Source organism: Acinonyx jubatus, chromosome B2, assembly GCF_027475565.1.
Source record: "Acinonyx jubatus isolate Ajub_Pintada_27869175 chromosome B2, VMU_Ajub_asm_v1.0, whole genome shotgun sequence".
In the NCBI taxonomy this organism is placed as follows: domain Eukaryota; kingdom Metazoa; phylum Chordata; class Mammalia; order Carnivora; family Felidae; genus Acinonyx; species Acinonyx jubatus.
Genome location: NC_069385.1, coordinates 53885473 through 53941837, shown reverse-complemented (window position 1 = coordinate 53941837; position 56365 = coordinate 53885473). Strand labels below are relative to the sequence as shown.

Genomic DNA, 56365 nt, shown 5'->3' with positions numbered 1-56365 from the left:
ATGGACAAACGGCAAAATATCTCCCACTGGCCAAGATATCAAACGTTATGAGAAAGGACAAGCATGGAGAAAATGAGTAGGGCACAGTTTTCAAGTGCATTCTTCCAGGTTTCAATCCAGGTTTCGATCATTTATCTGGTCACAAGTTTCCATTAGATCAATATGCTTCATTAGTCTTCCTGTTTGCTCTTGTGAGAAAAATACAAGGGCCAGGGAAAAGTCGAGAAGAGATGAGCAAGTCTGTGATTTGCTAGAGAGATTAGAAAATCTTGTTAGGATCAGTTCTATGTATTCACACCAACTCTCTAACCATCCCTCACCTCACCCCACAAAAACAGAAAGAACAGAGAGAAGGATGGAAATAAAAGAGTCTTCTAATACCAAGCATTAATAGGATTAGATATCACCAAACTGGGCCAGAAATAATGGATGGCAACCTCACCGTTGTACACCACCCCTAGTATCAATTCCTTTTTCTTTGTTCTCAACATGAGTGAGACCCACCCACAAGGGGGAAGATTTCCTCCCAGTGTGAAGAGACTTCCTAACAACTAAGAAAGTTGGATGTTTTCTCTGCTGAAAGGTTACATCTTGTTTATGGGTTGGGTTCTCTATTTTAAAAGTTCCTGGGAAGAGGGGCCCTGCAGAGATGCATTATTCCCCATTCCCCCCAATTTAATCCCCTCATTCAATCCACGTTTTCTTTTCCTGTCCCCCTTCACCCTGTCTTATTCTTCTCTTCCCTTCTGTCTTCCTGTTTTGCACCTCCATTTTATTTCTCTCAACTCTCCTCCCCTTCTCTTTTAGCACATCAGTCTGTAGTAGTATATTTAATGTTTTTCAGCAAAGTGACAAAGTCTTGATTCTGAAATTCTAAAGTCTTCATTCTGAATTTTGCTTTGCCGAGTGAAAGGTCGATCTGTTTACTGTTAAGAACTACAGGTGGTCCAGCATCCCTTCTTATAGCCACCCGACAAACAAGGAGGCTGTAGGTCTATCTAGAGATATTTTACACAGCTTAATTTAGTATACATGCGATTTATGTATACGGATACATTAAAGAATTTTCTGGATCTGTGCAGGGGCCTTTGAAGTCTCTTCTGCATGTTAATTTCTCTACTAATCCAGATGCCACTGCTCTTTGTGATATTTCAGAGAGGTCACTGAGCACCATCCTTATAACTTTCCAGGGAAGAACAATGGAATGCCAGTGCAGAACTTTTTTTTTTTTTTTTTTATTGCCTAACCTTTTAGTATTCTTTTTCCCCTTTCAAGAAAAGCCAGTCAAGTCCTAGGAGGTCTTACCAATAATACTAATTCCTCTCTAGCTCAGCCAGTAGTTACCCTCTGCAGAGAAACTTAAGAATGTATCTGTGTTCACAGATTTCCTGTTTTATGTGATTACTCCCCAGAAGGAACTACCTTGAGCCCCTCTGCTTCTAAACTGATCTTTCTGGGCTTTCCATATTTATGCAGTTCAAAGAGTCATAGCTTTTACAAATGAACTTGCCTCTTGATTTGGGATTTAAGAGTTCTTACTACAGGTAGCCTACATGTAGACTGTAGGGATTTGAAAGAGGTAACAAATGTTAGAGGACACTATATATCTCAAAAACAAAATACCAGCTTAAATTAAAAGCTGGAAAAAAATGTTAGTTGTAGCAAAACAGTTTTAAAATGTGATAATACAATGAAAATTTCATAAGTTCTGGAGGATTGAGCTCAAATATTAAAAATTTCCACACAAATTTATCAAATTATCTTAATGTGTTACCAGTTGGCAAATTTCAGTTTTGCTAGCATAAAAATAAGTTTTTTGACACCGAAATATCTTATTTGGAAATGGTGTTATAGTGTTTAAAATCTTAGTCTTAAACCCTGTGCGTCGGGAAAACCCATTTGTGTTTTAAAAAAATCCTCGGCAGCTCTTCCTACCCACAGGTCCTGTCCCTGTGCTTTAATAAAATCACCTTTTGCGCACGCGAGCGTGCACACACACACACACACACACACACACAAAATCCTCAAGGTATTTTAGGTTCTTGTTCTGTTAAATAATTTTAAGGATAATTTTGCTCCTAGTATAAAGTTGTGTTTGTTGTAGAAACTTTGAAAGAAGACAGAAGAATATAAAGAAGACAATAATTGATAATTCCACCCTCCAGATAACCACTATTCATATTTTCTTCCAGTCTATTGACTGCACATCTATCTTGAAATTCCTTTAAAAAAATTTTTTTTAATGTTTACTTTTTGAGAGAGAGAGAGAGAGAGAGAGAGCATGAGTAGGGGAGGGGCAGAGAGACAGGGAGACACAGAATCTGAAGTAGGCTCCAGGCTCTGAGCTGTCAGCACAGAGCCCAGACGCGGGGCTCAAACTCATGAACTGAACCGTGAGATCAGGACCTGAGCCAAAGTCAGATGCTCAACTGACTGAGCCACCTAGGCGTCCCTCTTGAAATCCTTTTTTTAAACTTTCATTGTTTCGTTTTCTGCAATAATGCTTCATGCTGGGGCAGAGTCCAATTTTTCATGATAGAAAGGGAAAACAAGAGAGAGAAACCAAGAAAGAAGAACAGAGAGGCTGCAAGATTCTCTTGCCTCCTTTCCTCCTGATGGCTGACACCATTCCCCTACTCCTTCCTCCCCAGAGTATTTCCCCAAAATCAGATAGGACAAAAAAAGCTTTTCCAAACCTGAAAAGCATTATAAACTAGCTTACTGTTATTCACTGTGAAGAAAGTATCAACATTCTATATGTGGATAACTAGGTAATTCGTGGATTTAAATTTTTGATTGTCATCTGTTTCTAGACTTCTAAGAAACCATGAATGTCCAGAAGAACCAGGAAGAGGAGAAAAAGAATCTTTTTAATCACCTGAAAATACCCTCTAGATTCTAACACAGGGACGATCATTATTCTGATCCCCCTGCAATGTTGTTCTCTTCTCAGTTTGGGTTTCTTTAGATTTTTATAAGATACTTACTGAATTTTGGCAAATTTGAGTAAATAATATACTTTTCCAAGATAGTTTGCATCATTATGGCCTACAACTTGAGGCAATTAAGTGTGACCTCCTTTTCCTGTAATTTTACATGGAAGAGCACTTTTGCCACAACCTGTAGCACCTATAGTAAGCATTATAAGCCTATAGTAAGCACTAGACTGAGAAAATGGAAGTCTGTCAGCTTCCTAAGAAAATGCCCAGTGTCACCTTAGACCTATTTGCATTGGAGCATGACATTATTGTGTCCCTTGATTGTGCTATCATTTCATCATGAGAAATTATCCCTCTGGCTTCTGTTTCCAGCATTTTGGTGGATTAGATGCTGTAATGGTTAATTTTATGTGGCAGCTTGGCTAGGCTATGGTGCCCAGCATTTGGTCAAACACCAGTCTAGATATTGCTATGAAGGAATTTCTTATAAGTGGTTAAAGCAGATTTTGAGTAAAGCAGATTACCCTCCGTAATATGGGTGGGCCTCATCCACTTGGTTGAAGGCCTTACGAGAAAAGAGAAAAGTCCCTGAAGAGGAAGGAATTTTGCCTTCAGACCTGCCTTTGGACTCCATACTGCAACATTGACTCTTGCTGGAATTTCCAGGCTGCCGGCCTGCCCCGTGGATTTTGGACTTGCAGCCCCCACAATCTTAAAATCTTAAAATCTTTCTCTCTTACTGTATCTCTTTTACACAATCTCTTTAGATGAAGAACCCTGACTAATACAGATACCCTGAATGACAATCCCAACAAAAATTCTTTTGAAGTTTCTTCCTTTCTTTTATTTCCTTAGGCAATCTCTATGCCCATTGTGGAGTTTGAACCCATGACTCGGAGATCAAGAGTCACATGCTCTACAGACTGTGCCAGCCAGACGCCCCTTGATTAAAATATTTTTTTTTTTATTTTTAATGTTCTCTGTTTATTTTTGAGAGAGAGAGCTAACAGGGAAGGGGCAGAGAGAGAGGGAGAGAGAATCCCAAACAGGCTCCACACTGTCAGCACAGAGCCGGATGCGGAGCTCAAACTCATGAACTGTGAGATCATGACCTGAGCTGAGATTGAGTAGGACACTTAACCAACTGATCCACCAAGGCACCCCTAAAATATTATTAAAACATACTTTTAGGGGTGCCTGGCTTGCTCAATCCGTGGAACCTGCAACTCTTGATCTCAGAGTTGTGAGTTTAAGCCCCACGCAGAGCATAAAGATTACTTAAAAAATTTTTTTTAATAACAAAAACAACAATAAAAAAAAAACCCATCTTTTAAAATGCATCAACAAACCAGCACAAATGGGAGGGATTTTCAGATCCCAAAAAGTAAATGAAAACAGGAATCCTGGTAGGTAAGCAAGTTCCAAAGCCAGGTTTCACCCTGAGAGTTTCTGTCAGATTCTGGAGACCTGAATCTCAACTCTGAGATAATGCTCAGGGAATGACCAAGCTAGGGAACCTGTTAGAAGAATCCTTGCATTAGACTGAAAACATAAGGGGCTATATCCTCAGCATAAAGATAAATTTAGAAATTTACTCAAAGAGGGGTGCCACAGCAAGGACATTTGCTATCTTATGGTTGATGCTGAGAAGACAGATAAAAGAAAGAAAGAAAGAAAGAAAGAAAGAAAGAAAGAAAGAAAGAAAGAAAGAAAGAAAGAAAGACAAGAAAGAAAGAAAGACAAGAAAGAAAGAAAGAAAAGAAAGAAAGAAAACTTTTCTAAGAATTAGGAAGCACAGCTAGTCTAATAATGGAATATTTCAAAATGAAAGGATCCCAAGTTGGTAGTACAACCAGGTGACTTGACTAGAAAGAGCAAATGCAAATCTTCCCTGCACAAATTCACCTTCAAGTTTGGCCTCTAAGAGCCCCCAGAGAGAAAGCACCATGACAATGAGAAGCTCAAAGGACAGAAACATCCCAAAGCCTAGGAAGAAACATGAAGGAAAAATCAGAAGAAGCAAGCAGGGGACACCAGAAGCAGTCTCTCACAGACATCAAATATTGACATTATTAGTGACCAAATATAAATTGTATATAGTTAATGAAATAAAAAAGGAGCTTGTAAATATTAGCAAGGAACAAGAGATGGTAAGGAACATCCAAGCAGATCTGAAATGGAACCAAACAGTACTTCAAGAAATGAAAAATAAAATGATTACTTTTTAAAACGAGGGGCTTAAATAGCCGCTTAGCTCCAGTAGAAAAGATAATTGCTGGACTGGAAAATGTATTTTTTTAAGTTTATTTATTTAATTTTGAGAGAGAGAGAGCACGTGCATATGAGTGTGCCCTGAGATGGGGTGGAGCAGAGAGAGAGGGAGAGAGAGTGAATGAATCCCAAGTAGGCTGTCAGCGCAGAGCCTGACTTGGGACACAAACTCACAAACTGTGAGGTCATGACCTGAGCCAAGATCAACAGTCAGATGCTTAACTGACTGAGCCACTCAAGTGCCCCTGGAAAAAATACATATTCCAGGGGTGCTTTCTGGCTCAGTTGGTTGAGTGCTGGACTTTAGCTAAGGTCATTATCCCCTGGTTCAGGAGTTCAAGCCCCACATCTGGCTCTAAGCTGACAGCTCAGACCCTGTAGCCTGCTTTAGATTCTGTGCCTCCCTCTCTCTCTCTGTCCCTCTCCCACTCACACTCTGTCTATCTCTCTCAAAAATAAATAAACATTAAAAAAAATTTTAACACATTTTCCAAAATACAAACCAGAAAGAGACAAAAGTTATGAAAGATATGTTAAGAGTACTATAATTCCTTATGAGAGTTCATGAAGGAAATAATAGAGCAAAGAGAGGACAACTTCCAAAGAGATAATAGCTGGGAATTTTGTTAAAGATGCCGGAGTTCAGATACAGAAGCCAAATGTATCCCAAGCAGGATAAATAAATCAACATGTAGAGCTATGACTGTAAAAATGCAGAGCTCCAAAGGCAAGGGGAAACTTTAAAAATAGAGAAGAAACACAAGTCATGTGCAAATGTGTTTTTTAACAGCAGCAAAAACAAACAAAACCAAAGATAGTGGAATCATATCATCAATGTGCTGAGAGAAAATAACTTCAAATCAAGAATTTTATCCCCAGTGAAATACCTAAGAATGAGTGAAGAAGTAAATATTTTCAGTCAACCAAAAATCCAGAGATTTTAACACCAACAGACCTGCACTAAAGAAAATGATAAAGGATGTGCTTCCGAAGGAAGGAAATAGACGGCAAATATATAGGTAAATCTAAATAAATTTGATTGTATTAACAATAATATCTAGTCAGGGTTGGGGGGGTGGAGGGTTAAGCTAGAACTGGACTCCAGAACTAGAAAGGGATAACATGAAAAGATTTCTAAGTTCTAAGGTTCTCGTATTGTTCACAAGGAGGAAAGGTATTGATTAACTGTGTTAAGTGAAAATATTAAAACCACTAAAAAAATAGATATTCAAAAAATATAACTTCCAAACAGGAACAAGGGGGAAACTGTACTAAGGAGGAACATCCTCAATTGATACAAAAGAAGTAAAAATGAAAGGAGCAGAAATAGAAATATAAAGCACCAAAAATACGGTAGTAATAAATCCAAGTATATTAGTATGTACAATAATATAAATGTACTAAAGACTCCAGTTAAATGGCAAAGATTGTCAGAATGAATTTTTTAAAAAAACCAGTTATATACTGTTTAACAAGAGATTTTTAAAACATAAATACAAGAAAGTTTGAAAGTCAAAGGATGGAAAACGAAATATTAACAGAAGCAAGCTAGTATGCCTAAATTAATATCAGAGAAAATAAACCACAGCCAAAGCATTACTAGAAATAAAATTAGCTGCTGCTGAATTCACCACAAGATATGCCAATTCTACACTCATATCTCACATGCACCAACAATCATATACTTTTCTTTAATATCAGGAAAAATGCAAAGTTATTGCTATCACCACTCTTATTCAATATTGTATTTGAAATCCTAAACCATATAAGTATGACAAAAACAGAAAATAAATCATAGATTTAAGGATCTAAAAAGAAAGATAAAAAAGGAAGATATAATATTTGCACATGATATTATTGGCCACATAGAAAACTCAAAAGAAACTATAGGTAAATTAGGGACATCTGGGTAGTTCGGTCAGTTGACCCTCTGACCTGTGATTTCAGCTCAGGTCATGATCCCAGGATCGTGGGATGGAGCCCCATGTCAAACCTTGCAAGGAGCCCCACGTCAGGCTTTGGACTGAGTGTGGAGCCTGCTTAAGATTCTCTCTCTCCCTCTGCCACTCTCCCCTGCCACTCTCTCTCTCAAATAAAAAAAATTAAAAATTAAAAAAAAGAAACTGTAGGTAAATTATTAGAATTCATAAGAGAGTGTTTTCAATCACTATATATTTCTGTAGAGCAAAAACAATCAATATGATTTTAAAAGAATGCCATTATAAGAGCAAAAATATATACTAAATCTAGGTACAAATCTAACTAAAGCTGTGTACCTCATTGAGAGAGAAAAATTATACCTTTCGAAAAAAACATTAAAGAAGACTTAAATAAATGGAGAAACACCAAGTTGTTAGTAGGAAGCTTCAGTAGCATGAAGATGTCAGTTCTCCCATGTTGACTAAATCCAATTCCAATGAAAAACCCCAACAACATTGTTTATGGAACCTGACAAGCTAATTCTAAAATTGAAATGAAAGAGGAAAGGATCCAAAATTGTCAAGACTCCCTAAGAAAAAAAGTTTAAGGTCAGGAGAATTGCCTTCCCAGATATCAAGACTTACTATGTAAGCTGTACCAAGAAAGTGGGATACCAGGAGAGTGCCAGACAAAGGCTCCAAAGGAATATGATAGAGAACATGGAAACAAATCAATGCACATATAGAGATTTGCTTTAATAATATAGTGGGCACTAGAGATAAATAGAAGATTCAGTCAATGCTACTAGCAAAACATATTAAACAACTTTGAAAAAACAAAATTGGAACCCTATCTCACACCACATGCAAAAATCAATTCCAGTTGGATTAAAGACCTAGATGTGGAAGGAAAAATTATAAAACTTTTAGAAAACAACTTAGGAGAATGCCATTATAACCTCAGGGAAAGCTTTCTAAAACAAGACACAAAATTATCTACTTATAAAGGAAATACTGATAAATTCTACCACATAAAATTAAAATTTTAGTTCATCAAAGACATTAGAAGAGTGAAAAGACAGTAACTAAAGGTGAGAAAATATTTGTCATACATTTAATCAAGACAAAGGATTATTATCCAAAAGATTTTTTAAAGCTCCTATGAATGAAGAGAAAAACAACCCAATGGGAAAATAGCAAAAGTCACAAACATATTTCATAAAAGAGAAAATATAAATGGCCCACAGACACCTGAAAAATACTCAACCCTATTAGTAATCAGAGAAATGCAAATTAAAACTACAAACAGGTATTTCTTCCATAGGCATAACAAAAATTTTAAAATAAGTCAATAATAAATATTGACAAATGATAATTCTTATCACCTGGTAGGAGTGTAAATTAATACAGCTGTTAAGGGAAACAGTTTGATAGTATCTAGTAAAATTGAATAAGAAAGCAATTCTATACCTGGTTTTAGATACTAGATAAACTCTGGCATATGCGTACCAGGAAGCATGCACAAGAGATACATATAGCAGCATTTACTATAATTAAAAAAGAAAGAAAGAATAGAGAGAGAGAGAGAGACGGTAAGTAAATGAAGGACCTGAATGTCTCTTGTCTGTTCATAGCAGTGAGGACCAATGGCTTGTGGCATGCTCACACAGAGGAGTACTATACAACAAAGAGAGTGAAGAAACCACATTGTACGAATGTACCACAATTAATTAATTAACTAACTAAACAAACAAACAGCATTGGGAGAAAAAAACACATCACCGCAGACTGTATAATGTATGCTTCTGTTTATATAAAGTTTGTTTTAATTTTTTTAATGGTTATTTATTTTTGAGAGAGAGCGCATGCGAGTGGAGGAGGGGCAAAGAGTGAGCGGGACAGAGGATCTGATGCAGGTTCTGTGCTGATAGCAGACTGCCCCCCCCCCCTCCATGAGGGGCTCAAACTCACAAACCTATCCATGAGATCATGGCCTGAGCCGAAGTCAGATGCTTAACCAACTGAGCCATTCAGGTGCCCCTGTTTATATACAGTTTTTCAAAAGCAAAACTTCACACTATATTATTTAGGGATACATACATGAGTAGTAAACTTATAAAGAAAGTAAACAATTGAGCAAAACACAATTCAAGGTGGCAATGACTTCCGGTATGTGTTGGTGGGGGAAGACATGCAATCACAAAGAGGGCACAAAGGAGTCTACTTACAGATACTACTGAGATTCTATTTCTAAATACAGCTGCTAGGATATGAGCATTTATTTCATTCCATTCTTTAAATTGTACAGATACATTCATATACTATTTTATATGTATGATACACTTCACAATCAAATGACGGCCATTTTATTTCTAGAATCTTGGCTAACATAGCAAAGCTTAACTTTGTTGGACCCTGGTTTTCCCTCTTCAAGAAAAAGCCATTAGAAAATGCTATTCTTTTGTTTATTTAAAGCTAGTCTACTCCTAGATAGAGGGCTCCTTCATTTTGGCTCATGACTACCGTATTCTAGGTCCAGTGCTGTACTGGCCCCTGCTCTGCCATTATCAGAAGGCAGATTTCTGTATTTTTCTGACATCCTAAGACTGAGGGTACCAAGATCAGCATCCTTCCCTTCCAGCAGTGTTTCCTCAGCCAGCAAGTATAAGAGAAAAAAATGAAGTTTAATTATAATCAGATCTCCAGGAGCTCTTTTCCTCTAATGATGTTCACATCAAATGATACTAAAATAATTCTTTCTGAAAGACAGAGAGTAATTCAAGGCCTTCAAAGCTAACCAGAGTGAGTAATGGAAAAGGCCTAATGCCAGTACATCACCCCTTTCGTGGGTGGACCTTATTAAAATCACCTTGTGTCTCCCTCTCTAAAGAACTTCTTCTGTAAAGTAGAAATTATAAACAATCATGCTGGGTGTTCTTAGAAGCTGTGGTCGTAAGCTTTCCATTAATAGATAGTAGGGCCTGTCATCAGTTCTGTCTAAACCTACACATTGATGTTGGAAGTTTTACCACTGATTCATACTCATATTTTCTTTTTTCTTCCTAAGAATGCAACATCTCAGTCTTTCCACCCTCGCTCAACCTTTGCTGGCATGGACACATGCCTCATTGTCACACTTGCCAATAAAAGTTAAATACCATATATATTTGGGTAGGCTTTAATAACTTTCATAATAAGCAAAAGGTCCTATCATTTACTTGATGTGAACTTGCCAAGGCATCAAAAAACTAAAAGAAAGCATACTGAGAATTGGTGGAAGAAAAATGTTGATCCCCCAATTTATCTTTTGGAAATTCAAAATACACAATGGAGTAACAGCTGTTCTAGATTTCCACCAGAGATTAGCAGACAAATTATTATTGAAATTCAAAGTTGTGACATCTTTAGATAAATATTTGCACAGCCTCTGATTCAACAGAAATCTGGAAGGGTTCACAGTCCGGCCCAGAATGGATCATTTTAACACTGCAGCTTCACACCGTGGTTAGAAAGGAGCCCAGGTTGGATTCTACTAGCTGGTCCCTCTGCTGCTGTTGCTTCCTGATGCCAGTGTCTAGGTCTCTCTGCCTCCAGCCATGTGTCAGCCCATCCTTGAAGGCTTTCTTCACCCCTGTCATTAGCCTGCCACAAATTGAGTACCTGCCATCAGAGCTCCCTTCTACTGTGCCCGTCTAGAGGAGTGCCAATACCATGGCCTGATGCCTTTGGAGGGTCTCTATAGTAAAGCCTAGCTGCTGAAGACTTCAATTTGCCAGCCTTAGAGAACACAAGTGCCTGTGATCCAAGAGCAGAAGTATTTCTCATAAAATAAAAACCTTGTAATATAATCTGTGAGCACATGCTCCAAGCCCTCCATGGAACAAATGGCTCCCCTTCCACCTGCACTTGGTCCCTCCTCCCCGTTGATTCACTTGGCAAGCCGGTCCTCCAAGAAGAATGTGGCCTTTGCACTCACCACAAGGACTGGGGTGTCTTGTATGCAACCATTGCCTACCCAGCTTACAACAGAGGCTTGTGGGCTGGAGAATGTATCGCATTTTATTGTTAATGGAATTTCCTGCCCCTCTCAGTGTCACTTAAAGAGTCCTCTGCACTCATTCTCCCATCTTGAAAGGAGAGAAACAAGAGAAGATGAACTGCTGGTCTCTCCATACTTGGTCTTCAGACCGTGACCATATTAATCCTACAACTTTTAATTACCGCAACTTCTGATAGGGTGTGTCTACAAAGTAATTAGATATCTTTTTCCATATGTTACACAGGCAATTCCATCGCATAACCTTACAGAAGGTGGCGACGCCTTTCTTTGGGGCCCCTATCTAGGCATGCCCCTCCCCGACCTGCTAATTGATTCAGGAGTCAGCCTTCCCAATTGTGTGCAAATTGAGAGCAAACTCTCTTTTGTCTCCGCCTTGCTAGGAACAAAGTAGTTGCTCAATAAATATCTGATGAATGGGCCCACCTCCAGAGGTCTAGAATCCTTAACGGGCTTCTCTTTCCTCTTCTCCTACACTTTTCCCCACTGGGTGGTGCCAACCCTCACCTGGGTCCGGGTCCCCGTCACCCCAACCGCGTTCCTCGGCCGCTTCCAGGCCTCCCGCAGGGATCTAAACTCCCACCTGGTGGAAGGTAGGTGCGTCAGGAGGGCGCGACGGGTGTCCGGACGGGTGGGGGTGCAGCGGAGGCGGGGACAGGGACGCGGTAGCAGCACCCAGTCCCTTTCGGATCCCCTCCGTTCCCCCATATCCCTCTCCCTCCAGCACCCCCCTCACCCCTATGCTGCAAGAATGTGGCGCAGGAGCGAGTGGAGAATCTTTGGCTGCGGCCCCCTCCCCCGCCTTATAAAAAAGAAATTGACTTTTGTTTGGAGTTTGTGAAAAGTGGGGCTCGGGGCCCAGTCAATGGGGCGCCCCGCAGCGCTGGCTGAGTGGAGCTAGCGCGAACCGCTCAGCCGCGGCCCCAATTAATCCGCCCTTTGTGCGGCCCGCCCGGCCGCCCCCGCCGCAGCAGCACCAGCGGCCCATTGTTCGCCTCGCCGGGCCGCGGGATTTACCCTTTTCAAACAGCCGGTTTTGTCCAGGGCAGTTCGAGCGGAAGTTTCTCACTGACAATTTGCCCCAAATAGATAGATTTGTCAGAAACGACCTTCGGGAAGGAAGCAAAAAGCCACCGGCCTGAAGGTTGGGCCGGAGACGGGGACTCGCCGCCCTCCGCGCCCCCGGCCCGGGCGGCCCCGAAGCCTCGCGGGGGACCCCAGCCCCGTGCACCTGCTGAGCCAGACACTCCGCGGACCCGACCTCCGTTTACCCATCTGTAAAATGGGACAGCTTGGCGCTGGCAAGCCGTAAGTCCAGAGCTCTGGGTCAATTCGCGTGGACAACATTCATTTCCTTTCTCTCTCTTCACTTCCTTTTGTAAAACTCTAAAGCAAAATACCTGACGAGGCCTCGGCGACATTGCGAAAGGGCCTTGAAGGTGGGTCAGGGTAACACGTTCCGGATGGTGCACGTGCTGTTTTCTCTTCTGCCCTCCGGCTCCTCCTTAACAAAGATGTCATCCGTGCTAAATCACAGGTGGTGCCTTTGTAAAACCGGCTATTGTCCCCTCATAAGTCAAGATATAAAACGCTTTGCACTGAATGGCCCGTGATCTGGAGCTCTCAACTTGGGAGTCGGGCTGTTAGATTTTTTTTTTTCCCACCCACCAGAGCCGCTCTTCTCCCAAATGACCTCACTTATTAAGCAAAATCGAAATGGGGGGAAGGGGGGAACCCAACATGCTGTTGATGAAAAGAATAGTTACTGATTTCTTCACACTTAATGGCAAGTATGAGTCTTTTAAAATACAGCCTCATAGCAAACAGATCTGTGAATTTTAAGCAGACTGAATTGTATTAATCAGTTGATGGGTTTGTTCATTTTCTATCACTAGAGGAGAAATGACGAAGGTTGGGACCCCACGGCGACTATTTCTTCTGTACTCAAGTAATCTCTTTCTTTAGTCCAGAAAATTTCCTGCTAGTTGCAGATGAGAGAAAAATTGAAACAAAAAAAAAATCTGGTTTTTGTTTATCCATCAGGTGAATACACAATTCAGCATCATACAGAGGAAACCCTAGGTGGTCTTTAACAAGATTTCAGTGGCTAAGAGCTACAATTTAGAGAAGATGACAATACATACACAGTGTCAATAGTATTTAAACAAACATCCCAGACAACAGAATAATGGTTATTAACTATGATGCTTTGGGCTTCTGACTAATTTCCCATGCCTGTCTGCAGCCAAAACAGCTGCAGGGTTTTCCCCCTTTAAAACTGTTTATGTGCATCATTTTAAAAATTGCATTTAACAGCCACATCCTTCAGAACAGTCCCTCTGTGTGGAATAGAAGTGAATGGCTTAGTAAGAATGATGAAGCCAGTAGCAAGAATGTCTTTCATGCCAAAAGGACTCTAACCATTCTGCTAGAAACCTACTCGTTCAAAAGCTTCTACACCTCTCTGAAATGTGGACAGCTGTCTGATGTTGTATGCCCTGCGGTATGGGTTGACGTGTCTAAATAAAGGGAGTTCTTTTACCCTGCTCACACTTGCAGAAGTGTTTTCAAAATTGATTAAATTGTGCAACTGTACTAACGTGTCCCCCTCCTGGGGTTTGAGAATGTGAAAGAAATCAAAAGAGAAGGTAAGATTTAGCTTGCATGATTCCTTTCTCACTTCCAGACAAATATTAAGTTTTTAAAAATATTTTAGTGACCAGGACTTTAAAATGAATGCATTCCTTGTATACTCCAAACATGCAACCCAATCATGATTTAGCTAATGCAACTGGAAATTGATATATTTAGGGATCCAAGTATGTGCGGTTATGAACACTTGGGTAATTACATATTATCTTAGCTAATCATTAATGCATGGACTAAAGTTGAATTTACTTCCACTGTTTTCATTGCTGTTAATATTTATGAAGCATCCACTTTGCACTAAAAGTTGGTCAAAACATATCTAGGAACCTCAGCCTTCAAAAAAAAAAAGGCACCCAAATATTTGTGTCTTGTCTATAGCGAGATACGTATATGTTGTATGTGACGTATGTAAGTATTTGAAATATCTCATTATTCAGTCTGATAGAAACACTAGATTTCAAATCACTGTTTCATCCACTCCAAAATCATGTCAATTATACTTGAAATTTTAAAAACTGGGAGAAATGTCTGCAACCTACCTCCTGAGTTGTGAACTGCTTTACCTGAAAGGCCAAATCCTCCCCCTCCCAGCAGGCAATCATCTTATGCCCTGAAGCATGAGATCTGATTACCCCTATCATCATCTTAGCTTGCATAGATACAGATGTTATTAACGGCTGTAGTTTATCCAACCCTTTTTAAAAACGCAGCTGCAGCATTTGACTTGGGGACCTCCTGTGAATCCCACTGGTTGACTCTGTCTTGCACAAAGCACGTGGGGTTTTGGGGAGGGAGAAGAGAGGGGGAGGTTTGTTTTGTTTTGGAGGGTTTTTTTTTTTTTTTTTTTTTGAATCAGACTTCCCTAAATAGCCACTCGGCATCTTTGTAAGTGATGTGAATTCTGAAATTACTTACAAGAATAGGAGGACAACAGGGTACTGTGTGAACTAGATCATTTGGAAACAAAGCATACTAGAATGTATGCTTCTCACTGCATTGGCAGAGATCAAATATGTGATCCTGATATACGTATTCATAGAATAAAAAAATCGTAGCGTATTCTCAAATATGTTAGCCACATTTAAACGGGCTACCCCGTTTTACATAACAATTGTTTCTACTAGTGTTGAAACAGTAATCTGGATAAAGCAGGTCCCTGCTGTGGAGGGAATAGAGGGATGTTTTTAAAATCTGAAAGGCCCAGATTAGCAATCTACTCTGATCAAATTTAGTAATTAATCGTTCATTCTAATCATTGACTTTTTCTCAGCAGCTACAATTAGTATCTCTAAGTAGTTCCTCTTGTAGCCCACATCATTCTCTACAAAACAGAAAAAGACCTGACAAATTTTCTCTCCCTTGAGACACAGCAAATTTTAAGTACTGGCAGGGAAAGAATTTGAAGAAAAACTTAGGAAGTGGAGGAGTTTGAAGTTCTAGAAACACTGAACTATTGCTTCAAGATGCACAAAACTCTTCTCTTAATTCTGATTACTTCACTTGTAAGTGAAGCGAAATTGCCTTAATTGGGGATTCTAGAAACCCTTCTGGGAAATAGGAGGTAGCTTAATGCAGTGGAATTAATATTTCAAAGAGCATCAGATTATCTGGGTCTGACTCCTAGCTCTCCATTCACTAGCTACCCTAAAAATGGTGCCGTTTTCTCCATTAACTGTTGCTAGACTCCGCTTCAAGAGTTCTGGGTTCTGGTGATGGCCTCTGCCTCTAAGTGAGTGACCTAGGACAAGCTTTGTCTCTAAGGATCTCAGTTTTCTTATCTATGAAATGATGGAATTAGATGAATACTAATCTCGAGGGTCCCTTCTAATTTATGTGCTCTGTCATTCTGGGTTAAATGGAAACCGAGTCAGACTATGTAATTTACAGGAAATTAAGAGGTTGAAGAAGGCTTGGTGGTTAATCTCTCCCTGGATGTAATCTGCTTTCTCGTCTCTCTAGCTAGTCATTCTTTTGTGTTAGTAAGCTGAATGATTACCTTTATTCCTTCCCAAGGTTTGGAGGTCTAGAGGACCTGTCTGTCTCTACCTACTCCCTACTCTCCCAATTGCTGGGGCAGAGCAAAGGCAAGCCTCTCGCTTCACACCTCATCTGTCATGAGGCAGGGTCACTCACGCATTCCACATTTATAAGAACCACTATGTGCCAAGGCACTAGGACTGACAATCCGAAGATTAATCAGATAGTCTCTGTCTCAAGAAACTCCCTGGCCTTTGGAGAGCTGAACATCTCTCATGTCTCCCATAAACTTTTTATTCTTGCTATTAGGAAATAAGAAACTGGCAGCTTTGTCTCTGTTGACCCATCTTCCTGGGGGGAGAGAAGGAGACCACATTATTTTCCTGCTCCTATGTTTCTGGTAACATCTTTGGTTGTTTTTGTTTTAAATACATCTCTAATGAGTTTTCTTTGAGGGAGGGAGCCCAGGTCCCAAATAAAGCAATTTGACATGAGAGCTATGATAAATTCTTCTGGCACCAAGACAGGATATAAGTGAATAAATAATTTTATGTAGGAAATAAAGTAAGGGATAAGGGAAAGAAAGATGTTTCTATTTGATTATTCCTGGGGCAAGAAGAATATCTTACTCTAATCCTCAGCCTGAATTTCTTTGGCTGCTGTGGTTCCAGGGGAGGGAGGGTGTGAATGAATGTAGAGACAATGTTATTTGCTAAGGGGGAAAAAAAGAGAAGCCTGTCACACAGCACATTTTCTTAATCCTGTTACTGTTAACAGTGTTCATCTTCCTAACTGGTAGGGAGCAGAGAGACAACTCATAGTGAACACAGTCCTGGAAAGTGTGAACAAAAAACTCCACAATTCAGCACCAGTTGGGTTCTAGAGCACCTGTCTCTATTCTGGATTGTTCTCAGTGTCTTTTCTGAGTAGAATTAGACAAGATGCAAGCAACTTGTAGAGAGGCCCACAGCAGAATCAGGAGCAAGCTTGACGAGATGGTTTCTTTCATTCTTTCACTTAGCAAGCCCTCACTGAGCACCTATTTTGCGCTGGACAATCTGCTCCATGACCCGTTTTCTCTCTCATGCCCCATCCACTGGGGAAGCAACAACCAACCATAGGTTGAATTTTGATTTGAAAATCAACTTTCTCCTCATGTAAACAAACAAACACATAAATAAAACGTGTGTTGGACCATCTTTTGGAGAAAGAATGTCAAACCTCAGCCAAGCTTAGCGGGTAGATTTCCCTGGACATTTCCTGGCTCTGTGTATTTCTCAACTCTGCTAGTCAGTGAAGTGAAGGGCATTTTAAAGCAATGAATCTCCACAGGTAGAATGACCTCTGAGAGGGCATTGATCATTGGTTGGGGAAGAGGTGTCTCTGTTCCACACCAGCTTCAGCTCTGTTTGCTAATAGAAAAGTTTTTTCTTTCTCCTTTGCTGTTTTAATTTAGAAGAATGGATAAGGGAACTGGAGAAAATGGCACCATTTTTAGGAACGCTAGTGAATGGAGAGCTAGGAGTCAGACCCACATAATCTGATGCTGGAAGGGTGCCTTGCACCCCTGACTCTCTCTCTCATACCATTTAGTTGACCTGACTCTACTTTCCTTTTTAAGTGGATGGGAAGGGGCATTAGTAGGGAGAGTGAGCTATAAGACAGTTTTCAGAGGCAGTAGATTCCCGTAACACAAGACCAGCTTTCCAGGCATCCCCTCACAGGCTATTTCACTCCATGCTGGTTTAGGGTCCCTTGTATATTTTTCCAGAATGTTCTGTGTTTTAGTCCAAGCCAATGCATTTAGCACCTTTTGTGTGTGTCTGCTCTCCCTGTAGCCTCCTTGAGAAAGAGATCAGGTCCTTAATCTCCGACACATAATGGGTGCTCAGTATGTGATGAATGGCGTGATGATTGATGGATGGACAGAGAGACCCTAGATTCCATGGTCCTTCTCGTGATCTTATTTCTTACCTCCTGGGCCAAAGTAAAAATGTTCTGTGATAAAAGATGCCTTCGTTGTGTTTTTGACTTTGATTTTGGTGGAGAGCCCCACACTCACAAGAGGCTAAAGAGGAAGTTAGGGGCTATCTTTAGACCTGGTCAGAAGGGCTTCAGAATCTCTGGGAATGTGGCTCCACTCCCTCCCCAAGACAACTGCTTATAAACTCATCAGAGACCGTGTCTCTGTTAAAATGCATTTCTGAGATAGGTGGCATTTGCCCCTTAGCAATCATTTCCCCTCCTGGATTTTTCCCTTCAGGAAAAAATCTCTGAAAGTTAAGGTTGAACAGGGTATAATCATTTACAGGCAATTGGAGCCCAGAGAGGTCTAGTCTCTTGCCCAAGGTTACACAGCTAGTTGGGACAGAGGCTGAACCCCCACATCCTGGCTACCAGAAGTTAGCCTTCTTGTGCCTCCTGGGGCTTCTTGGGAAATCTGCAGACTTTCCTCCTTTATTCACCTAACATTTATGTAGCACCTACTGTGATTCAGGCTGCACCTACTGTGATTCAAGCTGCAGCGCATTGATAGGAAGATGGAAAGTAACAGTCTGTCTTGCGGAGACTTTCTTCTATGAGCTGCACCCAGGAGAGTCCCAAGTTTCTACACCTTAGATCCGAGGGCCCTGTGGCCTGCAACACCTTTGAATGAGCAGAAGCCTGCACGCACTTCGGCTTTAGGCTCCCCTTGGACCTGGTGGGCGGCAAGCGCCCCAGCCCCTCCCGCCTACTCTGGATCTTGTAGCTGCTGTTGCCACTGAACCAATCATGCCAGAAAGTCATCATGATGATTTCAGAACTGCATTGTGATTTATGCAAAGCGCGCCGATAATTACAGCCGGGCGCACAGAACACAGGACGAACATGCTGCGGGTGTGTGCGCGCGTGTTGTGCCTTTTGCCAGGACTGGATGATGGTGGTGGTGGTGGTGGTGGTGGTGTGTGTGTGTGTGTGTGTGTGTGTGTGCGCGCGCGCGCGCGCGCCCACGTTTCTATTCACTGGACTCCTGGATACCCTGCTTGATTAGGGACTGGTGACAGGAAAAAGAGGGAGGCATTCCCATTTTGATTTTGAGACAATTTGATGAGCCTCGGGAGTATTTTCCAGAAGTTTTTATGCCTACAAATGAGCCAGCAGGGCAAGAATGTCGGGGAATAGAGGAAGAGGTAGTTTGGACCCTCCGAGAGCCATAGTCCTACCTCCAAGCGACCCCTCCCAAAAAGCAGTTTCTAGGTCGCCTTCTTGCCACAGAATCCTAAGGCTTTGCCCCAGGGACAGGCCCAGGTCTAGTCTTTGACATTGGACTTCATCTTCGCCTGAGATGCAGTACTGTACTTGGATCTTGTTCTTTGTCCTTAACGAAGCGCCCCACTCTGCGTCCACATGATAGTGACGGTGGTGGCGGCGGCTGCAGAGGCAGCGGCGGCGGGACAAGTGGGTCCCTGGCAGGAGCCAGAACCCCAGGCTCCAAAACCGAGCATCGGACAATAACTGTGTTTCTCAAACGACGCCTGGAAATCACTTCCCTTTCTGGGCGCGGAGTTAAAGTTTGTACCATTTCGCGTGCGTGGCCAGTACGCTGCCCAATTTGGCTGTCAAAAATTTTAATTTCTTTTCCATTCTCCTCAAAAATACCCTCAGGTTTATGGTTTAGTCCCACGATTCCCTAATCTCGTCCCAATACAAAAAAAAAAAAAAAAAAGCCAAGGAGGGTTAATTTGGGAAATAGTCGTCTCCTGGCTTGCTTTTTCCGGGTGTCCCCAGCTCCCGAGCCCCGGAGGCTGTACGACCCTGGCAAGGACGCGGGCTCTCGTGCGTGTGGGGTGCGCAGGCCGGGGGTCCAGGCCCCGCAAAGGCTGCTGCGGAAAGTTGCAGTCACGTGCTGCGGCTTCCTGCAGGAGCGCACAGCCTGTGCCCGCCGGGCGGAGGAGCTGCTGCGCCCTCCGAGGGCTCGGGGGACGCAAGCATTCACACACACAAACTCTGATCGAAAGCCCGGGTTGACCCTGAGTCTGAAGAAAGTGCAGTTGGGGGAAGGCAGGCAGAATTTCGGAGAGCGGGTCTCAGTGCTCCTCCCCCACCCCACCCCCCACCAGCAAAAGCGCCGCGGAGGGCGGGAGAGCAGGAGGTGTGACCCCTGACCCCTAGCCGGCCCACGCCCGGAGGACCGGCGGGCAAGCTCTTGTTCGACAAGTTCAAGCTGCTGGGAGAGCTTAAATAAGAATTAATCTCTTGGAGATTGGGGATCACCTCTCCCTAGGCGTGCGCTCTCCCAGAGCGGCGCAGGGACCAGGGCGTGAGAGAGCACTGCAGTCGGGGGGGGGGGGCGGGGAAGGCAGGCGGGAGGACTGGGGGTGTAAGGCGGAAGAAGCTCCCCAGAATCCCTGGAAGCTACTCGGCAAGGGGGGGGGGGCAGCGAAGCCTGCTAGGGTAAGTTCTGTCCTGCAGCCGCTCCAGTGCAGATAATGGAGGCGACAGGAGCCTCGCTGTGCTCCGGATCGGCTTTGCTTTGGGAAGCGGGCGCACCCTCCCCAAGGCTGGTGCCCAAGCGGACCCCGCGAAGGCCGCAGGAACGCCGAGCCTTTAGCAGACTCCATCCCAGGCCCCAAGTCCGCACACAGAGTCCTCAGCTACAACTTTCTGTAGATAGTTGCAAAATGAATAATTACTCACCTCGGACCAGATCCAAGTTTTACCCAACAGAAAGGGCACGGGACCAAGAATGAACCAACTCACATGGCCATATCCGGTGCGCACAATCACACAAACACACAGCCACCCAGTTTCTTCCACGAATCTGTCTGGCGCTCTGGAGAGAAGGGGGAAAGCGTTTTGAGAATGCTCCATTTCCCCTCCCCTTCCCCTTGCCATGAAATATAATAATTCATTTTTATTACAAGAGCAGCACCGTCCTCACCATCACGCACGCACAGAGCCACACTCCCATATTCACACTCTAACTCGGCAGCTCCGACAGCGCCTGCATTTTCTTTGGGAGCCGCTTGGAGGTTCATTAATATCATTAGCATTTAACCCCCTCCCTCTTCCCATCCCCTCCCCGCACATGGCTGACGTCAGACCCCGCCAGGAGTTGGGGGAAAAGCTAAGTGGGCCAGGGACGCCCTATTCCCCTCCCCGCGGCTGCCTGTCAGAGCGCTTCTGGAGATATTACAGGGGACCCAGCCCGCAGCGACAAGCACAAAGTCACGGGGTAATGAACTTCGGGGACCCTTTGCCGCTCAGTGCGCGGCTCTCCCCGGAAACTGGGACCCGGCTGCCTGTTCCCTCGGAAGACTTCCCAGCAATCTAGTTTCCCACTCCGCTCTCTGGTTTGGGCAGCGCCGAGCCCATCTGCCTGAGACTGCGGTTGTGTTTTCCTTCTTTCCTTAAAAGAGCAGCGGTCTGTAGAGATCTGGCCACACTCTGCATGCCTAATGTAGAAGGAGAAATTGAAGACTGAGAGACAGGGATGGGGAAAGAGTGGGATCTTGTCCTTTTTGCTCCGTAGGAAGACCATTTTCGTGTCTCCGTCTCTGTCCTTCACTATTCCTCTCTCGCTGTCCTCCTCCCTTCTTCCTCGATCTGCCCGTCCGTCTCTCCGTTTGTCTGTCCATGCGTGTGTCCATACCAAGCAACATTCCCAGCAGCTGCGGTTTTGCAAGAGCCGGGAAGAAACTTGAGGATGCTTAAATTCCCACTGTGGAACGAATTCTGAGCGCCCAGGGAGCAGCGCAGCGCGCAACCGACACCCACCTGTCCGGCCCGAGAGCCTGCAGGCTGGAGGGCGGCTGGAGAGCTGCGGCGCCCGGCGGCGAGGCGGGCGCTGCCGGCCGGGACTCGGGCAGCGCCCACCAACCGCTCCGCCCCGGGACAGCCAGCATGAGCAAGCCGGCCGGATCAACAAGTGGGTACCTTTCGGGCCGCCGCGGGGCTCAGGCGCGCAGCCTGGGGTGGGCGGGAGAGGAGTCCGGGGAGATCCTGCCCCGAACGCTGCGGCTCCGAGCCCGGGAAAGGGACTCCGGCGGCGTGTGCGCTTTGGCCCAGCTGCTTGTAGCCCGTGAGTCGGGATGTTTCGTGGTGAGGGAAGAATTTCGTTACCTCTGGATTGCTTGATTTCTCACCCCCCCCCCCCCCCGGTTTGGTGGGAAGGTTGAGACCCATGCAGCCCGCCAGTCCCGCTAGTCGCATCCGCTTAGAGACCAGGTGCGGGGAAAGGGGAGGGGGGGAGTGTCGACGGGGGGCGGGAACTAGGCCGCAGCTCCAGGCTGCAGCACAATAACACGCTCGCTCAAAACTCCGAGCTCCAGCGCGCAAAAGCAACTCTGCGCAAAGCGGATTTGAAAGGAATGCTTTGCACCCCGTTTCTAGTTATTTCAAATAATCCTGCAAACTGGGAAGCAGAAACAATTTAAAAGTCACATTTTCCTTAATCCTAAATCCGCGTAGGTCATAACTGGGGAATTTAAAGTATGGCGAACCGCTCTAGCAAAGAGGGGACCAAATCCCTAATCCCAAGGATTTTTCGAGCGGGAGCTCGGCAGAGGCAGGAGTGTGCGGCCTGTTCCCTTCGCGCGCTTCTCTCCTCCCTCAAACTTGCCTAGCTGGTAGCTCCCCGTCAGAATGTCGAGCCGTGGCTGATCTCTAACCAACCCCAGACGCCAGAGTGGGGGGCTCCGTGTCTGTGTGTGTGAGGGCATCTGCTCTCCCGGTGCCTGCGGAACCCGAGAATGTGGAGGCCCGAGCCGGCGCTGGGCGGGCGTTGTCGCAAGGCTCGGATCTCCCGGGGGGCATTTCAGTTCCCGCCTTCCGGTGGCCCAGGGCTGCCTTTTCCGGGGCCCAAGACTGGAGGTAGCCCCCCGCTGCAGTCCCTACGTCCCGGAGATCTCCCGCCGCCCTTGTTGTCTTTGCCTATAGCATTTTTGCGGCTCCTTGCTTTCCTCAAACACCCCCTCCCCTCACGCCCTCATTGTCTTGAGTCTTTGAAAGTTGGGAGAATCCAAGATACTTCTGAGAACTGATGATGAAGTCCCACTTCAGTGACAAGCAATTCACTTTATCCGTTCGCTTTGGTTTGGGTGTTGCCGTTTTAAAAATGCAAGTGAAGTGAACGTGAACAATAAAGAGAAACGGAGAGATGTTTAGAACCAGGGCAGAGGGAAGAGAGCAGGAAACTTTGCCGCCGCACAAATCAGAGCCGACCCTTGCGGAGGCCTGGCGTTTCCAGTTAGCCTCCGGCCTACGCTGGCCCTTGCTGCTCCAATTTCTGGGAAGCGAGGCGGCCTGGCTTTTTGTGGCCCAGGTTCTGGAGTGTGAGGTCCTCCCCTGGAGGGGCAGAAGGAAACCTTTTCTGCAGCATTCCGAGCCTCTAATGCAAAAACAGAAGCCAGCGGGCTTCGGCAGGCCTCCTGGCTACTTCGCCCTGAGACAGGCCCTCGCCTTCTTCCCTAGAAGTAAGGAGCCTCGGACTCGTTCGCCCACTTGGGGTGAGGAGTCGGCGGGGTTGATGCGTGTTGGGGTGGCGGGGGGCGCCTGAAAAGCGAGGCCTCGGAACAGGGGGAAGGGGCAGGCGCCAAGCTCGGTTCGCTGGGGGCCCGCACCCGCGGACTGGCACCTAGGTGAACCGCCCGGACTCAGAAAGAACGGATGAGTGACACGCTGGGGAAACTTGGGAGCTTTCCAACTTCCCAAGGGCCCGAGTTCGGCCTCGGAAGCCTGAGACCCGGCGCGGGTTCGGCCGCAGCTGTTATAGTTTCTCAGGCCCGCAGGAAGGCGGCCCCCGCCCGCGGCGCCGCTGCATCCCGGCCTTCTCCAGACAGGTGGCGGCAGCCGGGCCCGAGACCTGCGGCCCTCGGGCCCCGGGCGGCAAGGAGGTCGGCGCGCAGCGGGCGAGGTCAGGACCGAGCCGGGCCGCGAGGTCTGCGGCCCCCGCCTCGCTCGGTTTCGCACAGCTGGAGGGCAGAGCGATGTCACCCGGGAGCCCCGCCTGGGTGGTAACAAGACCCCGGCCAGTCACCCCTGCAGCCCAGACTAACTTCTTTCAACAGCCTCTGATGGTAATTACAGTAATCGAAGCTGCCATATATCTTTAGGCAATTATGACACACAAAAAGCCCCGAGGGGACCCCCTGGCGAGGGAAGTTAAGAACGGTTTTCCAGCCTCAGGAAACTCCCGCCTGCCTCACGTCGGAGCTCGCTCGGTTTGCTAAATGAGAGGAGCTTTGCAACGGGGTCAACCAGCTTGTCTCGTGACCCCAAGTCACCTTTACGTGGCTGGGTGGCGGAGTCTGAGGCGCAGACCCGCTATGCCCCGGAATTTTCGCGTCCCTCCCTCCTGTGCCCCGCCCCGGGCGAGTACGCCTGCCTCTAATCTGCCCCAGGAGCCGTGACTCGGAGGTCTGCTCCGTGGCAGGGCCGACCCGCAGCTGTGGAGGCCCCGAGGGGCGACTGTCGAGGAGCCCCGCACCCCGCCCCAGCTGGAGGAGAGTCACCCACCCTGCACTGCTCCTCCCTGCGTCCCATGGGTTTCTCCAGAGATGTGCGTCCCTGTCCTCTGTCTGGATGGGAAGCGGGGGGAAAAGAAAGCCCACCACTGCTCCTCCTGCGCGCTCATCTTGGCATCATCAAAACTGCTACCGGGAAGAAGACAGCTGGGGCGACAAGATTGCTGAACCCCAAACATGGACCCCCGCTCAGCCAGAGGGCGTGTGTCATGCTGGGAACGATGGTTGCAAAATATGGAAACCAAGTTTACTGTTTCTAGCATGAGTGCGACACAGCAGAGCTCGCGTCCCCGGTTGCTGGGCGGCTGTGAGTTCCTTTGGGCGCACTGACAGGCCCAAGGGGGTGAGGGACAAGACCCGCTGTGGCGTCGCCTGGAGCTCTCCAGCCCCTTCCTCCCCCCAGCACAACCTCTCCTCCCACCGTACTGGAAAGGGGGCGTCGAGGCGGTGGTCGCCTCGCCGCGCGCCTCCCCCACCGGCCTTTGTCGCCGTCTGAATTCCCATGCTACTCTTTTTGACGGGTCACTGGTGGCTGTATAGGCAGGTGCTATGGCGGGGTTGTAATTACCCAGGCCGAGCTTGGTCGTTCCCGAACCCCCACCCCCACCCTGGCCGCCGGCGCTTTCCCTAAGTCCCTCCTTCCCGGCCCCCTCCTAGGCCTTGGTCAGGGGTTCGCGCCTACCAGGACGCCTCAAAATCCACGAGCAAGTTTCCACTTCTGAGACCTCAGCGGCCCTTCCCGACGTGGGGCCCACGCCTTCTCTATTCCCCTGGCGGGGTTGTTCTGACTCGCTTCTCTGCACCCCAGCCTGATAGCGTTCCCGAACCTGAGCGCCCCAGGGAGCAACTGTCGAGTTTCATCGAGGCGGAGGCATCTCGGCCCCAGACTGGAGGCCTTTAGTCGAGTAGCGACTTGAAAATTTAATGTAAAGAAGTTAATTATTACTATCGTTGTTACTACCAAAATGTTAACACTTTAATACTTTGTGGGAGGAAAGATTTCTAAGTCCCTATAAATCTCTTCAGGCTTGTTGGACTCTTGAACCTTAGAGAAAATAGTTCCTTCTCTTCTGAATTTTGGGATACAACCCTCTCCCTAACATTCCTCCAACGTCCATGGCCACCCCAGGCTTGAGGAGATTCCAGGGAAAGTTCTCTTAAACCAGGCGACTGTCGAGGCCAATAAGGGTGGAGGACAGTCTAGAGAAACCAGCTACATCCTTTAAAATATCAGCCTCCCACAGTGGTGGAAAACAGGCAGGAAGGGACCCAACCGAGATCTAGTGTGAGGAGACAGGTCTTTGAGGAAGAAGAACTTGGGGAGTGGAGGGAGAAGGGGGTGGCTGTCCCGCGCTAACCTGCTAAGGGATCGCACACGCGTCTCTCTCTCTCTCTCTCTCTCTCTCTCTCTCTCTCTCTCTCTCTCTCGTTTGCCCAGCCCGGTCCTAGTTACTTTGGGGGGAAAATGTTCTTTTCCTAAAAGAAATAATTTCTCAAAAGCGATCCACTAAGCATTTTTTAAAATAGGTAAAGCGAAAGTTGGGCAATTACCACTACCCTTATTATCATTAATAATCCTAGTATTAGCATTACAATAATAATCCTAATAATAACAACCGCCCGGCAGCTCAGAGAAAACTCGATTGCCTTCCAGCTGCCATCCCCGGTTCCAGCCGTGTTTGTTTTTCTTCTTTCCCCTTTTACATTTCAAGTTTGTCTCCTCGCGCGCTAACAACTTTCTCTGTTTAATGCGAGAGCGGGGGAGGGACGCGGCCAAACTTTCCGCGGAGCAGAAAGGCAGCGGCGGCCGTGCTGCCGCCCCGGCCTGCTGTAATCTTTTATTCCAAAATGGGTCTCAGCGATTAGAAGAGACCCAAATACATGTAGCGGTGCATGAATAATGCTCATTGTAGGAAACTGACACTTGCTCAAGGAAAAAAAGTTTGGCTATAAAATCACTTCATTATTTGCTTTTACCGCAGCTTCGGTGCTAATCCCTTCAGAGGTCAGATTGCTTAGCATCTCTCTCTCCCGCTCCCCTTTCCTCCCTCTTCTCCGCCCTCCTCTCCCTCTCGCCCCTTCCCCCCTTCCCTGTCTTTCCTGCGATTTCAGGCCGTATTTTAGATATCCCCTGTAAAGTGTGCGGCGACCGCAGCTCGGGGAAACACTACGGGGTCTACGCCTGCGACGGCTGCTCGGGGTTTTTCAAACGGAGTATCCGAAGGAATAGGACGTATGTCTGCAAGTCTGGAAACCAGGTACCTCGGCCAGGGCTGCACCGCCCGGCTTCCGTCTGCTGCCTCCCCTTTCTTTGTTTGTGCCAAGGCCTCCTCCGAGTTTCCAGGCTGCTGGGGAGAGACCAAGCTCTGACCTCTCCCTTCCTCTCCCTCCTTCCCGCCTCAACGCTCAGAGGCCCTTCCGCGTGGGAAAGGCGGGAAGAGCTAAGGGAAGATACAGAGTTTGCAGGGGAAAATCTGAAATCCCGGCTCCTCCCTACACACACACACACACACACACACACACACACGTCCCACTTTTTGCAATCCTTTGACACACTTTGACACAGGGTATGGCCCACACCCAGTGGCTTTGAAGCCAGAGAAGGGGACCTAAGGAACTTCAGAATCTAAACCACAAGTGCAATCTGGAGAAAGGCTGTGTTCTGTTGCCTGCACCCCACCCACATTCCTAGCAGCACCCAAGCTCAGTGACCTGACCACTGCCTGCCATGGTAGAAGGAAAAGGCACAAGGCATCTCAGTCAAGGTTGCCCCCCAAAGTGAGCATGATCATTTGGAACACGGAGGGCTTGCCCTGTGAAGGGCTGTGTCCTTTCAACTTCAGAGTAGCAGGACTGCTCTGGTAGTGGTCAGTGGGGCTTCAGCACCCATGTGACTTTAGCTAGGCGGAGTCACAGGAAAGGCAGAGTGCACAGGAAAAGAAGACTCTCAAGGAAGAGGTAAATTGGATCCTCTCCAAGACTCCCATGTCTTCTCTTTCTCTGCTTAGAAGATGTGCCTGGTTGGTTGTGTTTTGGTCTTGAGCAAGCAGAACTGTCTCAGAGAGACAAGGGGGTTAGAGCATGGGCTGAGAGTGAGCCAAAGCTTCCAGAAAGAGCAAGTAGGACCCCCTGACTCAGTTCCCAGCTCAGCAATAGGCTCATTTCAAGGAGATCAGCCTTTTGGCCCCACACTTTGCCTTCTCCTCAGCCAGGCACACAGACCCTCAGCACAGAGCCACCACTTTGACTCCCAAGAAGATCCTGGAGAAAGTATTAGTCAGAAGTCATCCTTTGGTAACCAAAATGGTAAAACATCTTCACTAATTAATATTTATATATGTGTATACCTACACAAATATTGTCTGCTGCTAGTGAATTATTCTATTTCTAAAGCTATGTCTGCTCATATTAATTTCCAATAGATTTGGATTATCAACAAAAACATGATGATATTTACATTTGGATAAGTTATTTGGAACTCCAGCCCTGTTACCTGTTTAATTGGGTACAGAGCTCTGTATCAGTTTCTAGCTCACCATATGGACACATCACATTATACACATGCAGGGCTGTATCCCTGTAGCCCCGCAGGAATATGAGATTACTGTGGGTCCTCAGATTTGAGCAGGCTTCTACTTAAATTACCTTTTAATTTTATGCAATGCACAGAATTGGGGAATCAAAATCTCAGATGTTATGCCTGATATTTTCAAAGGGGTTGGCTATCAATTCAAACATATTGATGTCAGTCCAAGTCCTTGTAAAGGACTGATAATAGACTCATCAGGCTTGGTGTCCTCTCCTTACAGAGAGAATAAATGGGCTGAGCTCAAGCACTCATCTTTCTCTCAAGCTTCAGATATTTATATACATATGATCTGATTTCAAGACACTCTTAAGAACAAATGAAGGCTTCGATTTTGCATTAGCTTGTTTATCAGAATACTAGGAAGATGACATTTGAGGATAGATATATGTCTGCATTTAATAACAAGTTCTCTAAACCTCTTTACATTGAGCTATTACACTGGCCCTCAAAGATGCCCTAAAGAATTCACTTAGAAAGCAAAGATTATTTCCTTTATCTCTTTTATTCTAAGATTAGATAAATAATATTCTAATTTATTGTTAACAGTAATTAAAACATATGGAAATTATTATGAACCTCTGCCCCACCTTTATTGTAAATATTACCTCAACATATTTTAAATCAGAAGGGTGGGATCTCATAAAAAAGTATATTCAAGTGTGTTATTTTTTCCTAAGGGCTATTTCAGAAAGTGTGCATACTCCAAATTTATTTTATGAAGCAAAATAAAATGCATTTATTATATTCTCTTTCTTCCCACTGTACATGTAACAGTAGCAAGTCGTATAAACACAGGAGAGCACCAAACTTATTCTGTATTTTTGGTGTATAAAATGCATATGTAGCTGTGACTATATGTATCTATGTATAAGTTCCCTCAGTAATAACACCTAACACTGAATGAACACTGAAGTTCCATTAGAAACTTTCTCTGTAAATTTCCTCTTCTTTAAAAAAATTTTTTAATCTTTATTTATTTTTGAGAGAGAGAGAGAGAGAGAGAGCAAGCGGGGGAGGAACAGAAAGAGGGAGACACAGAATCCGAAGCAGGCTTCAGGCTCCAAGCTGTCAGCACAGAGCCCGATGGCATTCGAACTCACAAACCGTGAGATCATGACCTGAGCTGAAGTTGGTCGCTTAACTGACTGAGCCACCCAGGCGCCCCTGTAAATTTCCTCTTCTAATAGCCAATAGTTTCCCAGAAAGTGTCATTAGTTAAAACATTTATTTTCTCGTGCATCTCAAATAAATATTTGTAAGTCAGTAATTAGCTCTTTTTTTCCCCCAGTTATAATGCCAATTTTCTCAGTCCATATTATTGTTTTGTCAGACAGTCCATCACATTATCTTTCTGGTCATATTTACATAGTGGGCATCTGTAGATTTTGCCTAGGCCTTGGACTCTTCCTTTCCCATCCTCACCTCTGTAGGTCTTGCCCTCCTAATCACTCTGGCTTCTGCCTCACTTTCCAGGAATGGCTTTGTTTCCATGAATCTGTGCTGAGGCAAGTCTTTAAGACAAGTTTCACATGCTGGTTATAAGAATAGCTTCAGGTACAAAGGCAAGAGTAAGGAAACAGCATAGTGAAGAATAAGTGGGAGAGATTTATCTGACAGAAAGTAACAGAAAGAGGTAGACTCTGGACATAGCGGCGATCCCGACCAGCATGCCTGCTCCCAGCCCAGCTCTGACGCCTCCGCCTCTGGGCCAGGTCGCTGTCTTCGGTACTGAAAAGTGTCGCTCCTGCTGCACCACCTCCGCGCCTGGAAGAAGTTCCCCTCTAGAGCTCCTTCCAGCACAGCAGTCGGGCAACTAGGCGCTGGGACCCTTCACCTGCTTTGAGAAGGACTTTTCTTCCTTGTCCACTTTCGTAGGCTCAGGGGCTGTTCCTTTTGAAGTAGCCCCTGGAATCCCAGCCCTCTCTCTGCCTGGCCCTGCTCATGCCCAAGACCTTTAAGTCTGGTGGACCCAGGCTTGCAGCTCCTAGGTCCGTGGCGGGGTCCGTTCCCGCCTCCACGTTTCCCTCCACCTGGCGCCGGCTTCGCGTCTCCAGTCTAAAGGCCCTGGGGCCGCTGACCTCCTGCGCTCTGTTCCAGGGAGGCTGCCCGGTGGACAAGACGCACAGAAACCAGTGCAGGGCGTGTCGGCTGAAGAAGTGTTTGGAAGTCAACATGAACAAAGATGGTAATCAGTACCGCTTTTTATCGCTCTAATGTTGGTTGACTAGTAAGCAAATTACATGTACAGAAAATACGTGGCACTCCAATGAATGTAAATCATCTCCCCAGCACATCTTTCCAGATGCTGGGAATTGGCCTCGGACTTTCAGTCATATCCTTCCGTCTCTCTGCATGAATCCCCCACCCGCTATGGAACTCTCCCCCCTGTCCCTATCCTATGGAACTCTCCAAGTATGGCCCATGGCCACACTGGAAACTTGTGCCCCATAACCACCCCCACGGAGACCGCGATGCCGGGAGCCCCAGTCTGCTGGGCACACACGCGCGGTATTTCCTGCTTCACATCCTAATACCTCTTCTAGCCTCTCTTTGCAGCTCTTTTGTGGCCACTTCTAAGCCTGTTAGTCTCCCGCAGAATCTCGCAGTCTGGATAGACTTCGAGGGTGGAGATCGTGGGGACTGGGGCACTGTGTCGGAGGAGGGAGGGCAGAGACGCAAGCACTCGGAATTTCAAGCCCTTGTTTGCTAATTCAAGATTCCAAAATCAGGATGGCCATTGTGGCGATCTGGGCTTTTTCTGGGCCTTCTCTCGGTTTTACAAAGAGAGGCTGGAGAGGCAGGGTGATGCCTGGGGGTGCCTCTGACACCCAACTCCCAGAAGGCTCTTAAACGCGCGCAGCAAGAACTAGGCAGTAAGATGCTTCTTGCGCAAAGAGCTTAGTCCAAGTGCGTGCCCGGTGGTGTCCTGGCGAGGGCGCCCCAGGCCTGGCCAGGGTTGCGGGGGGGGGGGGGGTCCTGGCCGAAAGGGAGGAATGGGGTCTCAGGATAGGATGCTGAGAGGACTTTGCCTTGGCGACAGGCCGGGCTGGGTGGCAGCACCAGGAGGCACAGCGCCCACTGGGGAGTGATCCTTCCTCCGCGGCACAGGAAGCAGGAGGGAGCGTCCAACCTGTTGAACTTGTGTATTGACAAGTTGTCAAGCTCTGCGAACGGAAGATTGCCCTGAATTAATTTGTTTGTTTAAACTGTTGGCGGTAATTGTCACATCTCCCTTGCCTTCCTCCAGCACACTCCAAGACGGGCGCTCCCTCTTTCCATCCCACAGTGTGTCCCGGGCTCGGGCTCGGGTCTTTTTCTCCTGACGCCCTAGGAGGCCAAAAGCCATTTCGGCGGGGGTGGAGGTGGGGGAGCAGGAAAAGTGTGCAGGGACGCTGTGCCTGGCTGGGTGCAATGCTCCCTCTCCCTTTTGTCGCATACAAGGGTATCTACTCCTGCCCAGAAGGTTTCTGGTTTCCCTGAGACCACCCTGGGTGGGAAAGAGTCCTGAACCCACAGAGAGCACACCTAGTCTTGCTTGAGGCGTGGCCATTATCAGACACTTGGGGCCCGGCTCCTCTTCTCAGCCTCAGCTCTCTAATGCCTCCAGTGTAAGACATTGTCAGAGCGTCCTCCGCGCACACATTCCCTCTCCCTCCCTCTCTTCACCTCTCTAGTGACCTTGCCTGCCCAGATGGGGCATTTGGCCCGGGAGAGCGGCAGCGGCTAAGTGTTGTCCGGTCTTTGATCCCTGGGCATTCGTCCATCTGTCTGTCTCTGCAGCGGTGCAGCATGAGCGGGGGCCTCGGACGTCCACCATTCGCAAGCAGGTGGCTCTCTACTTCCGTGGACATAAGGAAGAGAACGGGGCGGCTGCGCACTTCCCCTCCGCAGCGCTGCCCGCGCCAGCCTTCTTCACCGCAGTCACGCAGCTGGAGCCGCATGGTTTGGAGCTGGCCGCCGTGTCCGCCACCCCGGAGCGGCAGACTCTCGTGAGTCTGGCTCAGCCAACGCCCAAGGTTCGTGTCCCTGCTGGACTCGGGGAGTCTGGTGCCTAGCTGAGGGAGGAGAAGGGCCTGCCCATCTCTTCTGAGCGGGGAGGGGTCAAGCAAAAGATAGACCTGGCCACGGTGCGGTGCCGAGTCAGGCTCTGCAGGGAGCTGTAGGCCCCCTCCCTACTTTTCCCTGTTCAGCCAGGAGTGCTCAAATTTTAGTGGGCAGTAAAGTCACTCTCTGAGATGGCTACAAATGTGGACTCCCTGGCCCATTCCCCATAGAGTCTGTTTCTGCAAATTTGAGGTGGGGCCCAGGAACCTGCACCTGTTAAAAAAAAAAAAAAAAAAAAAAAAAAAAAAAAAAAAAAAGCCCTTGGTGTGGAGCCCTGACTGAACAACCTAGGTATTTCTGGAGACCAGAAGAGCACTTCTGTTTCTAGCAAAAAGGAGTTGGCTACCGCTAGTAGAAAAGAGTCCCTGAGTTGCAGATCTCAGGGATCTGTTTCCTTGGGCAAAGCTGTGGGTCTCTAATGCAACAACAATGTGTGGAGCTCACCCTGTTAGGACAGTTTGAGGAATCTGGCTTCAGTTTCCACTCTCCCTTCCCTCTTTTCTGAGATGCATGTATTTATATCACGACTGAGTCTCTACTTAGCAGGGCCACAGCCTGAACCATTTCAAAAGGCTGCCACCTAGGGACTGCCTCCCAGGCTTCCAGCTGGTACCTACCCAAAGCACCCACTCCAGGCCGAGAAGGGGAGGGCCAGCTGCAGCCCCACTCTGCAAGGAAGCCAAACACCTGGGCACACACACAAGCACAATATTTAATATTGCTTTCTTACCCTTGATGTGTATAATAAGCTTGGGAAAGTAGTGTTATGAATATGTTGTCAGTTATGAATGGGAATGCTCTGTGAATGATTAAGATGTCTAATTGAAATATTTCCATAATATACTAATCCTTTCTAAAAATACTCATATGCATATTTGTGTTTGGGATGCCTATTAATTTATACTTTTTTCACATCTATTTTTATTTACACAAATGCAAGCAGCTCTTGTCTAAATTGGGAGACAGGCCCGGCACTTTGCTCAGCCTGAGGAAAACTTGCCACAGGGGACAGAAAAACCAGATGCCCCTCTGGAAGGAATGGGCCCCCAAAGACTGGAAATGGGCCTTTCCCAGAGGTTATTTCTCAAAGTCTATAGATACAGATGTTTGTTTTTTATCTACCAATGGCAACTGCATGTTTCAGCAGAACACCCAAATTCCTGTCTCCTTCCCTGTTCTAATTAGAAAATTAAAAGATTGGCTCTTCTTGCAAAGCTGTGGTTTCCTCACTCCCTGGTGTTTCTCTTTCTTCCCTGCTTAGTACCCCCATGAAGTGAATGGGACCCCAATGTATCTGTATGAAGTGGCCACAGAGTCAGTGTGTGAATCAGCTGCCAGGCTTCTGTTTATGAGCATCAAGTGGGCTAAGAGTGTACCAGCTTTCTCCACTCTATCTTTGCAGGACCAGGTATGACCAAGAGGGTACTGAGCTCTCGGGGAAGGGGGGTGGGTAAAAAACAACAGTCATCAGCCTTATGAAACTGGAGGTTATCTGGATAAATCACGAAGGCCAGCCATCCTTTCCTAGCAGCAATGGGAAAACGATTTTTACTAGCTTCCTACTGTGGGTTCAAAATATCTAGCTATGGAACCCTTACTAAGAGATGCAATTATGTTATTTCAGGAAAGTTAGATCTGGGCTATGAAAAACAAATATAGAAGAACATCTCTCTCCCTCTCTCTCTGTTTAATTGAATCACAAATTTTTGAAATCTTAATGATATTTAAAATTGCTAATAAAACGATGTTTCTTAAGAATATTGGACCTGAGAGAAATAGATGATGAGAGTATTCCCCTGTAATATTTTCAGGGCTAGTCTTAGTATTTTATGTCCCAGAGCTTTATATTTTCCATTGTGATACAGCCTTGACTCCTAATTTATCAGCATGTACAGTTAAAGGGTACACTGCATACTCTAGGCTAGGATCTCCCTTGATTCTTTAAGTACTTTTAGAGGTTTTGTAAACACATGGGCATTGTGCATAATTCTGCAGTTGTAAATGACATTCAGAGGGAGAAAGAGTATGTGCTGCTAAAAATTACATTGTAACAAAAGCCAGAAATTTTGTTGTTAGGAATATCAGAAATAGCTTCTGCTGGAATTTTTCTAATCTTGAGGGGAAAAAAGAAAATGAAGTGTTCATAATAACTATTGGCTGTTACCCAGACATTCATGGAAATTAATGACAAACTTCCCAAAAGCTAATAAGTAGTTTTAAAAGCAAATGGTTTATTTATTTAATTCATTTTATACCTAATTAAAGCATGATAGTGCCCTTTAATATGAAGCATCCTTCCTACAGACAGACCTAGCAATGTGCTCAAAACATTTAATCTTCTAGCATGGGATGTTCTTTCTTTCCATAGCCTGGACTTTCAGACATGGTCAGAATTAGATATTGTTTACCTTGCATTTTTAAAGTATTATTTTCTGTACTTAATGCAATAAAACTAAAAATAAAGCATTTTCAAAATTAAACCTTTGGTCTTATTGTGATTTTGGTTACAAGCCTTCACAATTCAGCTCTTAGCTCTCAAAAGGAAATCCCTTCACATAAATCATCCAGAATTGGCTGGTTTTTGAGAGATTTTTCAAAAACAGATTTTTTCAAAATGGTTAGGTTCTATCTTTGACCAGGTTTACTGGCTGACTCTAACCATTTGCTGTGTGTGTGTATGTGTGTTTGTGTGTGTGTGTGTGTGTGTGTGTGTGTGTGTGTGTGGACGTGTGTGTGCACGTGCATGTGTGCACACTGGCTATTTTTTCTCAAAACAGGTATCTGTATACTCTTTAATACAAACAAAATTTACTTACTGTCTGCCACTTAGCCCTTCAGTGGAAACCCTTCAACAACAAGCAAACTGCAATGGAGTGGAATCCAGTATATTAATTTGGAAAAGGAGCCAGATTTTCATTTTAAATATTCAGTAGCACATTTTCTTAGAATGAAAATGACAAGCACCTTGATGCTGTCCACTTATGAGTCTCAGAAAAATCAGGCAGTGAGATGAGGTAAACTCAGCAAAACCCGATTAACATAATTACACCCTGATTTCCCTGCATGCCTCTTGGGAATTAGTGATTTCTCCTTGCTCCCTGCCCAGCCCCCCAACCTTGTAGGAAGATGGGGGCCCAGATCTGCACGCTTAGTCTATAATCCTCGACCCTGATAATATCAGTATTTTATATGAAAGGGATCACCTGCTGAGCTGCTGGTGGCATTTCATAGAGCCTGGATCTCTGGAGAAGATTCTAGGTGGTCAGGAATGAATGGATGCAAGGAAATGAAGGGTAAACCCCTTTCCAGAGGAAGCAAAGTTTGGGGAATTGGAATGGCTGACTCTCAGATGCATGTGCTTATCTATAGGCACCTTTTCAAAAAAGAAAATATGGAAAAGAAAAGAAAGCTAGAATATTCAGGGGAAAAATTACCAAGACAGGCATTTAAAACACTTTTTAAAATAATGGAAATTTACATATTGAAATTGTTTATAAATTTATAAATTACACACTATATTATATTATACATCTATTGTATGACAGCTGATGCTTTTGGAAGATGCTTGGAGAGAACTGTTTGTTCTAGGAATAGCACAATGGGCCATTCCGGTTGATGCTAACACTCTACTGGCTGTATCTGGTAAGAATTGCACAATTTAATGACTTTGTTGTAGAAATTACCATAAAAATACATTACTGAAAAAAGAACAACATGTAAAGAATAACAAATTCCTGCTGAACAATAGAGTATACCTGTCATTTATAAATCTATATTTAAATGCAAATAATGTTGTTTTGTTGTATTCATGACTGCTTGCATTGTTATTTAAATGCAAATTACTGTGTTTGTTATCATCCAAGAGAAGATTTTATATTAACTTTCATACAATATAGCCAGTTTACACGGAATCAGATATCTTAGAGTGACAATTGAATAGATATTGATATGCAGAATTCTGTCAAAAATCAATATTAAATCATGAAAATGCCTTCATATTAGAGCATTTATTCCATATTTCTATTCTAGGCATGAATGGTGACAACACAGATTCCCAGAAGCTGAACAAGATCATATCTGAAATACAAGCTTTACAAGAGGTGGTGGCTCGGTTTAGACAACTCCGGTTAGATGCTACCGAATTTGCCTGTCTAAAATGCATCGTCACTTTCAAAGCTGGTAGGCAGACGCCAACCCCTGTCTCTTCTCCTTCCACAGTTTTGCCACCTCCCTAATTCTGCCACCTCAAAGTCCAGACTGATCATTGCAAAAAGAGGTGATGGTTTTTAAGGGAGCTGATACTCTTAGGCTGGCCCCATTCTCGACAGTGGGGACCCTACTGTTCTCCTGCTAGCCATCCATGTCCAGAGAGCTGCTTTCCCATCTGCATTTCCTGTGTCGCTTATCACAGTTTCCTGGTCTTCATTTCTAGTTCCTACACACAGTGGTTCTGAACTGAGAAGTTTCCGGAATGCTGCTGCCATCGCAGCCCTTCAAGATGAGGCTCAGCTAACCCTCAACAGCTACATCCATACCAGGTGACTCTTGTTTTCCTTGAACGTGCACTTAAGAAAATTGCTTCCATTGTGAATGTGTGAGCAGGCAGTAATAAGCCAGTTCAGACCCTGTGACTAATCATCCTGTTGCCAGCCAGTTAATTTAGCTAGAATCTGTGTCCTCACCTATTGCACAGGATGGGTGAGAGGAGCAGATAAGATTAGATTATCCAAATGAAAGCATTGCCAGACCCTTTATGGCTGTCCTGGCTGAACAAGTTGATCCATCAAAACATTTGAACACATTTGTGTGAATGGACCCTGATATGGGAAAGGTCAAAAATGAAGGCCAAAGTGGTATATTAGTTGATATATTAGAGAGTGGTCACATCATCCTTGAGAGGCCATCTTTAGCCCCATCATGATTGCTGTTTGGCTTTGTTGACTGGTATCCACTGAGTTCTGTTGAGTCATAGCAACTTCTGGCCAAGCAGGGCCCACTGGCAGAGAATATTCTTGGCTAGTTGTAGGACCTCTCAGCCACTGGAGCTCCAGCAGTACTCCTCCTGGCACCAATGGACAAGTCCACCAAGAGTTATAGACTTTCTGATTCCATTTTAAGATGAAAAAAAAAAAAAGGCTTTTAAAGAGTTGGTGGAATCCTGCTAGCTTCCTAAGTTAGGACTGTGGTAAATGTAAGGTTAGAAAAGAGTTGCTACTGTTGTTTATTCTTCGATTGACCTTGAAAGGAAGCCCATGCAAACCTGTCTTGATCATCTCAACATCACCCATAGACTCTCTGCTAGGAGTAACTACATTGAGAGGGTAGAGGCAGTTAATGTCTCTCTCACCTAAGGGGTCGGCGAAATACCAAGTCACCTGTATTCACTGGGGGTGATACCACTTCTGCTATGATCTGCTTATTTCTATTATAAATCCTGTTTTGAAAACTAATGAATAAAACCGTTCCTTGTCCATGGAATATCAGTGAACCTGTGCTGAGTGATAGTACATGTGTATATGTCTTTCAAATTGAAGTGCCATGGTTTTAAACATTTAAATCCATGTTAAATTTCAGAATGTATAGTAAGCACTTAATATTTGTTCAAAATTATAATATGGAACAGTACATAATTTGGGCACTACCCCCCCCACCCCACTAAAAACAAACTTGTATGTCATATCTGACCTCTGACATCTATAGTCATTGAGGCATAAAGAACATTACACTGAAAAGAATGTGATATCCACTTACTGATTCAGTCAAGCATTTGCTGAGTACTCTGCTACGTGAGGGGCTCCTGGTGAGCACTGTGGGACACTAGAAAGAAAAAGACACTTTCCCTTATCATTGCGTGAAGTAGGCAGAAGTGATCATTCAATTGAGGGCAGAGAAGAGAGAAAAAGCAAAGTGTGGAGTGGGAGGGATGAATTCTAGTTGCTAAGGAAAGTCTGGAAAGGCTGGGTGGTGGAGGAGATGACATGTGAGCTGCTCCTTGAATGGCAGGACTTCAGCTCCTTGAAGGGCTGCAGGGACAGCCAGTAGAGGGACTGGTAGAGGTGCCATGGGAGGTGCCAGCAAAGAGGAAGGGGAGCCTGAGAGGGCCTGGTGCACCAGAAGCTTCTCCTAGGGAGACCTGAGAGAGCTAAACCACAAATTAACAGAAGTCTATTTTAGGAAAATGACAAGTATATTACTTCTACCCCAGCCTCAAAACAAGGAAATTATTAATTGAAAGAACACAACTGCTTTGACATGGAATTTTGTTCATTAAATGTTTATTTATTTTGAGAGTGGGGAGGGACAGAGAGAGAGAGAGAGAGAGACAGAGAGAGAGAGAGAATCCCAAGCAGGCTCTGTGCTGTCAGCACAGAGCCCAACGTGGGGCTCGATCTCACAAACCATGAGATCATGACCTGAGCCGAAATCAAGAGTCAAACACTTAACTGACTGGGCCACGCAGGTGCCCCTATATTCTAAAAATTAATGTTGATTAGTCAGACTCTCTCAATGTCTCTGCCTGTCTGTCTGTCTGTCTGTCTCTCTCTCTCACACACACACACACAAACACACACATTGTTATTGTTTCTAGGTAGTACAGTACTCGACATCTAACAGACAATTAATTCTTGTTGACTATCCAGTCCTTTCCTAAGTAGGAAATGAAAGGAGTGGGTAAGTAGGTGAGTGGATTTTCTACTTGCAGAAAATCAAGAGTTAATGGTCTATGGATTCCCCCAAATCTATCCTTTCTGAAAGTTACTATTTCCCACAGTGGTTCCTCACTGTAGGAAACTTCCAGCATGTTGGGTGAGTGCTGCAGACATGGCAGAGGCTTGTCTAGGCAGCCCCTGCGTATGCAATGCAGGGTTCTTGCTGCTCGGCCTGACCCTGGGAGCTGTTGAAGAGAGTAAATGACCAAGGGGGAAGGGAGATGGGGGTCTTGGGGATTACTTTCCAGGAAACATAGAAGATATTTTGAGCAAGGAGAATAAGTGATGGGATTAGGGTATTTTAAAAAATGTAGCTAAGCTCCACCATTTCCATACCACATTATTAAATGTGGTCTGGTGGTCCTTGCCCCTGGGTGATTATGAAGGTGAGCAGTGAAGGAGCCAATTGGGGTCCTCAGAGGCTCAGAAAGAATGATGAGCCTCGAATCAGGTGGAAGAGAGGGACTCCTGGGTACCCAAAGCTAACAGACAGCCATGACAATTTCTCCCCTGGATTCTATTTGCAGGTTGGAGTGATTGGTCAGTTAAATGCAGTGTTCAGCTACCTAGCTCCTATAAAGGAATTTTGATATCTGTCAGTTTCTAGCACCTTGTGGCCAGGGGTTAGACCCAGCTTGGGTACAGACAGGTGTCCCTGGAGCTCAGTCCTCCAGGTGATTTGTTGTAGTGGAGGGAGACCTCCCTGTAAAGTATGTGGATGCCTGATTCCAAACAAGTGACTGAAGAAATATCAGGGCTACAGTGAGGAAGTGGCTTACAGGCATCTAAAGGCAGCAGAAAATCGAACTTGCACATCTGAGCACAGACGCATGTTGGACATCAAGAGAGGAAATTGTTAAGCAATTTCTCACATCTTTAATTATATGCCAATTTCATTGACATGAAAGTTGGGTGGCACTGCCACCCAACAGAACTTAGTCTTTAATTTGCAGTGTAATAAGGATGGAATTATTCCTGAGAGTGACTAAGTATAATGCCTGAATAATAATTTGGAGAATTGCTTCGAGAAGGAAACCATTTTATTTGAGGGAACTCGCCTGATGAGGGAGCCTTGAGAATCAGAAAATGTGAATGTTATCGCTACTTTTATCATCAACACCATGGTTATTTTCGACACTGGCAACCTTTAGTGTATTATTTGACCTACACTTAGCACTATATTTCTTTAAAAAATTTTTTTTAAATGTTTATTTATTTTTGAGAGAAAGACAGACAGAGCCGAGTGGGGGAGGGGCAGGGGGAGAGGGAGACACAGAATCTGAAGCAGGCTCCAGGCTCCGAGCCCGACACGGGGCTCAAACTTACGAACAGTGAGATCATGACCTGAGCCAAAGTCGGAGGCTTAACCGACTGAGCCACCTGGGCACCCCAGTAACTGTATTTCTTAAACTTACCTGTTCTCCAAATGAAATGCAAACCCTTTGCTAATGTAAAGACAGTGATTTTGGCAGCATCATTTATGTTCTTCATGCCTCAAGTATTCAACCCACACAACAGGGCCAGTAGCACCTGCGTAGGTCTCTGTCGCAGGGAGAGTGTGGTATTAAAGAGGCCCAATCAGGAAATTATGCTGAAGATGGTGTGCGTTCACGTATGAGATGCGAATTCCCATGAGTCGTCGCTCTTACCTTGCTGTCATGGCTTCTCCTATTCCAGATATCCCACTCAACCCTGTCGCTTTGGAAAACTCCTGTTGCTTTTGCCAGCTTTACGTTCTATTAGTCCGTCAACGATAGAAGAAGTGTTTTTCAAAAAAACCATCGGCAACGTGCCAATTACAAGACTGCTTTCAGATATGTACAAATCCAGTGACATCTAAGCTCTGAGTCCCCACTTTTCAGGATGGGACAGTATCTGATGAACTTCTACCCACGGAGAATAAGCCTCAACTAACAAACCCTTCAGGAAGCATAAACCTGGGAATGTGTAGCCTTCAGGAAAAAAAAAAATGCCAGTTGACACAAAACAGTTCCAGTCGCTTTGACCTGTTGCCTCGGCCAGGATAGGGCAGCCTGGGAAGGAAAGGGGTTGTCACAGGACCACCTGAGCAGAGCCACGCCCTGGGAAGGGGGGCTATAGTAGGGAGGTTGCCACAGGCCATGCCATTCTGCTTCTTACCTGGAAGATCAGGCTGAACTCTCAAAAGCTGAAACATCGGTAGAACTTTCTTTTCCTTTTTAGCAGATAATGTTGGGTAACCAGATATAGTTCTGTATATAACATCAGACAGCAGCCTTCAGAACTATTTTATGTTGGAGAAATTATTTTAAAAATAATGGTTAGGTCTTAAATCAAAAGTTTTATCAAAAGTTTTTCTTCTATTGTAATACATCATGAAGTGGCCTTCAGAAACGAGTTAGTGAATGAAAGGTAGCTTATGCCGTGAGACTTGCTTTTCTCTATCTTTTTTCTTTCCTTTCTCTTTCTTTTGTTTTTCTCCTTCTGCTTCCCCTCCTTCCCCTTCTTCCCCTCTCCCCCCTCTTCTCTTTGATACCATAGGCCAGGCAACCTTGTCAAAGGAATTGGTGGACGAAAAGGAGACTCTCACCAAGACTTCAGGTTGGATAACATCTCAAAAATAGAAGAGCTTTACTAAAAGAATGCAAATTGAGGGAGGATGAATTAAAACAGCCAAACCAAATAAAGTGGAGATGGATGATGAGGCAGATTGCTGTCCCGTTAACAAAGTGCTGCGACCAAAGGCAATGGGGGTCCGAACTCGTGTTTCAGTCAGTCGCACCAGAGAGTAAATGAACAGAGACATGATGCCAGAAGGAACCCCAAGGAGATGGAGGCTAAAAGCTTTCTTGATCGATCCGTTGCTAATAGCCTGAGACTCTTCAATGCCTTTCAGAAAACCGGTTTCTAGTAAAGCCTTGAATGCGCATGCACGCATACATGCACACACACACACACACACACACACACCGTCCTACACTATAAGCTGCTCCTTTGGTATGAATCTATACTTATGGAAATGTAGAAACAAACATTTTAAAATAGCTGCTGTACTTTTCACATTTTGATTTATTAGGTACTAGCACTGAGGAAAAATATTCAGCACTTGGACTATCATAGGATGAGTAAAACTTTTCTTGTACAAAGTGAATTAACTGATTTGTGAAGTTAAAAGGTTGTACTCATTGTATTTACAAAGAATAAAAATATATTGGATTTAAAGGAACTCTACCTGATTTCTTAGCCTCCCTCCCTTGGCTGGTTCTCACCCACCAGAGAAAAGGTGGCAGCAGCAGCTTGTGTAAAAACTGAAGCTCAGAGCACTCCAGCCTGAAGAACCGAACCACAAAGGCAATTTCCTTTTTACAGTGAATCCCATTTGTAAAATGATGAATAAAGAAATAAAACATAAGATTCTGTTCTCTGAAGCTCTCAAATGTAATTGCATCTGTTAGGAAAATTGCTGTGTGAAGAAGAAAGAGGCCGATTAGCAGAGTCTTCATTCACTCGCTCCTCTCTCTTGCCAACATTTCAGTCCTGACCAGGAGCTTGAAATCATTTAGTGATCAAAAAGATAAAGTGTGACGATCTACATTGGTGAGTAAGATGTGGAAGGAGCAGTAGAAAGTGCGTTCAGATGTTCCCAGCAAATCTCAGGGCACTGGCCGCACCACCAGAGGCCAGGGGTGGAAATCCCAGGTGCCCAAGGCCATGGGCACTTTGGGCTCCTTCTGGGCAGCAGCTCCAGCAACAGTCTGAAGGACAGGTACTAGCAAATCTTGGCTAAGTCAACCTTAGGGATTGCACGTGTGGAAGTTCAGTCAGGCACGCACTCCTCTGCTGAGTCCACAGAGAGGAGAAGTTGCATTAAAGAAAAGCAAGGTACTCAAAGATGAGTGCAGGAATGTTCCTTGCAACACTGTTCATGTTTGACAATGAAAATGTCCACGGGTGTATTACCCTCGTTAAAGTGAATAGACTAGAGCCAATGTATTCGACATGGGTACGTGTTGTGAAATGCAGTGTGGGGGTGGGTGGAAAGTGAATCACAAAACATACATACAGCTGAGTGTTTATGTAAAGTTTTACAACCTACAGAACAATACCAGATTATGTTTATGGGTATATAAATATATCACAAATATTTAAAACAAACACAAGTAGGATACACACGAACTGCACAATAGTGGTTACCTTTGGGAATGTATGAGATTAGTGAAAGGCACCAAAAAGATTTGAAAATGTTTCTGAAGTGGCTTGTTTCATAAGACAAAAGCGAATCAGAAACAAATATGAGATCAATAACAAGATCTGGTAAAGCTGAGCAATGGCTCTGAGGCTATCCAACCATGTATTAGTCAAGTTTTGCTTCAATAATACTAAATAGCAAATAGCCCTCAGAGCTTACAATAGCAGACTTGTATTTCTTGCTCACGGGAGGCTGCTGTCCCTGGGGGCTCGGCCGGGCCTGGTTCCAGGCTGGAGTTTGGGTTCAAGTGTGCTCCAGTGTTTCCTCATTCTGGACTAGCTGCTTGCCCGAAGCAGCTTCTTCGCATGGCAGAATGCAGAAGTGCAAGATGCGGAATCAAACCACGCAGACGCGTCTGAAGCTGCTGCTCATGTCACATTCTTTCGCTTTCCACTGGCCCAAGCCAGACACATGTGGCCAAACCCAACTTCCTGTGGGCAGGGATGTATACTCCTCTTGTGGAGGAGGGGGACGGAAGGGTATCGCTGACCTACAATAAAATCTGTCACAATCATATAATCTATCTTAATCCACTGAAAACATTCTTAGTGAAGTTAAAAAGGAGTAAGTTTCCTGGGACATGCCACAGAATAGATTCCCACTGGGATTCCCACCACCTTTGTTTTGGGCATCTCCACCATTATAGGCAAGAATCAAAGCTGGCTTTCAAGATTTGAAAAAGCCCAGAATTAAAAACCTCATAGCGCTCTCTTCGGGGACTTTAGGATCTCTACTGGATGCAGTTTGGGTGCTTTAAGAACCTCAGTGCTTGCATGGATTTTAAGGCAGATATCCTCCATGGCTGGTGTTGGCGGCAGAGTTGTGGGGGATGTGACACGGTAGTCTCTGAATATACAGATTTAAGTCCTACCATTCCAATATATGCAATTTGAATATACAAACAAGAGAAGATGGACCTAGGCAAGTGATTACTGCAGCCCAAAACCAATCTTCCATGCTCCTTTAACAAATGGTTTTTCTCAATCGGGGAGGGCTGCTTTTCAAAAGTATTATTTACATGTTGTGACAATTAGGTGAGGGGGTCTTACATTTGTGTTTGAATCATTTGTAGTTGTCCTTTGATACTGGGGAAGAGAAAGAACAGGACGTTAACTTACAAACTGAATTAAGGACCCCAAAATATTTCACTTATAGTTTAGGGATTTTTAGTCCAATTTAGGAGCCCAAGAACTGAACCCCTTGACCAGAGGTGGGCACTGTGGTTGCTGTCCTTAATCCTTATAAAAATGGAAACCCTAGGGGCACCTGGGTGGCTCAGTCAGTTGAGTGTCTGACTTTGACTCATGTCATGATCTCACGGTTCATGAGTTCAAGCCCCACATCGGGCTCTGGGCTGACAGCTCAGAGCCTGGAGCCTGCTTCAGATTCTGTGTCTCTCTCTCTCTCTCTCTTACCCTCCACTGCTCACACACTTGTCTCTCTCTCTCTCTCTCTCTCTCTGTCTCTCAAAAATAAACATTAAAAAAAATTAAATAAAAATGGAAACCCTCTATTTTTCTGTAGATTATTTTTGTGTGTATGGCTGTCCCTTCCGGTGGTACATATGGCTCTACTTCATTTTTTTTTTTAAACATCTGCCTAGTATTCCATTTTATGGATTAACTACAGTTTATTCAACTAATTCCTTACTGGTGGACTTTGAGTTACTCACAGTTTTTCACTGTAATAAATTAGATTGCAAAGAACCATCTTTCTATGTACACTTCCATGAACGTGGGGGTATTTCTGTAGGATAAATTCTTAGAAGTGGCATTTCTGAGTCAAAGATTATATGCATTTTTAATTTTGATACATACAACCAAATGGCTCTCCAAAAGGGTCGTATCAATTTGCGCTTCTGCCAAGAGGGTCTGAGAGGGCCCATTTCATTGCTCAGAATTTAAAAGTACTTAATCAGACACAGGCTTGATGAACACTTCAGAAGCTGTTAGAAAAATACAGAGAATGCCTGTGTTTCTATTATGAATATGCCTCTGCTTACTGGGCTCGTGAAGTAGATCTCACCCTGTACCCATGGTAGAGCTTGACTCCCCCAGTTTTTCCAGTCCGGGCCCCTTCTGCAGACTTCTGAGCACACCCATGTCACGAGGAAGGTTGAGAGAAAGTAGATAAATGACAATGTTTTTGTTTTTGTTTTTTGATATATGATTATGTAGAAGCAGCTTGGCAAACACTTTCTGCTGCTGAAATGCTGTTCTAAGAATCTCAAGCCACTCATTTTACAAGAACATTTTTTATAATCACTCGGGGAAATTGAAGAACAATAACTCAGTTTGATTAACTCCAGTGCCTTTACCATGAACGACTAATGGTTTATTTCATGTCATCTGTATTTTAAAATCATCTTTTTAAATTTGTGAATCCTCTTTTGGAATGTGAAGTGGCTTTTTGCTCTGATTATCCCTGACCTGTATAGAGACCATTAGGGAGGGTCATCAGAGCTTTCGGCCGCCTCTGAGTGGGGTTCCTCAGCAATGTGCAGAGGGCAGACTCTCCAATGGCGTAAGCAGGATGTTGCCACATAGCCCAGGGAGCTTCCTGACATACCCCAATGTTGCAGTGCTCTGTTGGGAAACTGTGAGTAGGGTGAGTGCTTTGAGGAAGCCAAGGTCCTAGGTTTCATCCTCGGGGGAGCCAGGTGTCCTTATCCGTCTTGGCCATGTAATCTATAGTATCCGTCAATTAGTATGTCCCGGCCACTGAGCAAGGGCCTGCAGAGGCCTTGGCTTCTCCACCATGAAGGCTGGAGAACAGCCCCCAGCTCCTGCCCCATCGAGTGTCATTCAGAGCATCTTCTTTTTCTTGTTTTTAAGTTTATTTATTGATTTTGAGAGAGAAAGAGTATGTGCACGCATGAGCAGGGGAGGGGCAGAGAGAGAAGGGGAGAGAGAATCCCAAGCAGGTTCCACGCTGTCAGTGCAGAGCCTGATGTGGGGCTGGATCCCACAATCCATGAGATCATGACCTGAGCTGAAACCAAGAGTCCACCACTTTACCAGCTGAGCCACTCAGATGCCCTCCTAGGGCATCTTCTTTGCACTGGCCCAGCGATGAGCCTTGTGGAAGGGGCACTGGCTAGGATGAAGAGGCTGGGGTTCCAGGATGGACAATGTGATCTTGGGCGAGTCAGCTAACCTCAGTGTACCTCAGTGTTTTCATCTGAACAAAGGAGCACTGGGTGCAGTGATGCCTAATTTCCCTTCTTACTCTCACTCTTGTCTTCACGTGGGGCCAAGAGAGCAGCAGAAGAAATTCTCCTTGGTGGCAAGAACCGATCAGATTAAGTGGATTTCCAAATGTGCTCAATCCTGACTACTTGCCCCCAAACCCTTTCATTTAGACAAGTCGTTCTCAACCTTGGCTGCTCCTAGAATCACGTGGGCAGCTCTCACAGCTGTCAGTGCCCAAGCTGCATTCCAAGTGCAACTGTAGCAGAATCTCTGGGGCAGGGCCCAGGCATCAGCCTTTGAAGGCTTCCCGAGGATTCCAGTGTAAGGCCAAGGATGAGAAGCACTGATGCCAGCCTTTGGTCAGGAGCCCTGGGAAGGGGGCTCACGTTCTGGCTCCAGGATCCTCTGCGCCCCTCATCTCTCATGTCTGGTTACTCTCCCACTACTCACTGATGACCTTTAAAAAAGTTAATTCTTTCCCCTCTTTCTCTGCTCTGGCCTGTCATTGAACTCACCCAGCTGATTGTGGCGCTTGTGATTGAGAACCTCTTCTGACCGCTTCCCTTTCCCCAGAAATTAATGTGATCATTAAGGCTTATAATTTCACTCACCAGTGCTATCAATCAAGGGGCTGCGAAACAGAGTTAAGAGTCCTTTTGTAATTGGCAGCGGCCTGTGATTCGGAGCAGAGCATCCAGGGTCTGTGGGGAGGCTGAAGGAGGGGAGGGCCTGGTGCGCAGGGAGGGGCTGTGCCCCCTTGTACTTAGTCCGCAAGGCCTTTGTGGCCTCCTTCCTCAGGGGCCAGCGAGCTCCCAGCTTCAGCAGCCCTAAATGTCAAAAGGAGGAAACCAGTTCTTGGCAACTGCACTTCAGGCTACCCCTTGCCCACCCCAAACTCTGCAGAACTTGGGAATAGGAAAGAGCAACGGATTCTTTAGACACTGGGCAACTCAGAGTCTTGTCAGGAAGGGGCAGTGGGTCCAGATTATCTGCAGTTCAGAAGGGGGGTCCAGGCGGTCAGTCCTAAGGGAGTAACACTCCTCCCCAATCCCGTTGTTCAGAGATACTTCAGAAACCCATAAACAACAGCTAAGCCTGGAGCAGTGCACACCCTGTGCTTCCTTCCCCAGCCCAGAGTACCCCCAGGCTTCCTCCTGTGTGCAGGGAGCTTGCAAACACAATGGCCTTGGGACAGTAGCTGAGTTCCCCCTCCTGGGAGGGTTGACTTAGCTCATTCAGTTTCTAGAACACACAGTGCCTAATGGATTATCTCATATATACATGGTGGGTGACTCGTGGACCAGAGGTGATAGGGGAGTTATTTTTATTTTAAATAAAACATTATTACAACATTAAAAGTGACTTTCTTTTATTAGATAAAAATAGGAAAATCTGGAGGGGAAAAATCATCTATAATTCCACCTCCTTAACACAACTATTTCCATGTTTGCCTATTTTTTCTGGTTCTTATGGATGTACCTGTATATTTGAAGCATTTTGAAAATGATTTAATATATTGTTTGCATCCCTTTCTGAACATTTTGCCCTTGCCTTTGTGTGGCTGAGATGTCCATCCATTTGGCTGAGAGAAATACTGGGATTTGCTATAAAAGGGAATGAAAGGGGAGGAGGATGAAGATCCTGCCTCTGATCTGAAAAATAGGTTTAAACAATAACGTAACATTACAAGCCAGGCTATTATTTTGAGTTTTCCAAATACTTCATTCTCTGCTTTTTCAAAGTGGGAGCCTAGAGTTCACAGAGTTCTGTAGTGAAGAGAAAATTCTGCTTTGGCCTATGACAGTGCAGCCAAGAAGTGTGCTGCTTGATGGTCGAAGTAAAGGGAGGAAGTAAAAGAAAAGCTCCTTCCTTCCTACTTCTTGAGTATGATGGGAAGAAGGAAAAACAGCGTCAAGTGGAGGAAACAAGGCTCATGTCTGTGTCCCAACTTCCAGACTTTTTTTTTTTTTTTACACTTATTTATTTTTGAGAGACAGAGAGAGACAGCATGAACCAGGGAGGGGCAGAGGGAGAGGGAGACAAAGAATCCGAAGCAGGCTCCAGGCTCTGAGCTGTCAGCACAGAGCCCGATGCGGGGCTCGAACTCATGAACACGGAGATGATGACCTGAGCTGAAGTCCAAACTTCAGTCCGACTGAGGCACTCAGGGGCCCCAAACTTTTTTTTAAAAAAATCTTTATTTTTTGAGCGCGCGAGAGAGCGCGTGCGGGTGCGCGCGCGAGAGCAAGTATGCGCATGCGTGTGCCCCGAGCTTGCTCACAAACGCGGGGGCGAGGCAAGACACGGGGACAGAGGATCCTGAGCCGGCTGGGCTTGACGCTGACAGCAGCGAACTTGATGCGGAGCTGGAATTCGTGAACCATAAGGTAATGACCTGAGCTGAAGTTGGACCCTCAAGGGACTGAGCTACCCAGGCGCTCCCCAACTTCCGGACCTTTCCCCCCAGTGTGGGAGAGGGGCATGGGGAAGTTAGGATAACTTCCAGGAAAGGAGCTTTCTGCTTCTAAACCTGGATTCTGGTGACCCACAGTACTCTGAGGCTGCTTCCACAATACTCTTGGGGTGAGCCATAGCAACGTGGCTACAACATGGGGAAAGAAAAGTGAGGTCCTAAGGTTTCCGTTTCTCTCCATTCTCTTGTTATGTGGAAGCTGACTCAAGAACTAGGGGCTGGCCACCGATGGGCAATGTGACAGACTGGTCAGCAGAGGGTAGGTGTGGATTCCTGGATTCCTCCAGACAGTCGACGACTGTCTGGAGAATTTGGCAGAGGTCTAGGAGTCCCAAGAGCTAAAGTGGAGCCCTGTTACCCAGGGACTGCCACAGGCTCGGACCAAACCTGGAGCCCAGACCACAACTTAACAGCTGCTGCAATACTCAGTGCAAATACCTACTGGTGGACAGCCCCTCAGCAGAGACGTTTCCAGAGTCCAGTGGGCCGGGAGCGCTGTGCCTGAGGACCTCAGCTCTTCCTACAACTAGGAGCACACTTCTGTGCCACTAGTCCCCATTATATGGGGGCACCTTTTTGGGAAGAAAAGCATGGACAAGGGGTGACTCTCTGGGAGACTGAAAACTACGTAAAGGGCTATTTAAATCACCCTCACAAGATAAGATGCAACGTTAATGTTTATCTCTAAACAGTAGATGTGCATTTGTGAAGACCAGTTGAATTGTAGAAAAACTAAAGAAATTGCATATTTCTGCAATTTGAATTGTAGGGGAGTTATTTTGTTTATTGAGAGAGAGAGAGAGAGAGAGAGCGCGCGCGCGCGGAGGGGAGGGGCAGAGGGAGAGGGAGAGGGAGAGAGAATCTTAAGCAGGCTCCATGCTTAGTTTGAGCCTGACTCAGGGCTCAAACTCCCGAACCGTGAGATCATGACCTGAGCTGAAATCAAGAGTTGGATGCTTAACCTACTGAACCACCCAGGTGCCCCAAATTATAGTGAGAGTTTCATTTGAATCCTCCTCCATTAACTCTAAGGAGCTGGTGAATCATTTGAACTGTGAAATGGGTGAAAATAGAGAGATATGCAAACTCTTGTCAATTCTGGCTTTCCAGCACCATAATCCAAAATAAGAATTTTGACTGGGGTGAGGGAATGAGATGCCATAACCCCATGGGTTACGATATTCATAATTCACTCATTTCTTCACCTGGTAAGGCTCACCAAGGGCCCTCTGTGTACCGGGACTGAGCTCCACGGTCAGGACACAGAGAGGAGTGATAAAACCTTCAAGAAGCTCATTCACAGTTTAGCAAGGGAGACTGTTACACAAATTACAGTGCAGTGATGAGGGCCATCATAAATGGAGACAGGGACACTTTGCTAAGGGGACATGAGAGCAGAAGAATCTTACCTCTACCCTGGGACACACAGTAAGCCTTCGCCGAGCTGGTGGCAGTTATGCTGACTTTTGAATGATGAGCAGGGGTGAACCAGGTTCTGACCAGTTGGGTTCAGCAGTTTAGCTGGAACAGCATGTGCAAATGCCTGTTTGAGTGTCATATTTAGGTCAAAGCTTCAGAGGTTGAGGATATGTTGGTAGGGGCTGATGGTAGGTATGTTTGAAACAAGATTGGAATCTGATTCTGGAGGGTGTAGATATCTTTAGGCATTGATTTCGGCCTTGAGTTGTTATGTACCGACACACCTTCAGTCCCTGCTAGACTGTGACACCCAGGTCCCCGATGTACTTTGAAAGCAGTCAGCATTTGTTGAATAAAGAGATGTGTTACTGTAGAGTGTATGGAGTCAATTAATTATACTGAGGAGATAGGTTCCATTGATCCATTTGACAGGTGTCAAGACCAAAACATGAAGGGCTTAGGGACTTTCTCTAATAGCAGTCAGTACACCTCTGTGGTCACCTTGAATCCCTTTAGGAATTATTGACTCCTGTGTTTTCCAGCAAACTCTTCAGCATAATCCAATGTGTGATGTCTGTTCATGGATTCCTTTATATTGCACTGTCCCAAAGCACTTCACCTTATTATTATTTTTTAATTCACCTTACCTGCAAGTAAAACTCAGACACTGCTGAAGAAAGAAAATGGTAGCAGTCCAGCCTACTCTGTACCACTGCCTCAATGACAGTTGAGGAACGTCAGCAGTCAACACCAGACAGGATAAGGTCAGCAGGCTGTGTTGCCCAAATAGCTGGCTAAGGCCTGGGAATAGTATTCTCTTCCAGAGAGCAAGCCAGCAGAGGAGTTAGAATGCCAGCTTCCTGCCTGCTGAAAGAATACACCGACAACGAGGCCCCTTCTCCAAAGGAAAAGTTGCCACAGTGAATTAGGCATTTTTACAAAAGGCTCATATCAGTGAATTAGTACATAACTCTTGTGAAAACAACCTAGCAACTTGTATCACAAGCCAAAGATATTCATTCATATCTTAAGATGTATTTCTGGAGCTCTAGCTCAAAAAACCCCCTAAAACATAGCAAGAGTTAAAAAAAAATTTTTTTTTAATGTTTATTTTTGAGAGACAGCATGTGCAGGGGAGGGGCAGAGAGAGAGGGAGACACAGAATCCGAAGCAGGCTTCAGGCTCTGAGATGTCAGCACAGAACTCAATGCGAGGCTTGAACCCACAAACTGTGAGATCATGACCCGAGCTAAAGTTGGATGCTTAACTGACTAAGCCACTGAGGTGCCCCACATAGCAAGAGTTTTATGCACAGAGGTGCTTACCATACTATTATTTATAATAATGGAAATAATAAAAATCTCCAATATTAGAAGGTAACACAAATACATTTAGTATACCCTCCACATTAATTGTTGTATCTGCAAAATTATATGGAGGTATTAGTGTTATGAAAATTTGCATAGGCAAAAATAGTGGGATTGTAAGTTATTTTTTATCTACTTTCTAAACAATTGATCAGGTGGTTTTGTTTTTATTTTAATGTTTACTTATTTTCGAGAGAGAGAGACAGAGCGGGAGCAGGGAAGGGGCAGAGAGAGAGGGAGACACAGAACTCAGAACAGGCTCCAGGCTCCAAGCTGTCTCCACAGAGCCTGGTGTTGGGCTCGAACCCACAAGCTTGGGATCATGACTTGAGCTGAAGTCGGACACTCAACCACCAGGCATCTCGAGGTGGTTTTATTATTTTTAATAGCTTAACATATTTCTTGTATTTATATCTGTGTTGGTAGTTTCTTCATTATTTATATTTGTTTTTACAGTTAACAAATTTATTTGAAATTTCCAAAGCTGGGGGCCACCTGGGTGGCTCAGTTGGTTTAGCATCTGACTCTTGATTTCTGCTCAGGTCATGATCTCATGGTTTGGGGATCGAGCCCTGCCTTGGGCTCTGTGCTGGCAGCACGGAGCCTCCTTGGGATTCTCTCTCTCTCCATCCCTCTCTTTCAAAGTAAATAAATACACATTAAAAAAATAAAATTTCCAAGGCTGGAGCACAGTCTGCCTTAGTTCTGGCTGTGGGGTTCCCTAGGGTCCTGGAGGGTCTGTGGAGGTAGGTACGTGCACTCTGGCAGGTATAAGGAGGTACCTGCCTTCTTGGGAATTGCTAAGCAAGTTCAGGGAAAATCTACCTATCCATGGTGTCTCATTAATGCCTACAGGGAAAACAAGGGCGTGGAATCTGAAGAGGCAGATCTGTGAGAGGTGTGAGTGAGTGGCAAAGAGAAACGACAGCAAGAACCCAACAGGATTTAGAGATGGGCTGTGCACCCCGTCACTTCACACGGAGGCCCAGGCAGGTCAGTGACATGTTCAACGTCAGGCAGTGGCGCTGACCCAGAGCTCAGACTCTCCCCAGCTTCCCAAACTGAATTTTGCAGTCCATACAAAAGACCAATTCCCTGCTTCTTACTGCGGAATGTATCTACTCAGTACCTCTATTGGGAAATTACTTTTCTTCTCACTCCCTCTCACAGGGGAATGAAGGCTTTCATCTCTCAGTTTCCCTTCCCACTGCTTCCCCTTGGGCGGTACAGGGGCCTGGCGATTCCATGTGCGTGTTTCCAGGAAGGGAAGAGAGTTTGGTCAGTGGTGTCACATTTCTGTACAAGTAGAGATCAGGGATGAAAGAACACTTTCTTTTCTCAACAAATTCTTAGAAATCATGACTACTTCCTCAAAGAACTATTGTTTGTTTGGTCTTTAAAACAAATTACTGATACATGCAACAACATAGCTGAATCTTAAAACATGTTGAGTGAAAGAATCCAGACAAAAAATGTACCACCTAGCCCAAGGACACAGAGCTGAGATTTGAACCCAAGTATGGTTGACTTTGAAGCTTATCCTCTTTCTCCTATTCCTTGGCCCCCACCTTTTGGCTTTTGGTCTGGACTCTGGGCTGCTGTTAGGGGAGGGCTCTGGACAAGTCCCTCTCTGTGTCTGAAAAATAAGAGGCTTGGGTTGGATTGCTTCTGAGATTCCATACAGCTCTAACATCCTAGACTCTATAAGTCTATTTATTTTATTTATTTATTTCTTATGTTTATTTATGTCTGAGAGAGGGAGAGAGAATATGAGCAGGGGAGGGGCAGAGAGAGAGGGGGCTAGAGGATCCGAAGGGCTCTGTGCTGAGAGTGGAGAGCCCGATGTGGTGCTCAAATTCATGAACTGGGAAATCATGACCTGAGTCAAAGCCAGACGCTCAACCGACTGAGCCACCCAGGTGCCCCCCAGTGCTGGTTTCTTAGTGTTGCGAAAAATACCCTGGTCATATGAGATGTCAACTGGGTGAGGGGGTACATGGGAACTCTTTTTTTTTTTTTTTTAACGTTTATTTATTTTGAGACAGAGAGAGACAGAGCATGAATGGGGGAGGGGCAGAGAGAGAGGGAGACACAGAATCTGAAACAGGCTCCAGGCTCTGAGCCATCAGCCCAGAGCCCGACGCGGAGCTCGAACTCACGGAATGTGAGATCGTGACCTGAGCTGAAGTCGGACACTTAACCGACTGAGCCACCCAGGCGCCCCACATGGGAACTCTTTGAATTATCTTTATAGCTTTTCTGTAGAATTAATTAATTAATTAATTAATTAACTTAAGAAAGGGATGTAGGGAGGGAGAGAGGGAGTGCATAAACTGGGGAAGAGGGGCAGAGGGACAGAGAGAATCTTAAGCAGGCTCCATGCTCAGCGTGGAGCCCCACGAGGGGCTCAGTGCCACAACCCTGAGATCATGACCTGAGCTGAATCGAGAGTTGGATGCTCAACTGACTGAGCCACCCAGGCGCCTCTCAATTATTTCAAAATAAAAAGTGTTTTGTTTTGGAGCACACAGTGACATGTTGTCCTCTCGCCTCTGTCCTTGGGCCACCCGGTCTGTTCCTCCCTAGCCAGGGGACCAGTGTTACCTGTTTCTTACATAATCTTTCAGAGATACTCAACTAATAATCAGAGAAAGTATCCATAGCGTATAAATATCCTTTCTCAAAACCAAAAGTGTGTCTGTGAGATACAGTCCTCAAAGCGAATTGCTGGGCTTCTAGTTTTGTTATTGCTAAATTGCCTTCCCTGGAAGTTGTGCCAACAGTTCCTCCTCCCAGCGGGCAAGGTATATGTATGAGCACCTGCCGTTTCACCCTCACAGACTTGCCTGCGAGACCAGTTCCCCTCAGTCTTATCCGACTGCCAGCTCCCGAAATGCTCATGAGCAAACGTCTGCAGAATGCTGTCACAGAACGGTGGGTCCATTCTGAAGCACACAGCCCAGGCAAGTGGGGGGTGGCTGCAGTGGCCGGCCGGGCGCAGCCAGACTGTGAAGAGGGGCAGCCCAATGATTAACATTCCTGACGTCAATTACCACTGTCCTTAGGAGAAGACGTTCACAGAAGGGCATTGTCTGGGCTCCACAGCACACAAAGGGTCAAGCCTCACAAATTTGCTCATAGCGGGGGGAAGAAAAACCCCACAGGTCAAAATGTTCAGATTACAGGTTCAGGAAAATCCCTTTACAGAAAGAAGACAGCAAATCCCCAGTTCACTTGAAAGGACAAAACTTTCTTCACCTCAGAGATTCTCCAATGAATAAACCGGTTAAACATGGTTTGGATTTACTGAACATGAAAACAACTGGATTAAAGTATAATCTAGCTAGAAAGGAAAGGAAATGTACCCAGAACACTAAGTAAGGACAAAGCTGCAGTGTTTATGTGTCCCAAGCATGGACGGACATTCCAGTTTTATAACCAAGTTTTCCTAAATGTTTAACTTTCCTTTAGATCCAGATAACGAGTCTCTGTTTGCATAGGCCTCTCTGATAACAACACGGGTATCAAGGCAACTGTATGAGCGCTAGGAGCATCGATGCCCAGGAGGCCACAGGCCCTGGCACACCAGAGTCTGGAGGCACCGGCTATCATGGCAGGTGTTCAGCGTGGGCCTGGCCTGCCAGCAGCCCGTACAGTGCACATTGGGGTCAGCATCGCACAGGCACAGGTTCCATAATTAGAAAGACCTGGGTTTGTATCCCAGTTTCACTTTTTACTGACTGTGTGACCTTAGGCAAACAACTCATACTGTCTCAGTTCTTCTCTTAGTAAAATGAGAATACCCACCCAATAGGCTGTTTTGAGAATTAAATGAGATAATACATGGGAAAAGCCCAGGCTGAAACTGAAGAACCCAACAGATAGGAGGCTGGTTGTCTTCCAATCTTGGGCCACGTTCAGATCTTACTCTGTGACAGGAGGCTTCAGTATCTGTTATATCATGGGCTCCTAACCCTTTTTGTACCAAAGATCCTGACTTAGATGTTTATGAAAGTATAAGATGAAACGCACATGACTCCAAAGAAAGCCAGTTTGTTGAATACACTTAAAGTGTTTTTTAAAACTTGTGTTAAAATAATACACAGGCCTTTCTTTAACACGTTAAATAAGAGTCCACGGTACGTCTAATAACGACAATCATTTTAAAGTAGTGATCAGTGGGGCGCCTGGGTGGCTCAGCCAGTTGAGCGTCCGACTTTGGCTCAGGTCACGATCTCGTGGCTTGTGAGTTTGAGCCCTGTGTTGGGTTCTGTGCTGACAGCTCAGAGCCTGGAGCCTGCTTTGGATTCTGTGTCTCCCTTTCCCTCTGCCCCTCCCCCACTCATGCTCTGTCTCTCTCTCTCAAAAATAAATAAACATTAAAAAAATTAGGGGCGCCTGGGTGGCGCAGTCGGTTAAGCGTCCGACTTCAACCAGGTCACGATCTCCGGTCCGTGAGTTCGAGCCCCGCGTTAGGCTCTGGGCTGATGGCTCAGAGCCTGGAGCCTGTTTCCGATTCTGTGTCTCCCTCTCTCTCTGCCCCTCCCCTGTTCATGCTCTCTCTCTGTCCCAAAAATAAATAAATGTTGAAAAAAAAATTAAAAAAAAAATAATAAAGTAGTGATCAGTGTATTTCAAGATCTGCAACAACAAATATGACATTCATACTTGCATCTTTTTAAAGTTTATTTATTTTGAGAGAGAAAGCACAAGCAGGTGAGGGGCAGAGAGAAGGAAAGACAGAATCCCAAGCAGGCTCCACACCATGAACACAGAGCCCAATGTGGGGTTGTTGAACCCATGAACTGTGAAATCATGACCTGAGCAGAGATCAAGAGTCAGATGCTTAACCAACTGAGCCACCCAGGCGCCCCCATACTTGCGTTTTAAAATTGGTGACAATCACAAGTTCTGCTTATACCACTACTATGGTTTGCTCTTACTTTCATAACGGAAGAAATCCTAAAT

General features: G+C 45.4%; 1 protein-coding gene across 1 annotated transcript; it reads left to right on the top strand.

Moving 5' to 3' along the window:
* The first annotated feature begins 20508 nt into the window (after positions 1-20508).
* On the top strand, positions 20509-42112 carry NR2E1 (nuclear receptor subfamily 2 group E member 1). The gene is made up of 9 exons (XM_027057146.2): positions 20509-21720; positions 26429-26574; positions 30003-30090; positions 31686-31921; positions 33271-33417; positions 35555-35651; positions 36039-36188; positions 36442-36547; positions 40397-42112. The coding sequence occupies exons 1-9, from the start codon at positions 21696-21698 to the stop codon at positions 40557-40559; spliced, it is 1158 nt and encodes a 385-aa protein (XP_026912947.1). The 5' UTR covers positions 20509-21695; the 3' UTR covers positions 40560-42112.
* The last annotated feature ends 14253 nt before the right edge of the window (positions 42113-56365 follow it).

Coding starts and splice junctions, on each gene's coding strand:
- NR2E1 (XM_027057146.2), top strand. CDS start 21,696: ATGAGCAAGCCGGCCGGATCAACAA. Junction 26,575..30,002: donor TCTGCAAGTCTGGAAACCAG/GTACCTCGGCCA, acceptor GCTCTGTTCCAG/GGAGGCTGCCCGGTGGACAA. Junction 33,418..35,554: donor CTCTATCTTTGCAGGACCAG/GTATGACCAAGA, acceptor ATTGTATGACAG/CTGATGCTTTTGGAAGATGC.